Below are 72,089 nucleotides of genomic sequence, written 5' to 3' on the forward strand. Positions count from 1 at the left end.
TGTCTGACGACCGCAAATTCCTCCATGAGGTCTTTCGCTCTAGAGCCATCTGTCTGTGAACGTGGCATGTTCTGCCATCCTCCTCGTTAACACTGATGAAGATCGGGCCAGGAATCGACTTGGGGGTCATCCGTACCTTCAGAGTCTGTCTACGCTCCATAAAGTATAGGATGATGCCCAGAGTAGAAAGGAGTTTCCCTGTTTCAACTACAAATACGCTTTGCTCCAGCCAGATCCTCCCTGCGACTGACCCCTGGCTCCAACCCTTCCTAAACCACTGTCATGCTCAGCTGAGTTTCCTCTTAGAAAAAAAACACACAGGCACCTGCCCCATTCTCAGCACAGTCCCATGACACCCTGGATATGTCTAGGTCTTCTCTACCAACATTGCTAGGTCCTAGCCCCTTAGTTGTGTATCAGGAACACAAAAAATCCAACTAGGTTAATTAATATGCTCACGGGTATTTCTCTGAACAGTTACAGAGACAGGACTCCAGACCTAACACAAAAAGCCCACACTTATTCTTGCCGTTCTCCAGATCAATTTTTAAAATATTACCAAAACTCAGGGTTTATGAAAAAAGAATTAACAAAACCTCAGGGTTTACTACCAGCAGTCCTTATGATCTGCTTGTAAATTATTGGTGAAAAGCTGCACCAATCCCCCAGATTCTGCTAGTTTTCTAGAGAAGTGTTTAAGTATTTAATCCCCAGGAAATGATGAAGATCATTAAAGGTTTAACAGGATGCCCTCTGGGGTCTCATTTATTAATTTAGCAAACATTTATCGAGTGCCTAAAATATGCCTGACACTGAACTACAAATATAATGATAATGATAAACAAAAACACAAACCTGGTTTTTAGCTTCACAGAGCTTACGGTGAAGTGGGGGCCCGGGGGGTGGGGAGGAGGAGCATGGGGAGGAGGGTAAATTAAACAGGCAATTATAACAGAGAATGTTAAGTGTTAAAATAGATGTCAAAACAGGTCGCTCTGGAAGGAAACGGTCGGGTCTTCTGGTTTTGCCAATGAGTGGGGGAGGTATATTGAGGGGAGGCTTTCCAGAGAACGTGACTCCTGAGATCAGACGAATGAGCAGAATTTAGCCAAGCAGGTCCAGGAGGGGCTTGAGTTGGAGGGGAAGGGGAGCCGCTCAGAGAAAGGGGAGAAGCCTCGAAGGTGATGGCAGCTGGAGGGAAGGGTCTGGATGAAAATCTGGAGGAGAGCAAACGGGGCCGGAGGGCTTTATGAAGAGGGAAATTTAAAAAAGAAGAAGAAGAAAAAGAAGAAGAAGTTTGATGCAGTGGCAAGCACTTTAGCTTGCGTGTACCAGGGACCCGTTTTGGGTGTCTCAAAGCAGAAATGTGATGTGATGGGATGTGCATTTTAGAAAGTTCCCTCAGGTTCTCTTGAAACCAGAGGTGACTGTCCAGTTTTCCAAGCAGGCAACAAACCAGGGAAGACTGCAGGAGATGCCCCCTGGGTTCTCTTTCAGGTCTCGGTTTTTTGGGGAGTTGTTTGGTTTCCATCGGCTAGGCAGCTCTTGGCCAGCCCCTCCTGGGTGACCAGGCCCACCCAGAAACCCAGCTGCACCGCCCTGGCTCTCTGCAGCGTGGAAGAGACGTTGTCAGCAGCCAACAATTTATCTCTGCGCTGTTCTCCAGGGCAGAAGTCAAAAGCCTTAAATCACTGGACACACCCCAGGAGGGAAGGTTGGGACCACATTATTTCATGAATAGGAGGAACATGAACTTTTCACTCGGGGAGTGGCACCAGCAGTCTTTCCGGGCCCCGGAGGGATTCCATGGAGCAGGGAAGGTGGACACCTGTCTGGACTGAGTGACTGATCCATGCAGGGGCCCCGTGGCTGAAAAATAAATGCCCTGGATATTAGCTGGCTCTGATCCAAGAACTCCAAAGCCCTTTCCTATCTGAGGGAGGCCACATCCCTCCCTGGGTGCAGCGATTTCTAATGACTTTAGAAGGAAGAAGAAAGAGGGGAAATTTCACAAGCGACAGCCAAGCCCCTCTGGGAGGCTTGTCCTGAATGCTCCTCACCTCTGAACGCTGTCACGCTGCCCACCCACAGGCTCCTCTATGAAGCTCAGCCAAGAGAGCCCCCAGCCCCAGAGGAAAACGACCTAATTAAAATCACACTTTGCGCTGCCAAATTGGATATGCTAGTCTCAGCTCTAAGAACGTCTTGGAAAAGTATCTGGAGTTGAGTGAGGCTTTCCCAGAAGAGACTTTTCCTTGCAAAAAAAAAAAAAAAAAAAAAAGGTAAATTCAGCAGATGGAGGCAGGGGGAGTCTCAATTTTAAATATTCTGCTGGTCCATGGCTCACGCCTCTTGCTTTCCCCCTGGGCCCATTTCTTGTTCCATGTTCTGGGACATCCATCTCCTCCCCTCACACGAATCTTGTAAGAAGGACAAGAGGGGACATTCCTCATCAAGCACTACGTATTGGGTAATGCAGTGACAAAGGAAGAACATCGGGAACAGCAAGATTCGGGTTTGGTTTCTACCATTTAATAACTGCTCAAGGGACGTCATCACTTGAAGAAAGAGGGACGGTAAATACCTCGGGCAGGTGAAAAGTGCCTGATACATTCATTCTGAGTACTAGAAAAATGGTAGTTCTTCTTATTCTCATCATCAGATTCCTTTGCATGACAGGACTCTGATCAGTAGCAAGTCCTCGGAGTAGGGAGGAAGCAATCATATGGAATTCTTGAACGCCTGCGCTGTGAGACCTGAGGAAAGCAGTTTGCCTCCAGTAGCCTCCACATTGTTTTGTATAAAAGAGGCATTTGCAATAAGCAATCTCTAAGATCCTTTCTAGCTCTCATACTCTAGAACTGAAGATTTACCAAAGATTTATTTTCATTGTTCATCTACCCCTTCATTCAACCAATATTTCAAAGAAAATCGAGTGCTTACTCAGCCCTGAGGACATAGCAGATACCGTATGCGTACATACAGGGTGTAGACACAGACCACAGTATGGAGTCCTAACAATACGATGTTTAATCAAAAAATATTTATTTTCTATTTTTAAGATCTGCTAAGAGTCTCATTGCCCCCTATTTTTTTTTTTAAAGATTTTTTATTTATTTATTTGACAGAGATAGAAAACAGCCAGCGAGAGAGGGAACACAAGCAGGGGGAGTGGGAGAGGAAGAAGCAGGCTCCCAGCGGAGGAGCTTGATGTGGGGCTCGATCCCAGAATGCCAGGATCACGCCCTGAGCCGAAGGCAGACGCCTAATGACTGAGCCACCCAGGCGCCCCTCACTGCCCCCTACTCAATCTATCTTCTCTGACACAGAGACGGTAATCTTAAATAAGGCTCTAACTATATAACAGAAGGGAAAATTAATAACATATTTAGTGAGTGTTTATTATGTGCCAGACACTGTGATCAACTCTTTGCAGGCTGTCTCGGACGCATCTTCTGCCCCATATTGGACTCTCCTAGCACTGCTCTCTTCCGGCCCTCAACTGCCGGTACCACCTCGACTACCACAGCTCCTTCCCCAGGGGTGGCTCATCAGCTGGCCTCTTTGGCCAACCGCTTCTGCGTGGGTCTGCATAGTTCCTGCCTCTTGGAGTAGGCCAGCAGCTTTCCCTGGAGGGTCGGCCTTTGGTGGCCCATGTAGGGACAGCAGCATTTCCTGAATTTCAAGTTTTCCTTGCCACTTCCAGACTTGGATGGAATGCACAGCACAGGGGTGGGGATGAGATTTTCTGAACAGCTGTTGAAAGGGCCAGATGCAGCAGTCCAGAAATGTGGGGTATTAGCTTTGAAAATCAGAATCAGGAGTATGAATCCCTTGTCCTTCCTCTGTCACATGACCCTTTCTGAGGTATGGACTCTCCGAATGACTGCCTGGAGATGGCCCATATGGCCAAGTGGATCCACCCTCTATGGTACTGCTGTGTCTCTTCATGACTGGTCATAAAATAGTGGATAGCATAGCAATGCATCACCTTGCATTTATGTCCATCCTTCCACATGTCACTTTCCTTTTCCTACACTCTTGCTATCCTGGGACTTCATCTTCCACAATTAAGTATTAGCACTTGGTCCTTGCATCCAGCTCTGTTTGCTGGGGAACCTGGGCTAAGACCATACAATTTCACATTTACTTCTCACAACAATCTATAGCATACGAACTATTTTTATTCCCAATTTACAAAAGAGAAGAAGAATTTGAAGATGTAAAATGAGTTGTCCAATATCACAAAGCAAAAGTAGAAGGGCGAGTTAGCACTGAAACCTTGGACCATCTTATATTCAAGCCAACATTCTTAATATCCCGTATGTATAATAAAATAATTTGCAAGGAAACATGCAATCAGTAATTACTCACTGAGTACTTCCCATAGATCAGATGCTTTTTTAGACACTAGAAAATTGAGGGTGAATACAGACAAACATAATCCTGATCCCTAAGATACACAATGTTTTGTGGACACGTGTACCAGCTAGGGTAAGAAGCATTAGCTGCTATAACAAACATTATAATCTCAGTGGTTTAATACAACAAAACGTATTTTTTGCTCACATCACAGTGTAATGAGAGTAGTCCTAGTCATTGACCTTATAAGACTAATAATGGAATCAAGGATAAGTTCAGGGTGTTTTGAAACCCTATAGAAAGGGTGTAGACCATCAGAGGAACAAAGAGAAATGGTATGCTTAAAATCAGCCTGAAGAGTGAGTAGGAATTGGCTGGGAAGAAAGGCTAGGCAGAGTGGTGGGTTTTGTTGTTGTTGTTTTGCTTGTTTGTTTTTAAGATTTCCTTAAAATTAGTTTTTCAAAGCAGTTTTAAGTTTACATAAAATTGAGCAGAAAGTACAGAAAGTACATCTTCCTGCCCCCCTGCTCCCATAGTTCCCCCAATTATTAACATCTTGCATTCCTGTGGTCCTTTTGTTTTAATTGATGAACTAATATTTATAAAGTATTATTAATTAAAGTCCATGGCTTACAAGAGAGTTCATTCTTTGTGTTAAAGTGTTCTATTTTAACCATGTCATGACGGGAAACCAACACATGATGTAGAATTAGGAAGCAGTTTACTTTAGTACGGTCTGGCTTTTCCTGCCTGTGTGCCCTATGCATTGACAATTACGCTCCCACTGAACTGCTCTACTTGTGAATGTCTGCTCTTCAGCATCCATTTGCAGCTACCTACTCTGTCAAAGATCAAATTCCAGATCCTTATTTTCCCAGATTTAAAGGTCCTCTACACGTTGCCCACTTCTCCAGGCTCCTCTCCTATGACTTCCCTACTTTTACTTGGTACTGTGGCAAAATTTCACGTTGAATTTATGTAGAAGTATTTTTTTTCTCCTTACCTTTACTTAAGCCATCCCTCGCCTGGAATACCTTTCTCCCATTGGCATAAGCTCATATTCTGCCATCCTGTAAGGGTCAGCTGCAAAGTCAGCTCTCAGATTTCCATGATTCCTTTCTCTCCCCTGGATTCTCCTATATTTAATCTTCCTGCTTCTTATGAGACACTAAGTATATCAATCCTTGCATTTTATTAAGTCCTTTTCACTTGTTATCTTTCCAAAGGTAGAAGCCACACTTACACACCTTTGTTGCCTCCATAATACTAAGCACAGGACTGACTGCTCATTTAGCAGGTTCCCAATAAGTATGTTCTGTCTTGTGATTAGAACCTTCTGTGTCCTTATCTGGTTCCCACATTATTGGATCCTAAAGCAGAATTCTCACCCAGATTATACTAGGATGCACCATACAGAATGGCTCTCTGGTCTTTGTATCCCTGGTGTCTAACAGTATGACTAGCAGGTGGAAGTTCAATAAATAGAGAATGAAAGAATCAGTTCCTGTGTCTCTGGACTTACAGCACTTTATGATTCTAACCTGTCCCTCTACAGTAGTGGCTGTTAGTGCCCACACAGATCCCCTTCCATTCCTCAGCAGTTGTGGGTCTAGGCTGCTAACAGCTCATGGCACTCACAGCTAGACAATTGCCCTTGGCCAAGGATGAGTTGCCTTACTCAACCAGACTAGGAAGTAGCCCTTGCCTTCAAACCCCTTGGAAATAGAGCAGCCAACAACTGATACAGGGTCATAAAATGATCCCCTTGCCTCAAGATGGAGTAATCATGGCACTAATGATGCTTTAGAGTATCCCCTTAGATCAGGCTGAAGCTTTGCCCAGCTTCTTCCTTTGCTATTAGCAGAGATCTCTGTGCTTTTCCCCCAAAGAAGGGCCTCTACTACTGAAGGGTTTTAGAAAGCAAGGGAAATTGCTAGAATACATACATATATATACACAGCATTTTTATGCACCTCAAGCATAGACAAAAATGTCCATAACCCAAGCTTTGTGTAATATCAACCTGTCAACCCACCAGTATTCCCCCACTGATGTACCCCTTTGTTCTCTACATCTCCAAAGTGCTACCTTTGATTTGTTCCAGCTACAATTTCTCATTCTTCCAAAACTGAGTCTAAGTCCTTGTCCACCCATTTGTAACCCAAGGCCATAATACTACACATTTTGCATTTTTCCAAGAGTTGCTTCTTCTTCTTATACCTTCTATATTTCTTTCCTTATACTTTTCTTTCCCCTGTGATCACAGCTGAATCTCTACTGGCTCTCGGGGACCACGCAGCAATAATTCGAAGTGGCTTGGTAGAGAGTTCCATGGCAGAGGGCCAGTTCTCCCTTCCAACAGCTCAACCCAAAAAGAATGGAAGAAGAAAAATAGAGCACCCTGGAGGCAAGAATCCTTGAAAAGCCTCTTCTCACTTAGAGAGAGTGAAAAAGTTCTATTCATGACTTTTACCACCAGGTTTAGGCCTCTGCTGAAAAACAACAAGGAATTTGGAATATCTGTTTAAAATGAGTGTAAATATTTACCCACATATGCTGAAATATTCTTGTGACATTTAGTCTGATGCACACTGCCAGGAGAGAAGCAAGCTCCTGAGCCAAACACAGGAATTTTTTTTTTTAATCTTCCCTGGGAGTGAGCAAACATTTGCAATGATATAAAATGTATTAAATCCACTGACCCTGGAATTCATAACTGGTTATGCATCAAGTACGATCATCTTGTTCAGAACCCCAATGTTTGCAAACTCCACATTCCTTACTCTTCCCATTATCCTTCCAGAATATGATCAGGGTTATTCATATTATTCTTATTATAATTAAGCAAACAGATATGGATACGCACATTTGTCTTAATGTTGTAACAATCACATTATGATTTTTGAATGTATGCCTCTATTTGCAGAGTATTTTTCTACTCGTGATCCAGAACACAGTAGGCACTCAAATGTTCACTGACTTCATCACTCACATTTACTGTATGGCAGGCTCTTTGCTAAGCACTGTACATGCATTTTTTCATTTGATAGGAAGATGGATGAACTAAGTAGGGCAAGTATTATTTTTTCTTTCCGTAAATAAGAACACTGAGGCTCAGAGAGGACAAATGAATAGAAAAGGCATCTGATTAACAAACATGCATTCAATGCCCATTATGTATCAGATACCACACTAGGTGCTGGGAACACACACACACACACACACACACACACACACACACACGATCTGTCCATGCCATGGACTTTACACAGATGAGTGAGAAGAAAGCACATACGTAGAAAATATCACAGCAACTGCTTACCAGTAGCTTAAGCATGGTGACGGGATCTCAGAGAATGAAGCAAAAACAAGAGCAAGAAAAGCTGAATGAAAGAGATGGAGATCCATGCTCAGACTGAGTAGAAGTTGAACAGAAGTGTGTGCGTGGCAGAGGGTGGAGACAGAGGCCACTAACGGAGAGCATCTCAGGTAGTGGGCGCTCACAGCACACACAGAATAATGGATGCATGAGAGACGTGCCAGGGACCCTAAATGTGTGGTCTGGCTCTAACAGAGGGCACATGCAGGGAAGAATTTTGGAAGACTTTTGGTATGCTCCAAACCAGGAGGGGCTTCTAATGCCAGGCTAAGGAGTCTGGATCACACAGCCAGCCAATGGCACAGCCAGGGCCTGAAATCCTTAGGTCTCCCGAATAGTTCCTTTAATCACCCCAGTGAGACTCCCCTGCTGTGCGTGTGCGTGTGTGTGCACACCCACGCTGGTGTTTGTATGTGTGCTTAGGAGCTCGCTTGTGCACACTCTCTCAATATTTATTTCACTTTTAAAAATTACTATTTTTGACATACAACAGGCTGCGCATAAATTAACGTTTACAACTTGGTAAGTCTGGAAATAAAGGTACACGCAGGAAACGATTACTACAATCTATGCCATAAACCTATCACTTCTAGAAGTTGCCTCCCAGCTTCTATTATTATTATTATTATTATTATTATTATTATTATTATTTTATAACAAGAACAGTTAACATAAGATTGTATTTCTCCATGTAAGGGTATGGGGGAACTTGGTGAGGCTTGGACTGAATATTTAGCCAAAAGCAGTACAAATCACAGAAATACTTCTATTTCAAACACATTCAGTGACTTGAGTCAAGCTGAAAAAAGTTATGTACTGAAAGATACAATTGAAGATCCCAAAGAAAAAGAATGTTTGTAGTTGGATGAAAACATTTTTAAGTTCCTTAGAGCTGCTAAACTGTTTGGATGTTGTGTGTTCTTTGTAAGTTGCTAGTGTTTCTTGGGGACATATTTACCAGGATGCTTTTGTTTATTTGTGTTTTTAGGCTGACGATGCTTTGGAACATCCCACGAGGTCTGCTGTCCAAGCTGAATGATCCCCAGGATTGAGTCAGTGCCATCTGGAGGAGGAAGCTCACGTCTGTTCCCTCTGCCTGAAATCTGTCCCCCACTTCTTCATTTGGCCAATTTCTATTCATTCTTGAGGTCTCAGAAAATCTTTTCTCGAGTTCTACAGCCTAGGTTGGTCCTCTAGGTATGCGCTTTTTAGTACTTTGTACTTCTCTGTCATGTAATTTATTGTAGTTATAGTTTAAATAATCCTTTCTGTAATTACTGGCCTAGTGCTTATGGCCTGTCTCCACCACTCCATGTAATGCGTGGCCACAGGAAGGGTCTGGTTCACTGATGGCATCCAGTCTTGGTAGGACACGCAATAGGTGTGAGTTGAATGAATTAATTAAACTCAGACTAAAATCAGAATAGATCATGATAGCCCATTCCATGTTTAAATAAGTCATTAGCATCTGAGGGTTCCACTAGTGTTTACAAAGCATGAAATTAACCTTGTGGTTTTAAGAATGATGGCCTCAGTTAACATTTATTGATTATATACTATGTACCAGTCTCTGTGCTAAGCATTTGATGTGTCCTTTCTCATTTAATCTTCACAGCAGCTTTACGAGTTGGTAACAGTGGTTGAGATAGAGATTTGTGCTCTCCTTCCATAATGGAAAGTTGATGCTGGGAAGTGGCTGCTTGCCAGGAACTATTCCCAGCCTCCCCTTACAAGCATCTCCGTGGAGCAGAGTTGAGTTCGCTCTCATCAATGAAACATAAGCAGAGGTGATGTGTGCCACTTCTGGGTTGAGGCACTTGGGTCTCTGGTGTTCTGTCTCCATGGTCTCCCTTCTCTTTCTACAGCGACCTTGGAAGCCACAGGGTGGAAGGACACTGGGTCTCTGAAAGCCTGCATGATTAAAAATCTCCCAAACCTGGCTAATTTGTACTTGACTAGCATGTGAGTAAACAATCTATTACTTTGATAAGGATGTCATTAGGATTTCAAAGTCTATCTATTACAGCATTTAGCATGACTTATCCTAACTAACAGGGGTACAGTGAGTATGGCCAGCGTGCAGAGGAGGAAAGTAAGGCTTGAAGAGGTCAAGTGACCTCCCCAAAGTTACACAGATGATAAATGATAAGTGGTTATCAGTAGGGATGACTCCACAGTTTCTTGGGGGTAGGGGCACTTATGCAACCAACTGTTTGGAAAAGGGTAGCTCCCGAACCGAACTTCTGCTTGCATGAAACATTATCCATGACAGAGAAGACTTCAGCTGTCCAATATCAAACAATAGGGGCGTGACTGATGGGAGGTATGAGAGGCTGTAGCAGGTTCACCTCAAGCCAGACTGTGGCATGATCTTTGGTTTCATGTATTAGTATCCGTACCTGCCAGGAACACTATGTACATATCTCCATCACTCACGGTAACTATTAGAGGCACATGACGTATGCTCATTTTGCAGATGACAAATTAAAGCTTGAGGGAAGCCAAGGGACTTGCCTACACCTCTGTGGCTAATGGGCAGTGGGACCGAGACTCCAGCCCAGGTCTCTACAATCCCCTTCGTATCTTACTTGCCTGCCTCTGGGCTCAAAGCAGTTTGATTTTGTTAGTCTCAAACTGAGGCATATGTAATATTAAACACCTCTTTTATACTCTGCAAATGTATGCATGTTTCCCAGCCATGACCAATAATACTGGTTCTTTACCATGGCCAGATGTGTTCATATGCTGTCTAACTTTTGGGGACCTTGTAAGAATCTAGCCTGGTAGACTTCGTTTCTTTCCTTTTATAAATGAGGGGAAATGGAATTCTGAGAAAGCAAGCAGAGCTTGCCTGAAGCCACTCAGTGCATGGGTTGCTAAACCCAAGGTCAGAAGTGTTTTTTTTTTCTTTTTTAAAGTATTTGTTTGTTTGGTTGGTTAGAGAGAGCACACATGCGTGAGCAGGGACAGAAGGAGAGAAAGAATCTCAAGTGGACTCCCCTTGAGCACGGAACCCGATGCAGGGCTCAATCCCATAACCCCGAGTTCATGACCTGAGCCAGCATGAAGAGTCAGACACTTAACCGACTGAGCCACCCAAGCACCCCAGAAGTATTTTCATTATAACGCAGAAGCAGGGGACTGGGGAAGATCTCATGGAGTAGATGGGGACTGACATTTGCAGCAGTGGTCCTCAAAAATCACTTTGCATGAGAATCAACTAGGAACTTGTTAAAAATACTAACGAATGAGCCCAAATTCAGAGATTCGGATTCAGTGTGAACGGAATCCCCTGTTTTTACCAGCTTCCCAGATCAACGTGTTGCAGGCGGGCTTCCGTTGCACGCGCTACTGCCACCCAGCAGGGCATCCAGGCTGGCACTCGGTGAGGCTCAACTTCTGAAATCCTTGATTGCTCTTCCCAGCACTGAGGGAGAAAATGACACGTCTCCTTCTGGAAGCAGGCGGAGGCCTGGAGCTTCCAGTCCGGAGCATTCTGAACTTGGCTTCCGTTCTCCGCCTCGATTAGGCCTTTCAAACCAATTACCATTATATATTGCTAAGATTTATAGTCCTTGGTATTTGAGGTTACAGGACTTCCGTTCTCAGGAAGAAGCTCCACGCCATCACTTCTAATCAACTCAGCACAATGTCTGATTTCCCCTCTGTAAGAGGGCACGCTGTTCCATTAGAGTATTAATAGCCAGGCAGAGCGGCCTCAATTGCAGTGCTTGGGGAAACATAAAAATTGGCTTTGCGGGGGGGGGGGGGGATCCATATTTTTAAAGAACTGTCCTCCTTCTTATCAAAATCAATGATTCAACAAAGATGACTAAGGGAAAAAAACATCCCTGACTTCTAACAGACAGAGTGTACTACACAGAAAGTTTATCTCGCCACAAGGTGGGCAAGACAGTCTTCCCTGGGCTTACCTATGGTAGAGAGGATAATTCCGGTCAAGTTCAAGGTGCACATATCACACAGTACAGTTTCCGGTATCAGTTTATTTAACACTTACTACATACTCACGGACCGAATGAGTAAATGAAGAAGCAGGTGAGTACAAGACAGCTGGGGGCCTATCTCCCGTAACTGTTTGTTCATCCACCCACCCACCCAGCGAGCCGCCATTGACTTGAACGATTTCTGAATGCTACTGGCCAGTCATTATATCAAGACCATGAGAAATTCAGATATAAAACTAAATATTCTGTTCATAGGGAATGTACAGTCCACTCAAAAAAGATGTGTGATGCTTCTCCATCGCCCATACAAGTAAGAATCAGCTGAGTCCTTCCGCCATGTGCTCCTAGCCTCCATGTCCAACCTCATTTCAGTCCTTGGTCACACATAAAGTAGGCTTTGTATCTCCGCTCTTCCTTCTTCCTCACACTAAAATGTCTGCCCTTCTTCGTTCATATCTGTGTTTGTCCAAACACCATGCTTTCTTGTGGGGCTGTCGAAAACCTCCCTGTTTCAAGTCTGTCCTGACCCTCCCACCAGGTAAAATAATGCCCTCCTTTGAAAGGCCAAAACCGTTCTTAACATTAATGGGCGTAATTACTCTCTGGTTTATTTCAGAGGTATTTTTGTTAATTGTCTTCTCATCTCATGAATTTTGAGCTTCTGCGATTAAAAAAAAAAGCCATAATAATCTCTATAACCCTTATAATAGCCTTGCCAATATTAAGAGCTCAGAAATTTCAGTGAATTGAATGGAGGCATTCAATGAAGGATTCCAGTTGGGTAGGATTATCCCTTAAGCCTGCTGTCAAAGTTCTATCTTAACTCTGTTGGCTATAGTCATGCTGAAAACAATACTATTGATATTAACAATGTGTTGGCTACTTACTCTCACTAAGAAGTGGTCTAATTATTTTGCATTTGTTTTCATTTCACATATCCTTCACGTCTCCTTGTTGAGACAGTATGGCCACCCTCACTTTAGAGACAAGTTATCTGCTGCCTAGGGTGATCCAGTGAGGTCCAGGTATAGGTGATCCAGGACTTATGCTCTCACCTTTGATTGAATTTTACAGAAGCAGCACCTAGAAAAGCATTCTGTCTTATGAAAGGTAGTTCCTTAGGTCATCCTGGTTCTGGAAGAGTGGGTGAAAAAGAGGAAACTCACCCTTCCTCGCCTGCTGGGGAAACGTATTCTGCAGTACTATGGGGACAACCTAGGCAACTAAACTGACGGTCTATGTATTTCTTGATCTGGGCAAATGCCAGATGAGTAGAAAAAAATGCTCCAGGATCCATGTTCCAACAAGAGTATAATGCCCTCCTAGAAAAGGAATCCTCCTTCAGCCCAGCATAGTTTTTATTCCATTCTAAGATTTGGTTTCTCTATATCCACACTCCTTTCCTCCAATAAGAAAACAGCTGGTCTGGCTGCGATGTACAATGTTATGCACGGCTCCTATACGCAGAGAAGTATATAAACCCAGAGTCACTGAATTTAGAATATCTAGCACAGCAATCCTGTTTATGTATCATGCTACTTTACATAACCTAAATGTCCCCATTTTTTGGAATCTTCAGAGTAGAAAAGACATAGTTACATTAAACCTGGCTTCCAATACCTTGCAGCTTATCAGAAAACCCCACCAGCTCTTCGATTGCTTTACCCTGTATTCCCTTTCCCACTACAGCAATGTTTGGCTTCCTCCAATGTTGTCTTACGTGTCTAGTAATCAATGTGGGCTACCTACCAGGAACCACTGAAGTCTACCATAAAGACTGTGATAAATCATTGTCTCCAGCCTCTGTACTGTGGACTCTGTACTAGCTGTCCACACGGGCATCTTCTTTGACCCAGATCTCCATGCTCCCCATCCTATACGGCGACTCATCACTTTCCTGCAAAGGGAGGAGATCACTTCTTCCCTCATCTGGGGAAGTCTCACAGAAGGGCAAGTTGGATCCCTAAGTGATATAGAGCTTATCCAGATACCTCTTTCCCCTCTACCCACCCTTTTACTCCCCAGGTCCTCATCAGCCCAAGCTTCTTTTTCTTTTATGATGCATTCTTTCTCAGCAAACTCATGGTCCAATCCTTCTTTTTAGTCCACATTTCAGCTCTCTTCTCATCCCTTGCACACACCAAGTATTAATAAAACTTCTCTGTATATGTCTGTACCTAACCCGGGGGTGATACTTTTCTAAGTAGGCTCCTCAGTCCCCACTTTGTCAGCTTAGGCAAATGGAGACTTGAGACCAGCAGTGTGGCTTAACATCATGTACCAGACCTTAGGTCGGTCGTCAGTACTCCTGCTCAATGTACAAAGTACTTTCACACTCAACACTCTGGCAGCCGCTCACAGAAACCCTTTATAGAGTGCAGCATGTATTATTATCTCCATGTTAAAGATTAATACAATCTGGCCAGCTAACATTAACTGAGTAGTTACTATATGATAATGTTAATATCAGGAATTGAGGACATAGACATGACTATACCACAGACGGCCCCTTAGGAGCTCACAAGCTAATGAGGAGGGCACGCTTAACACCATTTCCCTTCTGCCTTTGTCTATCTGTTCTTCCTCCCTTTCTTTCCAATTCCAATTTCCCTTCCCTCCCCTCCCCTTTCCCCTCCCTCCTCCCTTCCCCTCCCCTCCCTTCCCTTCCTTCCTATTTTTCTTTTCTCTCTCCCTTTCTCTTTTCTTCCCTTTCTCCCTCTACTCCTCCTGTCCTTCCTTCCCTCTCTCTTTTTTTTCCAACGACAACTTTTGGAGCACCCACCACGCATCAGGATTATGCAAGATGTTAAGGAAGTGTGAGCGAAACAAAGATTCACTAAATCTTAAGATTATATGTAGGGAGACATTTTCATATGTGCTCTAATTTTCAACCTTCAAAAGAACCTTGGTAAATGGACATGTTCATCACCACGTTTTCCACGCTTCATACAAATAAATGGCTAAATAACTTGCTCAAGGCCACTCACTTGACAGGGTGGGGCCAGGATTTCAATCCAAATCTGCCTCTAAAACCCAGATTCCTTCACCTCACCCTAGCAGAGCAAGCACACAGTCACGATCCAGGGCAGGAAGAACAATTGGGCAATTGATGTGGGTACAAGAGTCTGTCGGAGCAACTGTGACCGGGGGTCAAGGAGGCTGGCGGGCAGAGGGAATTCACAGAGCAGGAGTTCAGGCCCAGAAGAGGCAACAGTTTGCCCAAGAACATGCAGAGTGTGCGTGTGAGTGTGTGCGTGTGTGTGTGTGAGAGAGAGCGCGCGCGCAGTCAGCGCTAGTGTTCAGATCTTCAGAAGTCCAGTCCAATCCATGTGGCACACCCCTGGACTACTCACCTCTACTGTTTGGATGTTATAGTCTAAACTCATAGGACTTATTTTCATACAGGACCAGGTGACACCAATATCCCCTCCTTGGGAAAACACAGTGGATCCTAGAAACTGGAGTAAAATCCCAGCTTCTTATATATTCTGCATTAGATGTTTATTTCTGTACATGCATGTTTATGGGAGGTGTGCTTCCCCAGAAGTCTAAAATATGCTCTGAATTAGTAGGGGAAGAGCTCAAAGCCATTTGGCTCAGAGCCTATTAAAGAAAACAAAGAGACGGTGAGAGACTAAGGTAAAAGGTGTGGGCAGCTTTCTGTCCAGTTGCGGCTCGGAAATCCTAGGAAGAATTTGTTTGGGTGGGATCAGCTGGGGGGATTAAAACACGGAGGGGAGGATTGTGTTCCTCCACCGTCCCTCCTCAGCACATCTGTCCAACACTGCTCACGCCTGCCCCAGCCTCTTTCCATGTGTTACAAGTATGTTTGGCCTGGCTGGTTCCTCCCTGCATTAAGGCAAGACTTCTCTTTCTAAAATTCTCCTTTATATAACATAGAACCTGGCAGGCTCAAGGAAAAAATAGCTACCCACATCCCTACAGATGAAGAAAAATCTGGGCCTTATTTACTCTTTTTGCAAACAAGTATCAATTAAGGAAAGGCAGGAAGGGCTAGGCTTTGCCTTCTAACTTGAGAACATCTATGAGGAATCCACGAGTTCTTCCCGTCCAGTGCGGCTAGAGCTGAGATGCTGTGCCAAGGTCACATCAGGATTTAGAGACCCATCTGGGACATTCTTCTGGCACTGAAGGAGACCTTAATTCACTGATAGTTTGGGTTTGTTTGTTTGTTTGTTTGTTTGCCTTAAAGAGTAAAACACCTGGGGATACTACTAGGCAGGTAGAGTCACTTCTCTATCAAACTGGAAGCTAGCAAGGATAAAGTCATCCTAGAATGACAAAAGCCATGTAAGAGAAGTCAGGAAATCTGGCCTCTGCACCTGGATGCCATCTGTCTAGTCATTATCACTCTCTGACATTAGGAAAGGATTGCATTAGGGTCAGATCAGAAATGGCACATGTCCGGCCTGGTGCTGCCACCAATACATTCCATGCTCGGGGCAGACATCACCAACCTATCGTGATCCTCTCTCATGATCTATGAAAGCATAGGCTCAGGATTCTCCACATACTCCACTAGAGAGCAGCTGTCTATTAAACTATTATTCCTCTCCAGCATAGATCAGCTCTTCTATCCTTTCTAGATTTTTAAAAAATGTTACTGCCAGGGCAGAGGGCTTCCCTTCATTATACTCCACGTTCTGCTTCGGAAGGCATGTCCCAGCCCCACCCAATGAGTGAAAACCTACTTCGGCTGCATCTTTTTCAGGCACGTACGAATGTATCCACAATAAACTTTCAGCAACTTTATAAAATTTGGAATTAGTGTAGATAAGAAACCAAATGTTTGGATACTGAGCCGAAACTCATCTGAAAGTGTTGCGTGTGATCCATCTAAATCCAAACGCTCAGTTGGCAACCTCACAACAGACTCTCAAAACGCACTTTCTTCTGGTTTTTCAGATGCAGCCCTACAAAGAAGCAAGGAACGTGCTCCAAACATGACGCGGACCTTTTCAGTCTCATCGATCACCATAAACTGTGGCACTGAAGTGGGTCAAGATCCAGGAAGTAGAAGAGAAAAAGATTTTGCTTTTAGGCAAACTTGTCCTTCCCATGCCCAGATGGAGTAGATGCAAGGCAGTGACCCGGACACGGAGAGGACCTGGTGAACGGACAAAGCGGGAGTCCCAAGGCGGACAGGGCGTCAGGGAATAGGACCCTGGGTCCACATTCCACCCCTGTCTTGTTACAAGACTTCGACTTTTCGCTTCTCTTCTTCAGACGTACAGTGCAATTTCACGCTGAGCACCTGATCTCGCTCCTCTGCTCCACGGTTCCAGAAATCTGCTTCTTGGCTTCTGGAGGTGAATGGATAATCTTGGGGCTCTCTAGAGCTACTCCTTTTACATTTTCCGTATTTTCAATTCTTTAAAATTTGAGGTGGGAGAGGAATGCTCCAAACATCACCTTTGTTTTTCCCTTTAATATTCTAAGAAATTACCTTTTTCATTGTAGATTCAGTGACTCTCAATGGTAGAAGGAGGAGCTTTGGGCACCTGGGAGGATCAGTTGGTTAAGCAACTGCCTTCAGCTCAGGTTCTGATCCTGGAGTCCTGGGATCGAGTCCTGCATTGGGCTCGCTGCTCAGCGGGGAGTCTACTCCTCCCTCTGACCCTCCCCCCTCTCATGCTCGCGCGCTCTCTCTCTCAAATAAATAAAATCTTTAAAAAAAAAAAAAAGGAGGAGGAGCTTTCTGAATTTAGAAAAATAATTTTATCACTGTAATACATACTTTGGTGCTTTTGTTAATAAACTTGCTGTGAGGTCCTCCTCCTTTGGGATTTCTCATTTTACTCTTTCCCCTCCAAGCCCCACCATCCAGACTACCTTCTTTCTGTTCTTCGTGTGTGTACATCCTGCCCGTCCTTTAAAGCCCAGTGACTGATCTTTCCTATGAAATCACCCAGACTCTTATGTTACACACCTGATTGTGGACAATCCTGCTGCCTTCGTTATTGTCCCCTGTACCATTTATCTGTCCATGCACTTATCCTCCACATTCCAATAGCTTTTAAGAATCCCCTCTTAAATTACAAGCACTGCAGCAGGAATGCTTATGTATATCTATATTTAACCTATAATATTCCTTTAAAAAAATCACACCTAGATGCTATTATTTTTTGGTTTTTAAGTTGGGACAACTGACGGTAGAGGCAATTAAAGTTATATGTCTAACAACGGCCATAGCTGACCTTGAAACTCTGTCCTGTGACTCGAACAGGCATGCCGCTTCTACTAGCACACACTTCCTTGTCACAAATCCTATCACCAATAGGTGGAAAAAAGGCACAGACGAAAAGCTAGAAAAGAAGCAGGGGAGTTAGTAATGGAAAGAGAAAACAGAAGTATATTATTAAAAAATAAAAAAAACCTTGGTGGCGTAAAGTTAAAGCAATTGGGGGCCAAAATCAGTATTGAGTTTCCTGGAAGCCTAAGCAAAAAGAGCCACATGACGGGTATCTACTCTAGGCCTCTAGCAGAAGAAAATGTAGATAGATACACATGTTGTCCTGGATCTGACTTCTGAGATAAACCTGTCACAAAAGACACTGAGCAATACACTGGAAGACGTTTGCACCAGGACTTTGATCAAGAGTCCAAAAGATGTTCTGCAAACATCTGGTTTTTATAATAGCAGCAGACAGTATGAACACCGAGAGAACAGCACTAAATCACAGTTCCAAAAAGACAGTTCATTAGGGGCCCAAAGAATATGGTCCGGGGATGTGACTTCTTCCTGATCTGGCTTCATGTAGGGATAAAAAAGAGAATTTTAAGGTTTGAATAGTTAGCATGCTCTTACCCCAGTATTTTCTTGCAATGATGAAGAACTTGTTTTGTTTCTGCATGAGAAGTAAAACACATGATTTTTGTCCATATTTTAGTGTGAGAAACATTGTTGATTATTTTATAATTATATAATTGTGTGGCTGCTCTACAATTGCTTGTTTATAAGACTCTGAACTATATTTGTAAATAGCAGGAAATCCTAGGAGAAATGATCTGGTGTAGAAAGTCATGGTTTGGGGGTAGGGAGTGGGCAACAAAGCCCAACACGAGGCGGTGACATTTGAGTTGATAACTAATGACTCATTAAGAGAAACCAAGAGTGAAAGGTTCAAGGTACACAGCTCCCAAGCTGAAGTGACTGACTCTCTGAGATCGGGTCCCAGGAGAGGTGACATTTGAAAGAAATACTTAAGAGTGAGTTTTCCCAGTAGGCAAGGGGGAAGGGCCTTCTAAAAAGGGGACACTGCATTTGCAAAGGCACAGAAGCACAAAACCTGAACAGCAAACACACAATCAGGTGGTTTTAGCTGCGTTGTGTGGTCGGAGCCTGCCCTTGTAGGAAAGGGGCCAAAAATCAGCCTGGAGGTCAAACGGAGTCAGAAGATCAAAGACCTCCTAAGAAATGCCAAGGAGGTGTTTTTGTTTTTGTTTTCGTTTTGTTTGAGTTTTGTTCTGGGCAGCATGGGGTTGGAGCAAGACACTTGGGACTGACTGTGGAGCCTGGCTGTCAGGAGGGGGAGGCGAGCCCCAAGGAAAATGGTGAGGATGCTGCTGCGGTGACAGAGGCAGGAGGCGAACCAAGCAGAACAGAGGTTGGTGACAGTGAGAGGAGCTGGGCGGGGGGTGGGGTGGGGGGTGGGGGGGGTGGGGGGGTGGAGAAATGTTTAGGCAATAGAATCAACTGAATTCAGTAACTTACTGGCCGGGGGAGGGGTGTCAGGGAGGGAAGAATCCAAGATGATCTGAGAATGGAGAGAATCATGGAAGGAAGGAACATCTGTCTGGGGATCACTGTCCTCCAACAGCTTGGACAGGGCCTGACTCACGATTGCATGCCGATGACCCACTGTTAAATGAAGAAACGTTTCTGGAGGGGTGGGGGCGCTGAAAGAATAGCAATGGTGCATCCAGGATTCGACTAGTGAAGCAGAATTGAGGACACTAGCTCTTATGCATAAGGCGTCTCTAAGACGAGCTCATATTTATCTAATTATAATAATAATGGAACATTTACTGAGCTCTCATAATGTGCTAGGCCCCGGGTTTGGCACTGGACATCACAGTATTGCGACTGCTGGTCGTGACACCTCTATGAGGAATCAACGAGTATAGTACTAGTCACTTTGGGGATGAACAAACTCAGGCTCTGAAAGGTTAAGAAAATCATCCAAGTAGTGAGGGGCCGAGCCAGGATTTGGACCTAGGTCAGTGTGATTCAAGCCCTGAACTCTTAATTGTGATGCCTGCAGGTCTAGGGAGAGCAACATGGTCAAGGGCACTCAGTCAGCAAGGGTTTCCTAGGAACCGGAGCTACCTTTCTCTTCCGCCGTATGTTTCGGCTGAGAAGGCGGGGTGACGCCTGTGACGCTCTATCGCTGGACCTGTGTGCAAGCCATTCAGATAAAATGTAAAACCGTACAGTTTATTGGGCAAATACCAGGAAGCACTCCACTTCTCTTGAGTCTACAACCAATGAGCTTCTTAGTTCAGACTTCACTACTTAAGACGGGAAGGAGTTAAAAGAGGAAGACCGAGGGGGCCTGTGGGTTGGGTTTCCTGAGTGAGTACCAAAATAAAAGAAGTGATTTTATTCTTACTGTAATGTGCTGACAGCCAACGAGCTTGGGAGCTGCAATTATATGAGTAAAGAAGAATTTTCACAGAACACTGGCATTTGCACGCTTGCAGCCAACTGCTGAGGTATTTAGGAGGAATGTTGAAACTCGTTTTCTTTCATAAACATGATTTCTTTCAAGGCCAAGTTTCTAGATCAATGGAGAAGATCATTTAAGAGGCATGCTTTGAGAGGCCATAGGAGAATTCTTCCTTTAAATATCTCTGTCACAGGGGCACCTGGGTGGCTTAATCGGGTAAGCATGTGCCTTTGGCTTAGATCATGATCGCAGGGTCTTGGGATCGAGCCCCACATCAGGCTCCCTGCTCAGTGGGGAGTCTCCTTCTCCCTCTCCCTCTGCCTGCCACTCCCCCTGCTTGTCCTCTCTATCTCTGTCTGTCAAATGATTAAATAAAATCTTTTAAAAAAATGTCTCTGTCATGGACAAGCAAAACAGATGGACATTGATAAAGACACTTCAAGTATCACAAACAGTTCAGGGGTGTATTCTCCAGAGTCCATTATTACTGTGACTGTCCTTCCCGTCTCTTCTTGAGGATTTCAGGTATATACTGCTTCAAAAGGAGTTTCGTTATTTGCTAGACCGTTCTAGCTGTTGAGGCCAACTTCCTTTATTGACCAGGGTCTGTCAAGCTGTAACCTTAATTCTTTCCTAAGTGCATCCCCTTCCTCCCCAAAAATGGTTCCTAACATATTGGAGGACAGTCCTTGTATCCCACAATATCCTTTCTCTGCAAGGTTTCAGAAATGAACAGCTGAAGTTATCAATATGACAAGAATGTAGATAAAAATAGCTTTCATTTATTGAGCACTTTGGACCCTGTTCTAGATCTGCTCAATAAAATACCCTGTCTGGTTTTTACTTAGTCCTAACTGTATCTTAGGAAGGGAAGTAATGATTATCTCCATGTTACAGATGAGGGTGTTGAGTCTCAGTGAGACATTAAAAATGTCCCCTTTGGCTCAGGAAGTGATGGTTCTAGAACATGAATTCATATAGGTCTGATTCCAGAGATCAAGATTTTTTTTCTCATATACCAAACTGCCTTTTGAATTTTACCTACTTTGACTTTTATCATCTTTTATTTGCCCCCTTTATACACATAGGTAAATACATTCAGAAGGGAGCTCAGTTATGGGAAAAAGGAAATCTGATTATTCTTCGGAGAGTTTTATATCACACTTATTTTGAGTCATTTTCTAGGGAAGGTTGTAACCAGATGAGAGACCTAACGAACTTCCTCCCTAATCAACATCATTTTTAAGAACATTTTTTTTTCCCGGGGGATAGTAAGAAAATAAACAAGAAGATAATCTGGGCAAGTTAAAAACTATTCTCTTTAATTCTCTGCTGGTGGGAAGTAAGTTATGCTTTTTCAAAGGCCAGTTTGTCAATATGCATCAAAAGGTTTATCATTATGTGTATGCTTTAGTAGAATAAATAATACATTCATTCTTTCATGCATGCATTCAACTGATATTTATCAAACATCTACTAATGCAGGTATTTTTCCAGCTTTTTGGGGTGCAGTGATAAAGGATTCATAAAGCATAAATTCCAGTACGCAGAGATAGAAAAGTACGTGTATAATACCATAAAGGGATTTATATGATGGTAAAACTAAAGCAGGGTATTGGTAGGGTTAAGTGCATGGGGCAGGGAGAGTGATGGGAGATGAACTATTTTAAAACAAATTCTGAAGCAGCTCATTAGGAGATCTGGATAAAGAGTTTTATGGAGGAGAAGCCACTGAAAAGGTCCTGAGGCAGAAATGAGTTTGTTTCATTGAGGGAACAGTGGGAGGGCTCAGCACAGCCAGCATGGAATGTGTCTGGTGTGTGTGTGGGGGGGGGGGGGGGTGCAATGGGGAGAGGAGGCCACAGACACAGCTAGGGACAAGATCACACAGCATTATGAAGTCTTGTAGGGCCATGATGGGGACTCAATTCTAAGTATTCTAGGAGGAGACTGATAGGATCTGACTTGATTTTTAAAAGATGTCTCATTCTGTTAAGTGCAAGGGGAAAAAAAAATAAAACAAAACCTCAAGGGGTCATTGTACAAACAAGGAAACCAACTGCCAGGCAACAGCAGTGATGAGGGGAGAGCTGACTAGGGTGGTGGCTTCAGGAAGGTGGTCTAGGGTGCTGATGGAAGGCAAGATGGAGTAGAACAGCGCTGGGATTTGTGATAACTTTAAAGCTGAAGCCGGCATGACTTGCCAAACCATCTACTGTGGGGATCTCGGTTACTGATTTCACTTCCAGAAATTTCTTCTAAGGTAATGACCATGGATCTCCTCAAAGATATGATTCTTTTTTTTTTTTTTTTTTTTTTTTTTTTTTTTTTTTTTAAAGATTTTATTTATTTATGTGACAGAGAGACAGCCAGCGAGAGAGGGAACACAGCAGGCGAGTGAGAGAGGAAGAAGCAGGCTCCTAGCGAAGGAGCCCGATGTGGGACTCGATCCCAGAACGCCGGGATCACGCCCTGAGCCGAAGGCAGACGCTTTAACGACTGCGCTACCCAGGCGCCCCCAAAGATATGATTCTAAGAGTATTCACAGTTTAGAATGGCAAAATGTTAGAAGGGACTTGTACGTCTACACCTTCGGACCTAGTTAAATAAGTTATGAAAATTCCTGCAATGATACAAATCAAAATTCAGCAGATAATTTGTCTGGAGTGTGTGATTTTTCAGCCATTATTTTTCTTTCTTTCTTTCTTTCTTTCTTTCTTTCTTTCTTTCTTTCTTTTTCTTTCTTTCTTGTTGGTCTGAGTTTTTAAATCTGTTTAAAATGAGGCTGTTTTATTTCATAAAACAAACAAACAAAGTGTCAAAGTTGTGTTTTAAAAGTAAACCTGTCCTTATTTGACTGCACTTTCTGCACAGCAGGGCCCACTGATTTTTCCATCTAAAATGAATCCCAAGACCTCAGTTCAGGTGGACGCCCTGTGAGGACCTCGCAGGTACTCATGACAGATTTACTACGTAGCAATGTGAGCCCAAATTGAGGCTGACACTGGGATTCACACATGTCTGGAGAGCTGGCCGGGCGTGTGTTTATTTATATGTGTAGTTTGCACTGGCTGGAGGCGGTGGAGTTGGGGAAGGCTGCAGAGAAAGAGGAAAAGGGGAATGGGGAGAACAGCTGGGTGCCTATGATGCGGCTGGCATGGTCCAGGGACTGAAGTTGAAGGAGCTTTTATTCAAAGGTTTTGTGGGGCACAGAGGTACAAAGAGGGCATCCTTGGTGCCCAGGAGATGAAACATGGCACAGAATGGGTGTAAATAACAACCTCCTCACTCTGGGGGGGGACACAGGCAAACCTGAGCATTTTGAAGGTGTCTGAGAATGCAGAGTGTCTGGCGGTACCAGTTCTGAGAGCATCCGGATACAACAGTGCCCTTGGAAATCCCGAGAATCCCTCTCCGAGTGGATAAAAGAGGGGGCCCCGAGGAAGTAAGGGAAGGGCGTGTGGACACCATGAAGCACGGGGAGGGAGTGGGCGTGTTGTGAACCCACCGTCGGACATCTCCTGCTGTCTCCAGAGGGTTCACAAGCACATACTTGGAAATGGAACTGCCAATGCAGAAGAAGACATGGATTACCGGCCTTAATGTGACCATATTTACACACAAATGGCAGTGTGATGTGGGGGAATTCAGGTTACCACAGAACAGAGTCAGGGGCCCCCGATCTTAGAGGGGCGAGGGCACTGGAGTTCTTCTAATGCCTTTCTTCGACTCCACAGCCACCCAGCGAGAGAGTTTCTCTGTCCCTGAATGGCTTCTTTGATGGCACCTATTGACTCTCTGCCGGTGTATCAGGGTTGTCTGACTTCTCCCCTCTGGGAGTCATGTTATTTGGAAACATGGGCAGGGCTGTCATGGCTGAGAAGATGCGTAGAGCATGGGCCAAGGTGGAATCTGTGCTCTACTCCCCAGGCTGTATGCCTGGGCTTGCTGAAATGATGCTTTGCTTTTCCCTTTCCTTTCCTTTCCTTTCTCTCCCTCTCCTTCTTTAGCTAAGGGAAAGCAATTTTAAAAATTATTTTTCCCTAAAACAAAAAAGTCTTAAATAATTTTCACCCAAAGCTACCACGTGTGCACAACAGCAGTGCCGTAGTTGTACTTCTAAAACTTCTGAGAAGGGCCGGGTGCCGTGACAGCCTCGCAATTCTATACCCTTCAGGTACACGAAAGGACCCAAGTGAGAAAAAGAAACTAAAATTATAAGTAAGCTCTCTGAACCAGGTGCCGTGCCGAACCCACACGCTACCCCTTGAGAGCAAATTTGATTCTACTCTTATGACGAAGAAAACTGGGGTTCATCAGACTGTAGTTCTTACACCTAGAAAGCAGTATCAGGACATCAGCTCGTGTTTATTCCGTACGACTTCCCGGATTTGCTGCAGATATGTCTTTGGGTGTTTATGATTGTTGGGTTCTCCTTGTTCAATTTCCCTCTGGTCCCTTTACTGGCACCCCCTCCTCTTTAACTCCCCGTTTCCTGTCTTTTCATCAACTAAACAGAATGTTACCACCCACCTTTGCCTTTTGGGGCACCTAGCATGCTGCCCAGCAATCTCAGCTCCGACAGTCCTCTAGAAAAGGTCTCAACTTTGCGGGACCACCATCTTCACAATTTTAGAGGCTCTATCCAGGTGGCAGTCTCTTCCGGCTGTACAGCATGACTCTGTCATTCAATCTCTCCATACATCCTCAGACATTCTGACAACTGCCCAATATGACTTTCAAAAAAGCCCTCTTGTATCCCTCCCCTCGTGCATGGTCCTGGGTCTATCTGGTATTTATTTACAGCTTCATTTCTCTCCAGAAATCCCAGTCGAATCCTATGAACAGCCTTATTCTACATCATTCTGGCAGACACACACACAAACAGACCTACCACACGACTACATAGAACTTTCCCCCGCTCCTCCCTGTAGCTGGCTTCCAGTGGACTCCTGTGCATTTCTTTTCTTCCTTCAACTTGACTGTCAACTCCTTGATGGCAAAGCTGCATACACAGAAGTCATGCAATAAGTATGTTCTGATGGGTTTGATTCTTTTGTTACTCTGCGCTCCCAGCCCACTCTTTGCCTCCCCCTCTCCCCGTCACCTGGTTAAATAGGCTCTTGATAAATACTTACTGAATGAAATAATGAACCAGCACCAACTAAATATAAGGTGTTATTGTAATAACTGGCTGGGCCAGACAGATACTTAAATACCGCGTGGAGCTCTGTGGCAGCACTGGAATGCCACTGGATATATGGAGGTCTGGCAGACAGCAAGCTGTGGTTGCATTTGGGCACAAGAGGGTGAGGGTGGGAGTGGGAAAAACTGAGCAGGAGTCATTATGTCTGGGATGAAATGGAAGGTCTGAGCAGGGAAGAAAGCAGCTGAACAGCAGACGGGCTCTGAGTATTGAAAAATCAGGTGTGAAAATCAACAGCAGCAGTGACAATAAAGTGAAAATATTAAAAGAAGACTCTCCAACGGTTTGGTGTGAGTTTAATTATTATCTGAAGTTGCCCAATCTTCATGCTGGATATGGGAACTAAGATTGCATTCTGGGGGGAAAAAAATCATAAAGTATATTAAATTCTAATTCATGATATGCATACTGGAGTATTTGGGTGTCATATGTTGATGACCACAACTTACGTTGAAATGAGTCACAAATAGGATGGATGATGGATAGAGGGAGGGAAGCCTAGAGATGGCTAGACGTGTGGTAAGGCAAGTACATTAAAATGGTAATTGTCAAATCCAGATGGTAGGTATATCTATGTTGACTTGTTTCAACTTTTCTGTATGTTTGAAAAGTTTCACAATAAAATGCTTGGGGAAAATGCATGGTGGAGCAATTGCTTCAGTTCCCTTAGTTGGATCCTACAATCATCAGAACAAACTGTAGTTCATTGGGTAGAATTTTCCAGAGTGCTAATAATAATAAATCTCCATATTTATACAGGGTGTTATAGTCCACCAAACACAGAGTGTGATGTGGAGAGAACAGACCCTGGAGTGAGACTCTCTGGTTTCTGATGGTTAGCTGTGGGCAGGACATTTAATTTCTCTATCCTTTGGTGGCTTCACTGGTAAAATTTGTATACAAATTCTTCCCAGAGATGTTGTAAAGATTAAATAAAGCAGTAAATTTAAAATGTTTGGTAAGTGCTAGGAAACTAATAAGCTCTATATGAATGCTAGCTATTATAATTACCATAATAATAAGTAGACCTTTCCATTTGCTCTTTGGAATAGGAATAGTTACTCTGCTTGACAGCTGAAGAAACAAATTTAGAGAGATGTCTCTTGTCTAAGACCATGGAGGTTAGTTTAGAGTTGATAACAGGGGCAAAACTCAATTCTTCTTTGCCTCTTTCAAAATATGCTTCTCCCTGTCTCCCGACTCCCATTCAAATGTTCAACCAACTCCAAGATGAAAGAAATGCTAACTGCCCAGCAGAGTGCTTGGCGCACGGAAGGGGCTGAAAAAGTACGTGAATGATAAAAGGTCATTTATAGCACTCACTGTCTGTTACCCTGCTAAGCACTATGCATTATCTCAAAGTATCCTCATAAAGGCTCTAAGAGTTTCATTTTACTCTACTTCCCTTACTTGCCAGATGAGAGCAGAGGCTTTAGAAAGGGTATATTGCCCAAGATCCCACAGCTAGCAAGTCTGAGCCATGCATCCGTCTGGTTCCAAAGCCCATGCATTTTAAACAACACTGTAACACTTTCATGAATGAAGGGAGAGCTGCTTCAAAGCTTAGCCGAATGGTAGAAATTAGGAAACATGAGCCATTTTACCCTTAATCCACAGAGCTCCCCCTGGGTCTTTCTCATCATAGATGCATTGTATTACTAGCAAATGTGAATGTTTTGATGAATTAGGCAAACACTCCAATTGCCTGTACATTGCAACATCTTCCCTTCAAAGGCCAGGGAATGTAGACTGTACGTTCTTTGTCCAGCTTGTCTGAATGCGTCAACGCTGTCTGGGAGGCACAGAGGTGGACGCTTTCCTAGCAGGGGTGAGGCCCCTCCTGCATGTCCAGCTCCTGTATTTGTAACATTGCCATGTGCTGTACCACTGGGCCAAGGAATGAAGGGGCCCGTGGTCCCAGCCACCTCGGATTATGCAAGCCAAGAAAAATGTGCAAATCGCATGAGAAAAGCAGGCAGTCCCCAAACATCTTTATTTGTTCATTTCTGTACCCTGACGCTTTGATTGCAGTCTTGCACTTCGAAATTTCAAGATAAGTATCAGCAGCTGGACACTGGGTAAAGCAGAGGCACAGACTCTGTGTAAATACTGACGTTTCGAAAGCACGAACTTATGTCCAACAGCTTGGAGCACAGGACCCAGTGGGAAGGGAGGGGGAGTGGTGTTATGGCTTTGGCAAAGTCAACCTTCTGAGAAACTCATGGACATGTCTGTACATGCCTGAACTTGTCTGACAAAGCCAAGCAGAGATTTCAGGATCTGCCAGACCCAGATACAAGCAGCCTGCTTGCTCAGAACCTAAAAGGAACAGTCAGAGGAAGTAAAGGATCAGGATGAAGAAACAAAAGATGACGGGGCTGAAATCGCTGACCGGAGCAGAGGTTACAGGTGGGTAATCACAACAATGACAAGAAACGAAGCTGCCGTCTACTGAGCAGTGACAAGATCCCCAGTTAGTGATTTTTATATCCATTCACACAGTTAACTCTACCAATAATCCTGGATTTGGACAGAACTTGCTCCGATCTATAAATAAAATTAAAAAAAAAAAAAAAGGAAACTTCAGCTGAGCGGTAAAATAGCTATCTCAAAGTTGGGACCTAGTGAGCAAGAGGAAACAGGGTTGCAACACAAGCCCGTCAGATCCAAAAGCCAAGGTAGGTTACCTTGCGATGGCCCCCACGTCCAGTGAACGTGAATTTGAACAAAGAAGAAACCTAGAACCTAAATCCCTCCAAAGCTAGAATAAATAATAACCATTATACATACACCATTTTACAATTACCAAAGAGGGCATATAATCTGCATGGACTCAATGCAAAAGAGATAAAAGTGCCAAAGGGGTTTGCCTCTAGGACAACAGCATTTCATACTAGCTATAAATTGTAGCTAGTAAACCCATCCATTTGATCCCCTTGCTGATACAAGTGACTGGAAGAGATAATTCCATTTAAGAAAAGAAAAAGTAAATAAAAATCAAGAGAGCAACTCTCCCTCTTTAGGGGTTAAGATGATGGCTGGGACCAACCTCTTAGCATAGTCTGAGGGGAAATGAGAGAGCCTGGTGATAAGATCTGTCAAGAACATACCAAGAAGATGGACTGGAAAACCATGGGCAACGCTGAGTGTGACAGCCCTGGTCAGTTCAGCTGAGTGCAGATACACTGGTGAGTACAATTAGAATAATGGGTCAATTAAGGTTGCTGATGCAGCTGTGCTGTGAAGCCTAGTGTGCTAAGATCATTTAACAGCAAGCAGCTGGATCCAATTTTGCATAAGCAAAAAAGAAAAAAAATGTGAGAATAATAAAAGCACACAGGAATGTCTCTTGGAGTAGCACAAGCAAAAGACAATGTTAATTATGGGAAAGAAAACTCAAGGTGGCGGGGAGCATGAGGAGAGATGATGCTGGGGAGGAGGACAGAATCCAAACCCTGAAGTTCTTTGTGGATACCACTAATGTACTCAGAAGCAATTCTACATGCAACAGGGAGTCAAAAGAGGAGTGACATCGTTAAGAAGCAGGAAAACGGGATGATCGGATAAAATGATCATTTGATCTTCTGGGTTAGAGAAAGGAAATTGTCAAGTGTGACTGTAGACTTTCCTGTCTATATACACAGTAGCACCACTAACCATTAAAGTAACACGGGGATGACAGATATGAGGTAGGAGGGAAAGGTTAATGACATAATTTTGGTCAAATTGGGTTTGAGACACCTGTCAGTCCTCCAAGAGATACTGATAGAAGCTCATCCGTGTGTGTGTGTGGAGCTCATAAGGAATATCTGGGCTCGAGTTACAAATACAGAGCTGCTGGCACTGAGACACTGACGGAAGCCATATAGCAATGGATCAAGACATCCAAGGAGATGATAAAACAGAGTCTAATAGATAACCCTAAAAAGAAACAAAAACAATCGTTATAGGTCAGACATATTAAGAATATTTCCTCAAATTTCATAAGAGTAGCACAGAGATAAGAGAAATTAGTAGGACGATTATTCCCAGAACAGCAGTGTAGGGACTTCTGAAAATCTACTTCTCCATCAAAGCAAAGACAACACTGGAAAAATTGTCAAGATCAACTTTTTTCAGAATTCTAGAAATTAATCAAAAGCTGGTAATAACCTGAGAGTGTTTATTGAAGAAAATCAGCTGAATCTCAGTAAGTACAGTGAGGAGCTTAGCGGCATTTTCACATGACCTACTCCTATCTCCTCCTTCCCAAACGGCAGCCGTGAAAACCACCAGCCTCACAATTACGGTAACTGTGAAACCGGCAGCCTAGCAGGGACAGAGGTTAGAGGTCTCCTAAAAGCCTCTTTCCCAGAGAATTATTACTATTTGATCTGCCTGGCAGTTCCCTGGAGTACCCCATTCACAGGACTTGTCTCTATTTGACCTGACTCAAATATTCCAAAGATATGAAGTTATGTTAGCATCTGAAAATCAATCGATGTAATATACTACATTAATAAAGGACAAAACCCACAGGGTCATCTCAATACCCATATAAAAAGGACTTGACAAAATCCAATACTCTTTCATATTAGCACAACTCAACAAACTATGAATAGAAGAGAACTTCCTCAACCTGATAGAAGGCATGTATGAAAAACCCACAGTTACCATCATATTTAGTGATGAAAGCCTGGAATCTTAGGATCAGGGATAAGCCAGCAATGCCCATTCTCACCATATCCATTGGACATTTTCCTGTAGCTTCTAACTGGGACATTTAGTCAAGAAAAATAAAAGTCATTTAGGTTAGAAGGAATAATACAAAACTATATTTGTAGACGATATGATTACTAACATAGACAATCCTATAAAGGGGCATCTAGGTGGCTCAGTCAGTTAAGTGTCTGCATTCGGCTCAGGTCGTGATCTCAGGTCCTGGGACTGAGCCCGTGTCAGGCTCTCCACTCACGGGGAAGTCTGCTTCTCCCTCTCCCTCTGCCCCTCTCCACCCTCCCCACTTGGGCTCTCTGCACTCTCTTGTGCTCTCTCAAGTAAATAAAATATTAAAGAAAAGGAAATCCTATGGAATCCAAAATAAAAAAATAAATAAATGAGGTGAGCGAGTTTACAGGATACAAGATTAATATGCAAAATTCAGTTGTATTCTACACATTAGCAATGAATAATTCAAAAAGAAAATTAAGAAAACAACTTTACTATACCATCAAAGAGAATAAAATATCAAGGAATAAATTTTAAAAAGAAGTGTAAGACTTGTATACTGAAACTACAAAACATTATTGAAAAGAATTAAAGAAGGGGCACCTGGGTGGCTCAGTCAGATAAGCATCTGCCTTCAGCTCAGGTCATGATCCTGGAGTCCAGGGATCAAGCCCTGGCTCCCTGCTCAGCAGAGGTCTGCTTCTCCCTCTTGCTCTGCCCCTCCCCCCTCCCACTCATGTGCTCCTGCTCACTCTTTCTCTCTCTCAAATAAAATCTTTAAAAAAAAAAAAAAAATTAAAGAAGACCTATAAATAAATAGAACTATAACCCGTGTTCACCAATTGGCAGATTTAATATTGTGAACATGGCAATACTCCCCAAATTGAAATGCAAATTCAATGTAATCTCTATCAAAATTTCAGGTACCTTTTTTTTTCCCCCCAGAAAAAAAGCTGATCCTAAAATTCACAGGAAAATACAAGGAACCTAGAAAGTAAAAACAAAACAAAACTCAAAAAAGGACAAAGTTAGAGGACTCCCATTTCTTCCATAACTTACAACAAAGAGCATTCAGACAACGTGGTACTGACATAAGCATAGGCCCACAGATCACTGAAATAGAACTGATAGTCCAGAAATAAATCCTTAAATTTATGGTTAACTGATGTTTGATAAGATAGCCCAGACCAGGGGCGCCTGGGTGGCGCAGTCGTTAAGCATCTGCCTTCGGCTCAGGACGTGATCCCAGCGTTATAGGATCGAGCCCCACATCAGGCTCCTCCGCTAGGAGCCTGCTTCTTCCTCTCCCACTCCCCCTGCTTGTGTTCCCTCTCTCGCTGGCTGTCTCTATCTCTGTCAAATAAATAAATAAAATCTTTAAAAAAAAAAAAAAAGAGCCCAGACCAACCAACAGACACAGAACAGTCTTCAACACATGGCTCTGGGACAACTGGATGATCTCCATGTGGAAAAGAATGAAGGTGAACCTGTCACCACGCTACACAGAAAAACTGACCTAAACTGGCTCATGGACTTGAATCTTATATATAAAACTAAAAAATTCTTAGAAGCAAACTTAGTATTAAAATTTCACGACTCTGAATTAGGCAAACCTTTCATAGATATAATGCCAAAGCATAAATGAAAAGAGAATAAACAGATACACTAAGCTTTATAACATTTAAAATATTTTGCTTTGAGGACAATATCCAGAAAATGAAAAGGCAGCTCACAGCATAGAGGATATTTGTAAATCATCTCTCTGATAAAGGACTTATATCCAGAATATAAAAAGAACTATAACAACAGTAAAAAGATAACATATTTAAAAATGAGCCAAAGATCTAAATAGACGTTTATTTCCAAAGAAGATCAGTAAGGCCAATAATCTCATGGAAAGATGCTTACCGGAAGCCATGGGAAAAACCTGAATCAAAACCACAATGATAGATCACTGCACACTCATTAGGATGGCTAAAATTTAAAAAGACTTAAGAAGAAGTCTGACAAAGATATAGAGAAGATGGAACCTTCATATATCGCTGGTGGGAACGTTAAATGGTACAGCTGCTTTGGAAATCAGTTTGGCAGTTTTTCAAAATGTTAAGCATTTTGAAGAGTTACCAGATGACCCAGCAATTCTATCCCTATGAATATACACAAGAAAAATGAAATACATCCCACACAAACACTTGTATGCAAACATGCATAGCAGCATTATCTATAGTAGCCCCAAAGTAAAAACCACCCAAACATTCTTCAAGAGATGAACTGATAAATATGGTACATCCATACAATGGACTATCATTCAGCCATAAAAACGAATGATGTACTGATGTATCTTACAATGTGGATGAAACTTGAAAATATTACCCTAACAGTCACCAAAGACCTCACTGACTAATTTCATTTACATTAAAAGGTCCAGAATAGCTTTAAGAAAAAGTAGGAAGTAGGGACTGGGTGAAGGAAGGGAATTGGGAATGACGGGGGTTTCTCCCAGAACAGGGGTTGTTGTTTTTTTTTCTTAAGTGATGTAAATGTTCTGGAATTAGATAGTGGTTAGTGTTGCACAACTCTGTAAATATACTAAAAACCACTGAACTGTACATTTCCATAAAGGTGAATTTTATGGCATGTGAATTTATATCTGAATAAAACTGTTACAGATAAAGAGAGAACATGAGGAGACCTACTGAGAACAGTGCCATACGCTGTGGATAAACATATGGAATAAGGAACATTTATAGAACAGATGTATGGAATGTATGGAATAAATGTATGGAACGTTTATGGTATAAATGTCTGGAATGAGGAACATTTATGGGATTTAGCACAGTGAGGTCTTTGATGAACTTGGCTAAAGATGGTGGAAAGGCGGGGCGGAGCTAGTCTGACTCATCAGCCAGTATTTATGAATTGCACATTACATGTTGGCATATGCCATTGGGATGAGGAATGAGCAAAGAGAAGAAAGCCAGATGGGCATGTGGGAAACTGAAAATGGAGGATGGGGAGGGGGAAGACCATGGGTGTAGATAACTCTTCTAGAAGTCTGACTGCAAAGGGCAGAAAGTAAATATGTTAATCAGTGGACAGAGACACAGATTCGGGTTTATGTGCAGTTTGTACATCTGGGGAAAACTTCGATTTCTTAACATGGGTGAACCCTGTTCAATGCCGATGGAAACGATCCGTGGGAGAAAGAGGAATGAGGCTGATGACACGTCATGGGGAAGGGATAGTTGAAAGGACAAAGTTCTGGAGAAGTTCACCAGAGCACTGACAAAGGAATTATCTTCAGATACAAAGGAAGGGACATAAGCACATTCTTTGTGTGATAGGAGGCACAGAGGAAAGATAGATGGAGACACAGCTAATCTTCAAGACCTGGGGGAGAACTTTGTAGGAATTTCCCCATGCTGGCTTCTCTGAGAAGGGAGGTTCTTCTGTGGAAAGCCGGGGCAGAGGTGGTGGAACTTCCATGGCCAAGCAGAGGGGGTGAAAGGGCTGTGAAGGGGGAAACCTCAGAGCAGCTGTGTGTCTGGGAAACAGGAAAGATGGCTCTCGGTTGTTCAGGACTCCAGTGCGGTTTGGGGCCATCAGTCTATTGTGGCTTCCATCCATAGTACTGGACAATTTTTTTTTTTTTTTTATTCTCCCAGTGTTCAGCGGCAGTGTTCAGATGGGGCAACACAGACAAGGCATATCTTTGCATTTTACCCAGGACAGTTTTTCCAGAGAGGTCAGGAATGTTCCACGTGGGAATGGAAAGAAATGAAAATACCTAATTGATAAAGAAATTCTTTGAAGCTGGACACCTAGAATCTAAGCAGAGGAAGGAAGTGGAGTCTGCACATGACTGATAGGGAAAAACGAGAGAGGTGTTTATCCCCTTTCCCAATCTGTTTTTATCTGCCCCACCGCACCTTCCCACCAGCCCTCTCCTTCTCCTTCCTAGAGAGATGCGTGTTTAAAATCGTTGCAAAGGATGAGTGTCATCAGTCCACGCAGAACCATTAACTAACTGGCCCCTAAGTTAGAGTGATGCCTGTATAGGAAACTACACGGTCAGCTCACGGTTCAGCTTTACCACGGGTGCTCTGATCTTCAAAGCTATCGTGTCCTACAAGGGAGGCAAGAAGAATCAACTCCCACAGGCTAAGGGACATAAGTACCAAGGGGGTTAGGGATAAGCCTGAACTATGAAGTGTGTAGGTGGAATCCAAGCCTGCTTTGTTATACCCATCTCCAGTCTACACTGACAGAGTAGTTACATATGAGAACGCCTACATTCGGCTCACCGAAGATAGTCCTACTGTTTTGGGGGGCGGGGGGGGGGCTGATTAATCACAGGAAACACTTCAAAACCCATACCCCATTTAAACACATTTTAAATGGGATTATCCACCAATGTAGTCCTTCCTTGGGCTTCTAGACCATCTTTTCAATAGATTCATTAACTACCCCCTACCCTTGCATGCATTTTCTTTAAATGAGGACCCAAACATGAGCCGGGAAGCATCCTACACATGATGTGAGAAAGGTCACTACTTTCAAGGGGCTTGAAATTCAACTGGGAATATAAAACGTATCTGTGCATATGCCTGTGTGAGTATACAGCATATGTTATGTGGAAAAGAGTTAATTTTTTATGTTAACTTTTTAATTAACTTTCATGTGATGACACAGCTTCCCAGCAAATTCACTTGAACATCTGTTTCCTCTAGTAACTTAAAAAAAATCAACGAAATTTTTCTTAACATTATTATATCCACCCAGTATTTAGATAAAAATTTTTACAAGTCTCCAAAAATTTGACGGCAGGAATTGTGTCACTCGGGTCATCCTCAAACCGAAGGTCGATGCCTGATAAACATCTGATTTTCACTGAGATGTGGAGTCAAAACTAACACGAAATCTTAGTGCAAATGCGTGTCTGTTTGGGCTGATGTCCATCTGCTAATTTTCTAGTTTCGAGACTCAAAAGTCCTTCAGTAATTAATAAATTTGTGGCTCGAGGAAAGTCTTCATGGGACTCCTGGGTATCAGGTTTTTCACTCATTAAATGGGGATAATACTTTCTTCCTTACCTTACAGGGGTGTTCTAAGAATCAACTAAGAAAAGTGAAAATTCTATGGCGCCCAGGTGGCTCAGCCGGTGAAGCGTCTGCCTTTGGCTCAGGTCATGATCTCAGGGTCCGGAGATCGAGCCCCATGTCAGGCTACCTGCTCAGTGGGGATGCTACGTTTCCCTCTGCCCCTCCCCACTACTCATGCTCTCTCTCGCTCTCAAATAAATAAATAAAATCTTTAAAAAGAAGAAAAAAAGAGAAGTGAAAGTTCTATCAATGTTAGTAACTGTACAACGATTGTAAGAGGTGATGGAGAATGTCTTTTACCCAGACAGAAACACAGCATAAAATATTATTGCACAGACTCACAGGTCTTCTATGACCTTTCAAAAACTTATTTTATAGGTAAAACCAGAATATATTCAAAGGGAATCTTGAACACACACACACACACACACACACACACACACACACACACACACACATTCTTTTGAAAAGCCATTATATCAAAGAATTATGGTAGCTTCACTCCTGATACGGGTGCATCGAAAGAGACTATGAATCTAATTGCCGATGGCTATTATTGATTGGTTATGCAAGAAAAAAACAAATGCCCCTGAACGTTTTTTATTCAGATACTACCTTTAAAATTTGCAGCAAAGATAATTAGTATCTATCAACCTTTGAATAGAGATTTCGCAGCCTCTGCAATTAGGGTCTGGGTAATTCGTCGTTGGCAGGTGGAGAGAGCCTTCCCTGTGCGTCCTAGGCTGGGATATTGAATAGCGTCCCCTGTCTCTTTCTCCTAGCTGCCAGTGCCATCCTCCACCAAATATGACAATCCAAAATGGCTCTAGATACTGTCAAATGTCCCCAGCAGGGGCTGGGGCAGGGCAGGGGCAGAATTCCCTCAAGAACTACTGCTTGAAATAATATGAACCCACACACTCATACAGTATTTCGCAAGGCTCTTTTGAAAAGGTTGTATATTAAATTCCCCACAACAACTAAGGCTTTGAGAAAGTCAATGGCTTGCCCGAGATCACACGGCTGGGCACCAGGACTATGACTCAGTCTCTTGGTGTCCCAATTTCATGCCGACCCCACTTCTCACCCCGCCTCACGTATTATGTACTATCAGGTAGGGACTTGTAAGAGCCACAGTGTCCAAACCAAGAAATCCACTTCCTGGTTCCTCACAGATCCATGAAGGGACTTCTGGAAAAAAAAACATGCCAGACCCTCTTCCTCTCTCTTACTCATTCTTCTCTGATCAATGATGGGGAAGAGTCTGACTTCCAATGAGCCCAGCTACTCTACGGGATAATTAGAGTTCAATATTAGAGTGTTAAAAGTCACTGTTTCCAGCTGGCCTGGCAGTCCCCCTGCTTTTGGACTGACTTACCCTTAGGATGTACTTTCTTTTCTTGGCTTTTATTACCATATGATAAGCTCTAAAAAGGAGGTTTGGGGGCACCTGGATGGCTCAGTCAGTTAAGCATCTGACTCTTGATTTCAGCTCAGATCATGACCTCAGGGTCATGAGATCGAGCCCTACATTGGGCTTCACACTGGGCATGGAGCCTGCTTGGGATTCTCTCTTTCCCTCTCCTTTGCCCCCACCCCTTGCATGTATACTGTCCTGGAAGGAAGGAAGGAAGGAAGGAAGGAAGGAAGGAAGGAAGGAAGGAAGGAAGGAAGGAAAGAAGGGAGGAGAAAGAAAAGAAAGAAGAAAAAGGGTTTTATTACCCATAGAACCCTTGAATCTATTTTTCAATTAAGCCAAAAGCTAGGAGATAGAGCAGCCAGCCTGTTCCCAGTTTGCCTGGGACTTTCCTAATTTTAGCACTGAAAGTCCCTGATCCCAAGAAACCCCTTAGTCTAGAGATGGAATCATACCCCCCACCCCCACATAACTGACTGGTGCTGTCAGAAACCTGGAGAAGTTCAGAGGTGAAAACAGAGTTCTCAAGTTAGCATAGGACAAGAGATTCCCTGACATTAGCTCAAAAAGAGAAATCTAGGAAGGGACAATCACTTATTTTTAATAAGGCATACTTAAATGAAGAGAGCAAGAGAGAGAGAAAGCAAGAGAGAGCAAGAGCAGTGAGCTTTCTGCAGTAAACGTAAAACCATTCAGGAGACAGAGAAGTCAGAGAATGTTCACACGTGGGCACACAGTACGTGGATATGACTTGTACAGATATGTGAGAGATTTCTTTAGCATAGATTCTAATTTAAGAGTCAAAAATACCCATTCATTGCATCCTCACAAAACCCATAATATCCAAAAGTACCAATAGCTCCAGTTTACAGACAAATCAACACTTGGGTGATTAAATCCCATGAGAATACACAGCCATTTAATGACACAATTGGGATTTGAACCCAGATCTCTCTTCTCTTCCCTTGCCCCTCTTGCCCTCTCTCTCCATAGCTAACACCTAGAAATTTCCATTGTCTGAAGGTAATAGGCAGCTGTGAGTGCTCCCTAAATTCCTCTGAGGAGAAAAACAGGAGTCATTATTAGGTTTTCTATTTAATTCAACTCACGTTCAATTAATAATTACTGAGCGTCTCCAGTGGACTTGAAACCGCGCATTATATGCCGAATAAGGTGGAGTTTGTGTATTTCAATCTTCCCTGGTACAACAAATTTTGAAGTTTTTTTTTTTCTTCATTGCTTTTTGAGAGACTCTCGTTGCCTCAGTTCACATCAAAGTACACTCAAGGGCAAAAGGGCTTCTTCCCTGTTCTCTAAAATACTTACAGTATTTTACGGTGGGGCTATTAAAGCACTATTAATCCATCCAGCTCTAACACTTCCAGACAGATGTGTGACGGGCTTCAAGCACATCTGCTAAATGTCCTACTGCATTCAGGCACCACGACTTCTGCCTTCAGAAAGCCGGAGTCTAATAAGGGGGGGGTGGGTGGGAATGTTAATGACTTTAATGTGGGCTGCAATTTCCTCTTCGTTAGCCATTTCCGTGTAGCGGACCCTCAACCACTGTGGGGTTAGGGGTGTCAACGCCCTCCCTGCAGTCAAAAATCCACTTGTAAACTTTTGACTTCCCCGGAGCTGAACTACTCATAGCCTACTGTGAACTGGAAGCCTTACCGATAACATCAACAGGCCATTAACACAAATTTTGTGTGTTCTATGTATTATATAACTGTATTCTTTTTTTTCTCATTCAAGAGAGACAGTGAGAGCACAAGCAGGGGAAGGGTCCAAAGAACACGGAGAAGCAGATTCCCTGCAGATCAGGGAGCCCAACATAGGGCTCGATCCCAAGACCCTGAGATCATGACCCGAGCCAAAGGCAGATGCTTAACCAACTCAGCCACCCGGGTGCCGTTATGAACTGTATTCTCTTACTAAAACTAGAGAAGAGGAAATGTTACTAACAAAATCATAAGGAAGAGAAAATACATTTACAGTCCTGTAAAATCTGCATATAAGTGGACCCACACAGTTCAAATCCGTCTTGTTCAAGGGTCAACTGTATTTCAAATTTCCAAGAATCTCTGAAGCACAAAGCGAACAATGGCAGCGGATTCTAATTTCCATGATCTCCAATCCTGAATTGCTTTCATCTGTTTCTTTATGTATTACTTCATTCATTCAACACATGTAATGGAGCCAGGAACAAGGTATCACGATGAGTAAGGCATTCTCCTTTTTCTGAAGAAGCAGATAATCTAATGAGGCAAATGAACAGAAATATGGACACAGGATGGGGGGACATCACAAGGGTCTGCGTAGCTTGTAGTGGAAGCTCACAGGAAGAATGCAGCTAGGTAAGGAGAACCAGAGGAGGCACTCTCGAGACCTGACACCCACGACAACTTATATCCAGGTAGAGGGTAAAGGGGAATCACCAGGGTGAGGATCCCCTGGGGACGGGGCATTAATCAGGTTGAAGGAGCAGCACATGCTATGTTCCAGGGTCAGGGAAAACTATGCCACTCATTAGAAGCAGCAGAAACATACTCTAAATAAAGTATATTTTATGTTTTTAAGATTTATTTATTTATTTTTTATGGGGGGAGGGGCAAAGGGAGAGGGAGACAGAAACCCAAGCTAACTCCATGCTGAGCAAGGAACCTTGAAGGGGCTTGATCTCATGACCCTGAAATCACGACCTGAGCCGAAACCAAGAGTTGGACACGTAACCAACTGCACCACCCAGGCACCCCAAGAATAAAGTATATTTTTAAAAAGTGACCAGGGCTGAGGCTGAAGGTCCATGCAGGACTGGAATGAGAAAGATTTGTTTGCATGTTAAAGGGGCTATGCCCTTGAACAGTTTAGGGAAGCGTTGGCTTCATTGTGGAAGATGGATGAGTAAAAAGCAGCCTCAGAGTGTCCAGGTGAGATGAGAGGCAAAAAGTACCTTGGAACAGGGCAATGTTAGCAGAACGGAGGGAAGAAGGCAGACAGAATAGGATTCCTTTTGAAAGAGCCATTTTTTAGACGAAGAAACTGAAACCAATGGAGAACACCTGACTTGCGACACACGGACCTTGCAGAAGATGTTCTAGAACCGTAGCACGGGGCAGGGGCTCGGGAGACAGACGGGGATTCAGTCTCAGCTTGGCCACTTACTAGGCGTACGACCTTGGGTAAGTGACTGCAACTCTGTGTGCCTCAGCTTCCCCGTATGTAAAATTAGGATAATAATGTAACTGCCTCATAGTGTTGTTTCCCCGATTCAGGGCAAAGGGGATATAAAGTACTTACACCACTCCCCGGCACCAAGTAACAACTCAACAACTAATCACCATTACCATCATCGTAGCTCGTCCTACTCTTACCTATAGTGACCACTCAAGAAAGATCAGTTACCATCATCCTCTCTTTTCCTTCTCTTACCCTAACCTGGCCGCCCACGTGAGGAAGGGGAGTGTGGGTGGTGGTTGTTCATTTCCATTCTGTAGTTAGGGTAACTAGGGACAGAGATTGGCTGGATCCCCTAATTTCTCAGATTGGGCAATGGCAGTCCTGAACTAAACAGTTGGGCTATTCTGATTCTAGTCTGTGTGTCTTCCAACCCACTGTTCCCCATCTCCTGGTGAGAAGGGTAGAAGTGCCAACTTCTCCACCCCTGGGTGGGGCTTCCCCTGGGATGTCTGGGAAGTCTCTGCTTATGTACAAACAGAGCCAAAATTTGGTGTTGCCCCATTATGGTTTGCCTGGGCACGACCAAGGGACACATCTTGTTCTGTTTGAAGTTGGTCTTAGGTTTGACTAACGACAAAGTGACAATAGGATCCAGGAGAATGTAAGCAGTGTTATGTCATCAAGAAGATGCATGAGTCACTTTGCTGGGGGACACCCTAGGATACAATGAAATCGTGCAGCGGTAAGGTGGGCACAGGGAGGTAGGGCTGCTCCTCACCATGTCTCCAGGCCCCCGCAGCATGACAGGGATTCTTTAAGAGTCCTCCCTGCAGGACAGCACTCTGAGATACTAGAAGAGTGGATGACAGCATGCCAGCCCCAGGAAGACACTACCAGACCACGTCATTCAAGGACCCTCTTCAACTTTCAGATGTGCAAGAAAAGAAGGAGCTTACTTAAGACCTTATTGCAATTTCATGGTAATAAAAGGCTTCCTTGTTGAATAAAAACCGTTCATTTCACCTGCTACGTTCCAGCTTCCTGGAGACATCATTCCCTGGGTGATAAGATGCACATTTTCATCACCACATCATACACAGCCCCAAACACAGAACGGTGCACCTGGCCAGCTCTTCAATAATTGATTTTTGATTATTACTAATGAGTAAGAGGTATGTCAATCAATTAGCATGCTGGCTCTCAGGCCTCATAAAGTCCACATGAGAAGGGACGACCCCTGAAACCACGCCTCCCAAACAGAACCAAGAGCACATTCCTGATCACTTGATTCACATGATTTCATCTACACCTTGCTGGGATTTGAGGAAGGCTCTCAAGTGCTGAAGTTGTTTAACCAAGTGACACACAGGAATGGGGTAGACAGAGGGGAAAAGGCCGACTTTCTTACTGCAAGAGCTATTTGAGATGGTGCAGTGGTGTCTTCCAGAATTAGCCAGAGCTCTCCACCTGGTCACAGCAGCCCTGGGCATCCTGAGGTCTCTGCGGCATATCCAATGCACAGCAGAGGGTAAAACAGAGCATGTGTTCGCAGAGGACAGGAAGATTCCAGAGAAAGCGGGCATGTTGTTGAGCTAACTCCTAGTTCTCTGTCCCAGTCAGATAACCAATGGGGGGGCAGGAACCTCGAAGGGTTTGCTTATGGGTGCCCCTCCGCGTGCAAACACCCAATCTTCCCGGGACAGCATTCCCAACCATCGTAGGAAATAGGTGAGATTAATCTGCCCTTTTTAAAAATGAGAAAGCGGACTCTCAGAAGCTAAGGGACTTGGCTCTAAGTCACATAGGAAGTCAACAGCCCTGCCCACACTTGAAACCGGGACTGTGGGTCGGTCCCGAGGGTCTAAACAATATGCTGTATTACATCACCGCCTCTCTCGCTGAGGTAGCCCTTTTGATTCTCTGTGTCAGTTAAAAGAAAATTCTTTAAAAGGATGCAGATTTATTAACTCCCTGCCTTTATCCGTGGGGTCACTTGGCTGGCATTTGAATGGAGATTGATGAGGGCAGAGTACTGGGCAGGGCTCTGCAGTAGGAAGTGCAGGAGGGGCTTTCTCTGTAGCTGAGGACGGACGGAGAATGTAAATTGTAAAAGTAGATTGGTTGACAAAGCTTCCCGGGGGAGGGCGTACCCTTGTTATGTGTCACGATCTAGATCCTCTGGGCCAATCTCCTCTACTCATGGTCTTCCTCCCAACTTGCCACTGACACCCCTTTAAAAAATTGCCAATTTGTGCAGAAAGCATGCAGAGATAGCAAGATATTTTTTTGATCACGTAGGGATCAGGAATTATAACTCAACTGAGCTGACATTTTCTAGACTCTTCTGAAAATATCCTCTGCCCATAGAGGCAAGGAACCTAAGAACCTCTGTTCTCTGTTCACGTCAGCCAGCATTACATCGGACAGGACAGAACATAATACAACCTGGGAGAGGCCAAGCATCTCCCTCCAATGGCATCTCCATCCAAAAGCTCATGGGACCCTCGGAAATTCATTTCACATTTCAGAACCTCTTCTCCCTCCTTGATAAAATCAGGCACATATTGCATGGGGCACTGGGAGTGATACGCAAATAATGAATCACGGAACACTACATCAAAAACTAAGGATGTACTGTATGGTGACTAACATGACATAATACAAAATTTCAAAAAAAATCAGTTGATTTCTGCCTCAGCCCATCATATTGGAAACCATGCACACAAAACAGCAGGTTAAACTCTGGAATGGAGTAGCTTTAAAAGCACAGACTTTGGAGGCAGTTGGTTTTGGTTTTAAATCCTAGCCATATTGTTGGTTTGACCTTGAGTGGTCACCCAGCTTCTTGGAACCTCAAATCTGCCACGTGGGAAACACGTTAATAATGTCTGCCCTCTCACTTCTTCTGGGACCGCGTTAAAAACATTGTAAATAAAGTGCGTTGCACGGCGCTTGACACATAATAAACGCTCGCTAAATGGTGGGCTGATTTCATTATTATGGTAATATTAGACAGTATTATTATCATCTGGTCCCTAGTAAATATGCATTTATGGAGCAATGTAAAACACGGACACTTTATGGGAAGGAACCTCATAAAACTGATTCGAAATTGCATTTTAGAGATATTGAAGAGGACACCTCCCATCAAAGCCCACGTTAACCCTCCAATGAGGACCCAAGAAAGAAATTGATCTCGGCCTTTCAGCCAGCAAATAACTGTTTCCTCTTGAGAAGTAGCATTTGAACCTTGTAACTGATTGCGTTCCCCTCTTTGTTTTCAATGCTAGGAAGCTCACATTCAAAGGAGGACAATAAATTAACACTTATGTAAATACCCTTTTATCCAAGGGCTCATTATACTGATGAGAAACCAAAATGATTTATGTATTTGACACAACTGCTCCTTCCCTCCAACTTGGAGGGAACGCTTTTGTTCGTTGACAAGCAGCTCTTCTGAAAATTCTCTCCCTTTTTTTTTTTTTTAATCTTCTGGCTTTTTGTGTTCTGATGCCTCGAATAGTCCACACATTTAATGTGCTTTACCCGCATCGTATTGAATTCTCCTCGAAATGCCCTAAAATGTGCTATTACTTTACCGAAAAGGAAACTGAGGCTTACTTACGTGACTTGCACACACCAGTCTGCCACCCACCTCCCTCACGACATTCTCCCCCTGAGTGACAGGATCTTTGTGTGGCTTGAGCAACAGCCCATCCCACACTGTACCAAACTTGCCCCTACGGCTCTCAACTACGTCCTGGACACTAACGCATTATTTCCAAACGACGACTAGGGAGCCCACAGACACTCTAAATACAATACGTTGAGAACCAAATACATATCCCTCAGCTGGAAACCGTTCCTTTGCCTGTAGACTCATCCTTGTGTAACAGAATCAAATAATTAACACAATAAAAATTGTGAGCTCCCGCCATTTTCCTGGCACCACGCCGTGCATTTTAAATGCATTACCTCATTTAAACCTTACGATAATTTCACAAGGTAAGTTTCCCATTTTTTACAGTTGGAAAGTTTGTCATTTTCCCAAGAGTACTCATCAAGCACCAGTTGTAGCCGGTCTGATTCTTTAGAAAAGATATTGAAACAGTAGCCTTTCCCCAAGTCATGTGGGCTGGAAAATCTTATCTTCTTTAGTCTCCCTTCTTCCTGCCTGGTGACGTCCAATGAGTCATCCAGACCTAGAATTCATAAACCAATGGTTCTCAAACTTGGCTACATAATGGAATCATCTGTTTACAACTAGTTACAAGCTATTTACAACCTGCCCCACCCCCAGAAATTCTGATTCAATTGGTGTGAGCTAAAGAGTAGCAAAATTCTGGGGCGCCTGGGTGGCACAGCGGTTAAAGCGTCTGCCTTCGGCTCAGGGCGTGATCCTGGTGTTCCGGGATCGAGCCCCACATCAGGCTCCTCCGCTATGAGCCTGCTTCTTCCTCTCCCACTCCCCCTGCTTGTGTTCCCTCTCTCGCTGGCTGTCTCTATCTCTGTCAAATAAATAAATAAAATCTTTAAAAAAAAAAAAAAAGAGTAGCAAAATTCTAAGTCACAGAATTGTTTAAAGCTCTCAGGTGATTTCAAGGAGAGCCAAGAGTGAGAGCAACTGACCGGAACCCTCTAAGTATGTGTACCTACATCATGACCCATCAACCCCACTTCGCCTGCCACCACACTGAACACATCATCTCTTCCTGGATGTTGCAAGGCCCCCTAACTCAGCATCCTGCCCACCTTTTCTATCCCCTGCCATCCAGGCTCCCTGACGAGAGTCAGTCATCTAAACAAAGCACAGATCTGACCAGGCCAGTTCACAGATGAAATCTGGCCATGGCTTCCTATTCCCTTTAGGGCAAAGTCCCAGATCCACCTTTCTCTTCTCTGTTAAACCCTTCCCTCTGAATAGGTCCACACTGGCAATGGCTCCATCCTTTGCTCCTACTGCGGTCCTGGCTGGAACGCAAAGCCTTCCCCAACCTGTAGGGTCAAGTTTAGATGTCATCTCTCTAAGGCCTTTCTTGTCTGATTCCATCCTGACAAAAACCATCGCTCCCTCCTCTGTGCTCCTAAAGCACAAAGCTTTTAAGACATATAATTTCATATTAATGTCAGCTTTGCTAGATTGTGGGCTCACTGAGGGCTGGCAATGTGCTGGTCATTTTTCTCCCCCACGGATACAGCCCATACTATAATAGAATTGTTATAAGAGTTAAATCATAATGGTTCCTGAAAAAATAAACAAATGTGTGAATGAACACTTAGTTCTTTTTTAATGTGACTTCCTTTGATTTCTTTCTTTAATTCAAGTAGAGTAGTTCCATTCCTATGAGAGATTTCTAAAATTGTATCCCATGGTTAGCAACCAGAAAGAAAAAGAGCTGGTTCATGGGTTACTATACAAATTGTTCTAGTGATCTTGAGAAGACGTGAGTTAGCCTTTGACACTGCAGTTTTCCAATCTGTACAATGGAGATAACAGTAATATTTACTTCAGAGGGCTCTCAGGAGGATTTAATGAGATAATGGATGTAATACGTTTAACTTAGTGCCTGCCTGGCACACAGTAAATACTCAACAAAATTTTTCTCTCCTCCTCCATGAAGCCTTCCTTGCCTATACCAAACCTCACTAATATCTCCCTTCCCGTTATGTGTTTATTTACTTAACAAATAGTAATTGAGGCTCCAATATGTAATATACACTTCTCTAATATGTAGCAGTGGGAAAACTAGAAGAAAGCCTTACCCTCAAGGAGCTTACTTTCTGGTGGTGGGGGGGAGCGGAGAGAGAATAAACAGATAAGACATACAGAATATAAAACAAGTGAGGCAGAAAGAAAATGCTGGGGTTGGGATGCAACTTTAAGTAGACAGCTAGTTCCTCCCTGAGAAAGTCACATTCAGATGAAGAGCTGAAGGACGCGGGGGAAACCAGCTGTGTAGATGGTTATGGAGCAGATTTCCAGGCAGGGAGGATGGCAAAAATGCTCGTGGGGTCGGAGCAGAGTGTGCAGGGAGTGGGTGGGATGGATGGATGAGGGTTTCAGAAAAGGAACACGAGGCCAGATAGAGTCAGACCCTGTCAGTTATTTTAAAGACTTTGGCTTTTACTCTAAGTGAGATGAAAAAAGCCTTTGGAGAGAACTGACAGGCTTACCAGGACCACACTGGCCACAGAGCTGAGACCAGGCTTACAGGGCAAACGCAAAGGAAGGAAGACCACCAGTGACCTGAGCGTGAGAAGATGGAGGCTTGTGCCAGGCTAGTAATCATGGGGATAGCAAACACTAGCTGGGTCCAGGATGTATTCGGAAGGCAACTCAAACCATGTATCTTGTCCAACTGGCTGTAGAGTGTGAGGGATGGAGAAGGTTTTATTTGTTGTCATTGTTTCGAGCAATGGGAAAGATGGAACTGCTGGGAACTGAGACTGGGAAGTCCGCCGTAGGAGTGTGTTTGATGGGAAAAGATGGAGTTTAATTTTGCAAATGATATAAATTTGAGAGTTCCAAGGAGAGATATCAAGTACCCTGTTGAATATACCAATCTGAAGTTCAGAGAAGAGGTCCAGAGCAGGGGGCAAGAAGAGGCATTGGTGTGCCAATGATATCCGGAGCAATGACAGGGAATGGCCTCACTCAGGGAGTCAATGTCGACAGAGAAAAGGAGGGGCCCAAGGACTGAGTTCCAACATAGTCCAATATCAAAACACCAGGCTGATGCACAAAAGTCAGCTGAGAACCTGAGAAAGAAAGACCTGGCAGTGAGGAACCAGCAAAAGCAGGAGAGTGTGTATGATGCCTCAAAAGCCAAGGGAAGAAAGTGTTTCATGAGGACGTGGTGAAGAAGTGACCTGTATGTTGCTCACAGGTCACTCCAAATGAGGACTAAGAATTGACTCTTGGGTTTAGTCCTGTGGGTGCCAGTGATAACCTTGCTGAGAACACTTTTGGGTGGAGAGGTGCAGGTGATGGAGGGAAAATGGCTAGAGAGCCCATTCCCCAGCTATGGGGCATCATACAAGTTACAGAACCTCAAATCCTGCCTCCCTCCCTCTGTTCCTCCTTCGCTCCTTCCCTGATCTGTAAAGTGGGCTACGAGCATCTATTTCATGAGGATTTTACGAAGTCATGTGTGTCGAGGTTGGTGATATGTGGCATGTCCTTAGTAAAATGCATTCCCTTCCTGCCCTTGCAGGATCCTGTGTCTTGTGCCCTCAGTGACTGGGAAAGCAGAGGCACAAGGAGGCAGCCATTAAGGACCCACTGATGGGGATAAATCAGGTCCCCGATTCTCCTCCTGGCCCAGATAGGAACCTCATGATTTGTTTGGATCAAACAGAAACACATTCTCGTCTAAGGTGAGGACGGAATGTTGGAGGCCACCACGGGCTTTTCAGGAAAGAAGGCTTTTTGGCTTAGAACTCCATAAAGCTTCTGACTGTAAATAAAAATTGCAATGGCTTCTGCTTGGAAGGAGGGATAGGTCTGAGGATAAGTGCATTCTGTCCAGGGCAGCGTCCTGCGGAAATGATTTCTGGAGCACGGCGCCAAAGTGCTTTCGTAAGTGACTCTGGCTCACCCTTTTCCCTATCTCCTGCCTTGTATATGCAACATTTATAAAAATAAACATTTGCAGGAGACATTTGGGAGGAGGCCGAGGTGGAGCACCCAGCAAAGGAAACAGCTCAGAACTCCCAAGAAGGATATTCGTTCTCAGAGAAGGGGACGGAAGGACCAGTGGGTGTTAGGGAAGATGGTGGGAGGAGAGGGATGTGTGAGTTCCAGAACTTCAGCTCTGTCTTCTGTCAGCCTCTCCTCTCATTCACATCTCGTACCTCATCCTCGCCCCTGCTAGAATGCACGGTCCTTAAGGGAAGGACGGCTTCCTACTCATTTTTGATTGGGATGCTTTATCCAGAATGACACAGTCATCAAGCAGCTACTTGACGCCAAGAACTCTGCGCCTCCAATCACATCTATCAGGCATTAATATTCCATAATTAAATGAGCATTCTTTCATCCTTGGGGGTTAGTACTGTTTTACTCCACTCAGACTGGCAAAAGTGTCACCTCCTCATAGGAGCCTTCTCTGAACTCCCATCCCAGGTAGAATGAGGCCCTTCTTCCCACAGGCTTTGTATATCCTCAGATTCCTCCTACTAACAGCTCTGTAACAGCAGCTTCCTGAGGACAGTGCTTTGTTTTGCTCACCTGTAGGTCCCACTGCATAAAACAGTGCCTGGAATAGAGCAGGTATTCAACTAACATGAACAAATGATTAGCTCCCACGTCATGGTCATTTTAGTCAATTACTTTATGTCTGTCTCCACTGTTAGACTGATTTCTCTGATGAAAGAGACGGTGCCATTTTTTTCTTAATTTCTCCATTTTCTGTCACATAGAAAGTGCTCAGTAAATGTAAATGGGACAAACATAATCAAACCTCTCATTCTTTGAGTCTCTGTTAAATTATTCTCTACTTCATTAGCAAATTAGTCACTAAGCACTTTCATTAAATAAATATAGATTACATAAAATGCAGAATAAGGGGGCACCTGGGCGGCACAGCGGTTAAGCGTCTGCCTTCGGCTCAGGGCGTGATCCCGGCGTTATGGGATCGAGCCCCACATCAGGCTCCCCACACATCCCACTCCCCCTGCTTGTGTTCCCTCTCTCGCTGGCTGTCTCTATCTCTGTTGAATAAATAAATAAATAAACTTAAAAAAAAAATCCCTTCTATTAAAAAAATGCAGAATAAGGCAGGAAACAGTTAAAAAGAGACTAGTATAAAATAAGGGAGATATAATCATCATGCTTATCAGGAACAGTAACAATGCTTGCTGCTATATCATCAAAAGTATTTTTTGCACACCTACTATGTGCTGATAATATGCAAAGCACTACAGAAAGAATGGAGATCAAGAGGTATAGTCTTTGGACACAAAGAAGTTGAAGGTGAGCGCCAAGTTAAGGGTATAAACAGGGGCTGTGGAGGAACAGAGTTCAACCCAAGACTCATGTATTAAAGAAAAACTCCCAGAGGAAGGACCAATACAGCTCGAGTGAGCTGGAATAAATCATGTATTCAAGTGATGGTGAAAAATCCTGCATTCGAGTAGTCTGGGGTTGGGTCAGGGGTAGAGAGTGAGGTAAGGAGGGGAGGGGATAGTCTGCCCAGGCAGAGGGAACAGTATTTATCATAAGATATAAGTAGTGGAGTTAAAGGGCAGTCAGGAAAATGACAGAAGGTCAAAATGGCCCCAAAACTAGATTGCTGGAGGGCAGGGGCATCAGGAGGAGAGAGCACAGGGTTGAGTAAGGCATGTCAAGTAGAGTCCTGGTATTTATGAGCAGTTTGGACTTCCTTTTCTCAATGCTGATTCCTGTATTTTCTCACCTCTGATTTTTCCTAAACACACAGATGCATCAATAAGGTAAGTTATCCACTAGAAAGGCTAGCAAACTGATGTCCAGAACACCTGCGGGAAGAACTGGACCCAAATCCCAAATCTCCATACTCTCAAATCCAAGCCACTGCACCAGGAATGGAAACCAGATAATATCTCCTGTGCCAATTCTAACGAGATGGGAGTGGATGTCCAGAGCCTGTGATTTTAGAAGGATTCTGTGGCTCCCTCTGCCTCTTTGGGAAAGAGAGCTCGGACGGATTCCTGCTGCCTGCCTTGGGCGGGTGAGGGGAGAGAGCAACCTCACCTGTCATGGAACTGGTATTTCCTGAAACTGTATTGTGCAAGTTCATAGTTCTACCGCACAGACTTCTGCTTCTTGGTGAATTCTTTCTAAATGATCATGAGTCTTCATTTACCCCTTTTCCTTGTGTGAGCATTTCCTCACCATGACACATGCCAGAGATTTTCCTAGAAATCCAGAAAACTGCTAGCACGGGCCAATCAGACGGACGATTATGAAATTCTCCAAATTCAAAAATGGCCCATTTGAGTCAGGCAAACCAAGTTTAGTTTTGTGAACCAAAGGGAATTAGGATAGTCCTAATACGGTTACAAATATCATTATATAGGGGCGCCTGGGTGGCACAGTGGTTAAGCGTCTGCCTTCGGCTCAGGGCGTGATCCCGGCGTGATGGGATCGAGCCCCACATCAGGCTCTTCTTCTATGAGCCTGCTTCTTCCTCTCCCACTCCCCCTGCTTGTGTTCCCTCTCTCGCTGGCTATCTCTGTCGAATAAATAAATAAAAAATCTTAAAAAAAGAAATATTATTATATCAAGGTGATTACCCCCTCAAGACGACTGCTTGTTTGTTGCCATAGGAACCACTGTCATGAACCGGACCTTACATACTGAAAAGTATATGGAAGCTAAACCGTCAGCCTTCCCACGGAAGGATATTGGTACTTCTGGGTAGGTCCTTATCACGTAGTTCCTTATTTATCATTCTGATAGCTCATTTCGCTTAGTAGGTATTCAGTAAATATTTACTGAATGGAGAGATGAATTAAATGAGGAAATAAATAGGTAAGTAAATAAAGGCAGATCCTGATGACTCTTATCTGGCTCTAATGAAGATGTGTGAGAAAAGGAACCATGAACTGTTCATCTTTGTGCTGTCACAGAGCCTATCACAGTATCTGACACGTAACGGTTTCTCTGTAAATGTATATCGATTAATTGGAACACCATCTCTCCCTAGTAGAGTCTATGTCTCTACCACAGAAGCTACCATGGCACTTGTACTCAGAGTAGATCAAGCAATGCATGTCATACCACCTACAGCACCTGATTTTCTCCACAAGTGGTTCATGGACCACTTGTGGCAGAATATAAAAATTAGGTAGGAATAATTCCTAGGTGACATTCCAAGACCAATCATGGACATTTTCATCAAGTTGTATGGGTGGTTCCAATGCATACCATTTAGAAAACCACCTTCTAAACCCAGAGCTACTTGAGGGCAACAACTAAATTCATGCATCTTTGACTCTCTTTGAGTGCCATGCACTAACGCCAGCACATAATAGGTCTTCCTCACCGACTAGAAGAGTTTTCAGGGGTAATCTTATGCATCTTTGGTTTGTTCAAGTGTAGTAAGCATAACACTCTGCACATAGTGGGCCTCACTTAGTGTATGGAGGAGCCTTCCGGGGCTTCTTACTGGCTGTGAGGGCTGTCAAACTGCTCTCCTTCCTCAGACTGAGCGAATGGAAGAAACAGATGACCCTTCAAGGGTGACATTATACATCACAGTCATTTTTTCCAGCCTGCTTCTGGAAGTTATGAGTGAGCACCTTGACTTTTGTGGAACTGTGGGTTCTGAAGAGTCCCTACTGCGTGAGATCGGATGTAAGGAGTACACTACTGGTGTTATTAGTGCAATTATTTTAAACCCAACGGTACCATCTAATAAGCTGACTCTGAGCAGGTTCCCCGGAAACAGACTCTGGGGCAGAGATTTGCATGAAAGAAGTTTATCAGGAGGCACTTCTGGGAGATACACTTGTGGGGGCAAGAAGGTGCTAGAAGGGAGCAGAGGGAGGACTTGGGAGATGATGTAGTTGTAACAGAGGCCTCAGCTGACCCCACAGGGATCCCTGGAGCTGGGTGGCCCTGCCAAGTTGTTCCACATGAGGCAAGGGGCCAGGCCTTTGAACTCCACGATGAAGAGTCATTGGATATGGCTTGACCTTGTAACCTTGGCTGAGGAGCTCCCGCCTGTGGCAGACGACTACCGCTATCTAGAGAGTGGGCAGCGATTAGCAGTCTCAACATTGGGGCACTGAAGTCCTTCGGTCCTAATGATGGGTCCTATAGACAAGTCGCCTATAACTATCATCTCTACAGAATTTATAGTTTGAAGATGGTGCATGTTGTAGTGAACCATGGGCTTTGTGGTCAGGAATAACCAATCAGAATCAGGCCTCTTCTTTTTACTATCTGTGTAACCTGCATAAGGCACTTAATTTTTCCAAACCTCACATTTTCCTTTGTAAAATGGTGACTGACAATGCCAGGCTCCCAGGATATAGTGTAAGCACCTCTGCCTCCTCTCCCCCTCCCCTCGAAGGTCACGTGAACATCGGTTTAACACTCATTCATCTGCAAAATGGGTTTTGGTTGGTTTGACAAATTATATCATTCGTAAAATTAAAATGACTTGGGAGGCGCCTGGGTGGCTCAGTCAGTTGAGCGTCCAACTCTTGGTTTCAGTTCATTTCATGATCTCATGGTTCATGGGATCGAGCCCCACATCAGGCTCCACGCTCAGTGTGGAGTCTGCTCGAGATTCCCTCTCCCTCTCCCTCTGCCCTCCACTTGTGCTCTCTCTAGGTAAAATAAAATCTTAAAAAAAAAAAAAATGGGGGCGCCTGGGTGGCACAGCGGTTCAGCGTCTGCCTTCGGCTCAGGGCGTGATCCCGGCGTTATGGGATCGAGCCCCACATCAGGCTCCTCCGCTATGAGCCTGCTTCTTCCTCTCCCACTCCCCCTGCTTGTGTTCCCTCTCTCGCTGGCTGTCTCTATCTCTGTCAAATAAATAAATAAAATCTTTAAAAAAAATGACTTGGACATGCACTCTCTCTCTCTCTATATATATATATATGGCATCATTATCTACAAGAACCAAATTATAGAAAAAGCCCAAGTGTCCGTCGATAAATGAATGGATAAAGATGTGATATAGATAGATAGATATTAATAAATATAATATATATTACTCAGCCATCAAAAAGAATGAAATCTTGCCATTTGCAATGACATGGATGGAGCTGGAGTATAATGCTGAGCGAAATAAGTCAGAAAAAGACAAATACCATATGATTTCACTCATATGTGGAATTTAAGAAACAAACGACAAAGGAAAAAGAGGACAGACAAACCAAGAAACAGACTCTTAACTACAGAGAATAAACTGATGGTCACCAGAGGGGAGGGGTTGGGGGGATGGGGGAAATAGATGATGGGGATGAAGGAGGGCATTTGTGATGAGCACCGGGTGATGTACGGAAGTGCTGAATCACTATATTGTACACCAGAAACTAATAACACTGTGTATTAACTATACTGGAATTAAAATAATAAAAAAATCTAAAATGACTTGGGGGCAGGGATAGTTACATCCCCTGAGCATGTTCTCAAAATTCGTGCCTTTTAAACCAATACAATTTTAAAGCAACATATTGACAGGTTTTGCAAACATAATGAAAGGTAATTGAAGGAGGCAATGTGAAATCAACAACCATTTCTTTAAGAAGTATTTGAGCGCCTACACTCTGTGTCAAACCTGTTGTGTCCTTCAGCTCACTGGCGAACAAAGTAGATGGAGCACATATTTCTTTCAGCATGCATCTTCTAAAAAGTATTTATGTATGTGTTTAAGTTGTTTCTAGTTGTATTTCAATAATTTAAATAAACACATAAATGCATTTTATTTATTTACTTAAACAAGTCACATAAAAAAATATGTCAGAAAGTTGTAAGTGCAATGGGGGAAAACGAGGCAATTTTAAGAAGGATGCAAGCTGCATTTTAAAATAGGACGGTCAGGGGTGCCTGGGTGGCACAGCGGTTAAGCATCTGCCTTCGGCTCAGGGCGTGATCCCGGCGTTATGGGATCGAGCCCCACATCAGGCTCCTCCACTATGAGCCTGCTTCTTCCTCTCCCACTCCCCCTGCTTGTGTTCTCCCTCTGGCTGGCTGTCTCTATGTCTGTCGAATAAATAAAATCTTTAAAAAAATAAAATAAAATAAAATAGGACGGTCAGAGTGAATTTCTTTGAGAAAATGAAAAATCACCTTTGAATGAGAGCAGAAGAAAGTGTGGGAGCCGGCTTAGAAGAACAGAATTTCAAGTGTAGATAACAGCCGATGTAAAGGTCCTGAGGCAGAATCATGCCTGTCATATTTGAGGAGCAGCAAGGACTCAGACTGTGAGACAGAGAAAGTAACCAAGGTGTGGCACCTTGACTGTCCCAGCCTCTGTTCCAACCCACAAGGTAGGGTCTGCTACCCTTACCCTGAGCCCCATGCTATTTTAAGTCCCTCTTCACTTTCCAACTCCCCACATAGAAGAGCAAACTACATACCATGGCATTTTATCCCAGCTATCCTTTTTTTTTTTTTTTTACAAAAACCACAATAGTGGATTCAGTCTGGAAAAAATCACCAGGATAGAATAAAAAACATATACGCACACAAAATCTAAGTTACAAACAAGCCTGGAACTGAAATCTCAAATGAGCTTCCATGAGAAAGCCCAGGGCTCTGTCTTCATCCAGTTTCAGCCTACCAATGGTCGTCACTAAGAAACCGATCTCTATTTCCACAATTTGCATGTTTCACTCTAGAATGAAATTTATAAAATGGAAAGAAAAATTAATCATTTGTGATGTAAAATAACGCTGCATCTCAGCCTTCTTCCCTGTGACCTGGATTCCATTTGGAATGAAAATTTCGGTAGATGTACTCACACAGAGTAGTTCCCATCGTTTGAATTCATACTCACAACGCGGCTTTATTATCCTGAAGGGATTCAGGGATAGATCTCCGAATCTTGTAGAGAAAACTGTGTAAGATTAAATCTTGACTTTCATTGCTTCTAGGATCTTGTTTCCAAGTATTAAGGAGGAAAGAAAATTCTGGATCCTTTCCCTATGTCTAGGAGGAGTTATACACTATCAGTCCTGGAAAGTCAGTTTCGTAATCTCGATCTTCGCTGATAGCCGTTTGGGACACACAATAGACTGTGGTTTGGTGTATATGACAGCATCCAGTTCTTGAAAGGACTCAGTGAAGCTACAATATTTCTGATAACCTACCCAAAGCACACTTTTGCTCTCATTTTTCCTTGGTGTGTCTAGCCATAGAGTTGACTCTGCCACCAAATGACTGATTTTGGCCAAGACACTTAAAAATCCCTCGAACTTGGGGTGCCTGGGTGGCTCAGTCAGTGAAGCGTCCAACTCTTGATTTCGGCTCAGGTCATGATATCAAGGTCACGAGACTGAGCTCTGCATCGGGCTCTGGGCTCCACGCTGGGTATGGAGCCTGCTTAGGATTCATTCATTCTCTCTCTCTCTCTCTCTCTCTCTCTCTCCTTCTGCCCCTCTCCGACCCTCCCCCTCTCCAAGTCCATCAATCAATCCCTCAAACTCTTTCCTTACCTGTAAAAAAGAGCCCTCTATCTAGAACCTAAAGATAAAGATCTGGTTCTGGGCTCTGCTACTTTTAACTCTGTGGCCTGAGGCAAAACATTGTATCTTTTCGGAGCTAAAAGCTCCTCGTCTGAATAAGCTACCTTGCACAATATTAAGGTACTGCAAGAGCTTTGCAGAGTAACTGTCAAGTGACACTGAAGAGAAAGAGGCATTAATATCTGTTGCCGGTGGTCACTGAGGTCTGTTCTCTGATGCAAAACAAAGTCCTATGACATCTAGAAAAGTCACTTAAATTGTAACCCACAAAAAGAAACCAAAGGCACTCCCATACACACTTGCTATTCCGCTAAGATGACGGGTGTCTCTCCTTGTGGGGTAGCCCCCTCTGAGGCCCCAATCTATGGCTTTGGAGAAAGCATCCATTTCTTCACTAAGAGAATCAGTCGATGTTAATAATTAAGAACTGAGCCTCCAGGGCCAGAAAGTTTCCAGACTCTTTCCCTCACTAGCTTATGACCTTGGGCAAATTCCTTAACTTCTCTAAACCCCAGTTCTGTAAAATAGCAGTAGTAATAGTACTTTCTTAATAAAATGTTGATTTGATTGAATGAAATAATGCATATACTTGTTTTAACGTAGTATCTGGCACAGAGCAGATGCCAAAGGCTGATTCTTGCCATTATTGTTGTTAATATTATTATAGAACTATAAATATTATACAACTATATCTTTAAAGTTTTGGCTTTGCAAATCAGCCCGTCAAGGGAAATGGCTCTGTGGGTCATTAAGGCTATAATTTCAACATGACTGTGACACATTCTGCTTGGGGATCATTTTTAATTTTTAAGAAAGCCATTCCAGTATGTTTTTCTGATGTGTAAGTTAAAAAGAGGGTAGGGGTAGAGGATGGCAGAGAACTGAACCATCAGGGTTATAAGAATCCATTGTAATTAAAGCACTGGGCTAAGAATAGAACTGAGGTATTTGGCCTCTAATCAATATGATTTAAAAGAGAGATGACTTTCAAGTAGAAGCTTAATGAATTCCGTGCCAGCAACAATTCTACCACCGTGCACCCCACTCCCTCCAATCTTGCTAACAAAACACAAGCAGAGAAACCACCAGAAACCTCTGGATCCAGGCTGCTTTTACTTGCTAGCCCCAGACTGTCATACCCTCATTACAACCTGATGCTTTTTCCCCCCAAAAAGGTTCAAAAAGGAAAAAAAAAAAAAAGCTTGAGGTTTATACAGGCACTCTGTGGCAATACGGAACCTCATGTAATTTATAGTCAGATGGACTCCTGCTTGATTCTCAGCTCTGCCATTTATATTAACTGTGTGACCTTGAGAAGATTCTTAACATCTCTTAACATCTTTTCCTCCCATCTGAAGTGATTCAGTGAGACCAGAAACCACTGTCTCAGGGCGCCTGGGTGGCTCAGTCATTAAGCATCTGCCTTCGACTCAGGTCATGATCCCAGCATTCTGGGATCGAGCCCCGCATCGGGCTCCCTGCTTAGCGGGAAGCCTGCTTCTCCCTCTCCCACTCCCCCTGCTTGTGTTCCCTCTCTCGCTGCCCCCCTCTCTGTCAAATAAATAAATAAAATCTTAAAAAAAGAAAAAAAGAAAAAGAAAAAAAGAATCCAGTGTCTCTGGACTACCTACCATGCACCAGGCAAGCTGAGAGATACAGGGAGATCTAGCCATGGAATCTAACCTTAGGGGATCCTGAGGGCAAGCTCCACCTCCATGAGTGAAGAGCCGCACAAGGGACACTGACTTCACAGCAGGATAGATAATTCAGACGCACTAGACTGTAAGTTTGTCCTCGGCCGCTGAAAGTTACATGATCACTTTGCCTCCACCTGTCTCAGTCTCTGTATCCGTAACATAGAGGAAATAAAACCTCTCCACAGGGAAGTTGTGAGAAATAAATGAGATGGGAGTGTAAAATCATGCAGCATTATTTTGTCCATGATGACTACTGAATAAGTGAGAGCTTTTTTTTTTTTTATTGCTATTGTAGTGGTAGTAATGGTATGATCGTGGTCACCTGTTAATGAAGGCAGTGCGTCAGAACAGGTGCACAGGTTTTCTAGATAACAGGAGCAACCTGAGCAAATGTGTTTGGGCTGGAACCCAAAATGTCATTGGGGGTGAAAACACTAAATACACACATGAACTGACAGCATTTTATAAAAAGGAGGATCAGAACATAAATGTGGGGTCTGGAAACCACCTCCAGCCCCCGCTCTCTACCCCATACTCCTATACCAGCAAGAGCAAAAAATAAGAACAGGACAAGGTGCGGGTTTTGATTCAACTCAGGATAGCCCTAATCTCTCCATCCCTACAGCTAGGACTGTGAGCTAATTGTATCTCTCTGGAGTAGAAGTTCTAGTAACAAGAAAATGGGGGAAGGGGGGTTCAAAGGAAGCATCTGTGAATGCCTGATGGAAGTTTCCACAGGTTTCTTTCTCCCTTGGTATGGGACCCATGGGGTTTAGGTTACAGCCTTCCTGTGCAACAACAGGGTAGAGAGAAATGGGATGCCAGGACATCCCAAAAGAGCTCAGCAAATTTGCTCAGTCCCTTCCTCCTTTTACATTTGGGGAAACTGAGGCTCAGGAAGGCGGCAGGTTGGGTAAAATCATACAGCTAGATGGCAGTAAAAACCACCACAGATGAGAACAAGGGTGTGTGGCTCCCAACGGAACACTGCTTTCCCCATATCACCCTGTGTTCCCCTGAACAGACGGTAATGATGGAGTGTCACACGAGAGCAGAACCAGAAGGGCTTAGAAATTCAAGGTTTCTCAGATTATAGATAGGAATTCTGAGCCCAACTCAAGAAAATGATTTAGCTCGGGTAGTAGTGGACGGATGGGCAAATTTGAATTAGAATCCAAGTCTCTGTACTCGGTGGGCTTTCTAGTGCCCGCTCCTGTACCAATGCAGAAAGCCTGTGGGTGGGAGAGGTCTCTGCTTCTCCAGTTGTCCTGTGTGTAGACCAGGAGTCAGCCTGTAAAGACCGTCAGCTCACTGCCTGTGGCTGTCCATACCCCACATTGGCTCCACGGGTCTCTCAAGGGCAATTCCCATGAAATCTCTCACCAAAAAAAAAACAGTGGAAAGGAATGAGGTCTTTTATTAAATCCGCTTTGGATGTGTTCCCTGCATCCACATCTTCCTCAGCCTCTTGGCTCTTACACGTAAGGTACAGATGCTGGGCTGGGGGTCCAGAGGGTTCCAGACCACTGACTCCATAGCAAACAATCACCCAGGGACTTTTTTCACCTACAGCATGCAGCAGCTAAGGGTTCCTGGCCAGACAATCCATTCATCTCCTTGGCCAGGTAGTAGTCAAAGAACCACAACAAACAGCAGCTTCTGGAAACGTGTAATCAAACTTGGCACAATGGCAGGGGAAAGGCGATGCAGTCTATTACATTATTTCTGTGACTGTGGCTCTGCCTTTAACAGGGGAAAACATAATCACACACAATGTTTCATATTTCAATTTTAAATGAGGGAGGCTCTGTTTTGAACGTCAAACACATAGTTCAGATCAAGGCACGCAGTTGGGTTTGTAATTTATTTTCATGTGTTTATTTATTTATTTATGGTTAGCTGAGTTCCAAAAAGGATCTGAAGCAAAGGATTTGTAATTTTTTTTTCTTTTCCAAGTTTGGTCAGGCCCAACATTTTCATTAAGTGGCTTATCACTGTGCTAGAAATATGGGGGCAGATAAAGGAAGAAGTGCGATCCTTGGCCTTACCTTCTGGATCACACAGAAGAGGGAGTAATGACGATGACATACACATGCTGTAACCTGATTACATCTTTTCAGGTGACACCGTACACAAACAGAATCTTCTCCAGCTTATTCATGATTGACCTGATACCGAGAGAGGAAAGATGGTCTAATCAGGTTCACCTGGGTAGTAGCTCCTAGAACCCAATCTGGAACCTCAGAATGTTTGACTCTGAAATCAAGTCCTTGACTGCCCAGGGCGGGCAGTAGAAAAGGAGAGAGGAAGAAAGGCCAACGTGATTTTGGAAGGCATTATGAATGAGCTGTTATATGGAACAGGTGTGAAACATGAGGAATGGTTTGGTTTTGGTGGAAGTGAGGAAGTCAGAGTGCCGTGATAGACTTCCTACTCATTCACAACAGGGACAAACCCAGTTTAGAAGTATTCCATATCCACATATGGTGCTGAACACCACTTGCCTTGCCCCCTGGCCGGAAAGACCCTGCTGATGGCTCCGAATAACCTTATGGTTACAAAGCCCAACTCTCATCTCTCCCCAGGCCGGGGGCCTGGCTTTGTCCATAGCCTCCATGGGGCCCACCACGGTCAGAAGCACAGGAGTTTCAGCTATGGCAGGATCCGGGGAGCCCGGGCCCTCCTAGATGGGCTGGGTGGTACAACCCAGAAGTAAGGCCCATGGCGAGGACTTCTGCCGATGGAAAAACAGAAGGCTGTAAGGATGCCAGGACATAAATCCCTTCCTCCGTTTTCCATCCTCCCTCTGACTGGCTATTCTGAGATATTGTGTTTCTACGTGGAACCTTCTTGGCGAGGCCCTAAAAGACCAAGCAACCGGCTGTGTTTTCATGACCACGTAGCCAGCTTGTTAATACACTATCCTCTAATGACCTTCCCTTGAAATACCTGCTTCCTTTGTTTCCAGGATATCACAGTCTCCTTACTTTTCTTGCTCTTCCCACTCACGTCTTCCCAGGGTCCTGTGACAGCTTCTCTGTATCAGACTCTCTTAACACGGACATGTCCAGGTTTCAGCCTTTGGGCCTTATCTCATCTAGGCTCAGTTTTGGAGAGCGTGGCGGTGGGCGGCGGCAGGGGTGGGGGGGGTGGGGGTGGGATATTCGTACTGCTGATAAATCTCATCGATTTCTCCAGCCCAGACCTGTTGCCCAGACTTCATACTTGTGATTCAGCCAACTGCTCGATCAGTAAACCCACATGGATGCCCACTCAGTGCCCCAAACTTACCATGGCTAAAACCGAACTATCCGTCCTCTCCCCGTACATGTCTCCACAACTAAATCTCTCCTGCATGTCCCCCATCTCAGGAGAGGACCGTTCCAAACTGCTGCGATGGGGCTCCCCCAGACACTTTTTCTCCCCCAGCCCTATTTCTACTCCATCAGTGAGTAGGGGGTCAATTTTACTTCCTTCCCTTTTGCAGCTCTCATTCTGGTCCAAGATGCCACTTTCCCCTGCTGGATTGCTGTAGAAGTTTCCTAACCAGTCTCTTTGCTGCCAGTCCATCCCCCTACTTTCAGCTGAGCAGACTGAGTGATCCTTTTAGAACATAAATCAGATGACATCTCTCCTTAGCTTAAAAAACATCTTAAATTTTCCATCTTACGCAGAGCAGAAGCCCGTCCTCCAAATGACCTACAAAGCTCTCTTTGATCAGCGTCCCCAAGACTTCAATAACCCTTTCTTTTCTCTCTCTACAGCAGTGTTTCTGGCCTCCTTGCCTGTCCTCAAACACGCCACGCTTGCTTTCATCTCAGGGCCTTTGCACTTGCTGTTCCTCGGCCCAGAGGGAACATTCTCTAGATATATGCCTGACTCACTTCCTCACCTCCTCAGGTCTTTGCTCAAAATACTCCTTCTCAACAAGGCCTGTCCTGACCACCCTATTTAACCTTATCGCCGAATCCATTGCCCTGCTTTATTTTTCTGTATAACACTTCTTGCATTCGACATGCTGGGGATGTTACTTATTTATTTGGTTTATTATCTATCTCCATGTTCTGGTAGTAAGCATCACGAGACTGGTGCCCTCCCTCACTTTCACATTCCAGCCCTTGTGACAGTGTCTAGCACATGTAAGGTGCTCCAAAGACATGTGCTAAATGAATGAGCGCTCCATTGGCCCTGGATGCTCTATGACTGTCTTCCCTTTGGGATCACTGTTTCTTCTGCCAAGGTGATGAGAAAGGTGTGGCAAATGCCTTTGTGGTCATCACTTGTGGCTTAGAGCCTGAGCAGAAGTTGTAGCTCTCACGTGCTGGACACTATAGCACATGCTTTGCAACATGACCATGACCCTGACCATTACCAAGGAGGGAGCACGCACACTAACACAAGTACAGCTCAGGTTGCAGAAGGCTCTCAGCCCCTTTCCTCAAGGATCCTGCAGACTCACAGGGTAGGTAAGACATTCCCAACTAGCTGCTGTAGTATGCTGGCTAGAGAAATTATAGAGTGCCATTTGTATACTCAAATGGAAAGGGGTTAGTAGTTGGAAAAGAGTTTAAGTTTTCATTTCATCCAAGTCTTAATGTGGTATTCCACAAGCAGAGATGAGACAGAAGGATGGCATTGAAAGGAAGGAAGGGAGAAAGAAAGGGAGAGAGAAGGAAGGGAAGGGAAGGGAAGGGAAGGGAAGGGAAGGGAAGAGAAGAGAAGAGAAGAGAAGAGAAGAGAAGAGAAGAGAAGAGAAGAGAAAAATAAATGGATGGATGGATGGATGGATGGATGGATGGATGGATGTTCACCATGGAAAGATGGGACCTGGCAGGAACGGATTCTGGGAACTGTGGGCGAGCATTGGGCTTTATTCAGGGTCTGAGCGGTGGGCCCAGGATCAGCAGAGATCTCAGAGAGCTGGGCATTGAGCAACAGTTTGTGGGAGGTTTATAATCCAAAATTCAGAATCTGTTGGCCCTGCCAGGAGCCCAGAAGTCTGTTCTCTCTGAGAACAAAATACAGATGTCAAAATGTGTATTTGAGGGAAGTGAACAGTTTTGTATGGCTTACGTACAGGTGCTGGTTAGTGATGAAGGGAGAAAGCAACTATTATTATTATTATTATTATTAAAATGATAATTCATGGGTGTTTGTGTTGAACAAGGGATTCTTGTGTGAATAATTATTGATGCACATCTGGGTATCAGATTATAAAGAATTTCAATTTACTGATCATTGCTCCCCATCCCCTCCCCCTTTAATGGTTGGGAAAGTGAATGCAGTTTCTATAGGACAGGCAATTTACACCACAAAATACACTTTGTGGCCCTGTTAGCAAACTGATCACTAGCAGAAGCAGAGTATACAACAATTCATCAAAACACAGCCTCTGCCCTCAAATAGCAGACAGAAGGATCTAGAACTAGAAGATCAGAATTTTGAACCTGGCCCTGCTAATATTTAGCTGTGTGAACTTAGATACCCTTCCCAAACTCGATTTCCCTTTCTGTGAAATGGAGATTGCGCTAAGGTTATTACTACGAAGCCAAAGAGATAGAATCCAATGATGAAGAGGGCTTTGCCAATTATACATTTCCCTATGCATCGTTTTTTCTGTCTCGTCCTTAGCGTTCCTACTAAGAGACACTGAATTTAATGTAGGCTCTGGTCGGAGCTCCCTTTGTCTTCCTCCCAAGAGCTCAGTGCTGGGGTGGCTACAAGCAACCTGCCGTCCCCAAAGAAAGAAGATGAGGGAGGTGTCTAGAACCACAAATGGGGCACTTCCTTCAGTGAAAAGAGTGGATATATCCAGGCTCATTCATTCATAGAGACTGCAAGGATATGACTCTATGCAATCAAAATGCTATTTACCATCCCTCATCATCTTCTTCAAGGACAAAAAATAGTAACAACCTAAGATGCCTTTTGGAGAAAATAATATTTTCATGGGCTTGCTGCAGCTGTCTTAAAAATACTATAAAATACCCCGTAAACAAAGGATTCATATCCATAATATATAAAAAAATCTAAAATATCAGTAAATCAGTTAAAATGAGCAAAGGTTGTGAATGGCCAATTTCATAATTTCAGAAGAGAAAAACTTAATGGCCTATAATGACCTAAAACTTATAAAAATATGCTCCATCTCAGCAGTAATCAGGGAAAAGTTAAAAACAACAACAACAACACAAAAACCAGAAACAAGTACAACGACGTCGAAGCAGGCCACTTTACATTCATGGGCTTATCAAAAATCAAAATTCTGCCATATCCTGATAATTCAGTAGATTCTAATCATCCTGTGTCCTGTGTGTTTTTGGCACTTTAAAGAACCTCAGGATCTTTTGTGGTGACAGGGGATTAGGGGGCCACTATGGTTTTGTTTACATCAAGTTTTCCATTTATTTGCAAAGTCTTGCCCATTACTTCGTAAATTATTCATTCAACAGCCAGTGCGGAGGTCAGCTCTGTCAAATTAAGAACTGTGCTCTTCCCATCCTAGTCTACTGAAGGTTCTCTCTTTCCCCATCCTCAACCCTGCTGATCACTCCGGATGTCAGTAGGTTGAGAAAACCAGGGTGTTACCAGTTTCGGAGGACTCTGAGGTAGGTGTGCGTCTTCTAGCCACTTAGATGGAAACTAAGCATTTCACTAATAGCCCAGGGACTTTGTTCTTATCACTCAACTCTCCAGATTCTAAGATACTTTTCAAAAAGATCATTTCCCCTGAATTCAGTGGGACACTGGGTTCACTGACTTTTTAGATTCTTCATGATTTTATGACCCTATGACTCCCCAGTATTCCAAATGCTCTTTTATTATTTTAAACACAGTATTTCACGAAAACTCAGAGGACTGCTGGGGAGAACTGGCAGAGGGAGAAGGGTGGGGGATGAGGGGAGGTCAAGTGGTCCCAAGTGTGTGTTTTAATCCTGTAAAAGGAGCTTTGGGTCCCAGATGAAACCTGCAGAGAGTTTAAACGGTAGCACGTGCACAGAGTTGAAGTGGAGAAGCATGTGCTTTGCCAGAGCGCACAGCTGAGTCTCCACATCAGGCCAGGAGCCTTGGGAGGTGGGGTCTTGTAGCGACCCTTAGATGCACATGTAGCCTTTCTTCCTGAGTCCCCTGGGAATCTGCCCCCATAGGAACATCCTGTCCCAACGTGGAACAGCCCCTCAATGTCCTGTCCTCCCACTGTTAGAATGGGTACCACCTGCACGGCTATGCCATGGGATCCCACCATTCCCTCCTCCTCAGGAGAGGCTGCTGGGACACACATTTGGCTCCAGGCACATGTGGGGATTGTGTCAGAGCCTTGGGGGAAAAGATCAAGCTCTTTGAAAATGGGATTATACTTGTGGCCGTTTCCCCAGCCTACCAGAGAGTGGGGTGGATGGGAATGTAGATAGGGAAGATATGTCCAAAGCCATGATCCCTGGAAGTCAGAATTCCTTATCTTAATGAAAAAAAATGGAAATAATGAAAGGGCCAATTAATAAAGTGACCTATTTTACTCAGAAATATTTATTGAGCTCCTACTATGCTCCAGGGGGAGTTCTAGACTCTGGAAACACCTCAACGAAACAAGACAGACAGGTTGCCCACTCTTAGAAATTCAGATTCTAGAGGGAATCAGGGTATGAGAGGCTTAGAGATGGATTAAAGGCTCATCACCATTTCCAGTATACAGTAATAGCTCAATAAATGGTACTTATTTAAAAATACCTAGTGGTAAATTTGAAAAGATATATGCACCCCTATGTTTATTGCAGAATTATTTACAATAGCCAAGATACGGAAGCAACCCAAGTGGCCATTGATAGATGAATGGATAAAGAAGATACGGTACAGTGGATACAATGGAATATTACTCAGCCATAAAAAAGAATGAAATCTTCCCACTTACAACAACATGGATGGACATAGAGGGTATAATGCTAAGTGAAATAAGAGCATTAGAGAAAGACAAATACCATGGAATTTCATTTATATGTGGAATTTAAGAAACAAAGAAAAAAGAAGATAAAGCAAAAAAAAAAAAAAAAGCCACTCTTAAATACAGAGAATGAACTGGTAGTTGCCAGAGAGGAGGTCTGGGGAGGGGGATGAGTAAAATCGATGAGTACACTCATCTTTATGAGCACTGGGAAATATATAGAATTGTGGAATCACTAATATTGTATGCATAATATTATACATTAATTACTCAGTAATTGGAAAAAAAAATACCTAGGAGTAGGTAAACCCATGAGTGCAGGACTCTGTCTTGCATTTTCCTTCTCACTGGTACAGGCATTTTATTACCGAATGGCTGAATGAATAAATGAAAGAACCTGAATTCTAGACTTGGCTCTGCCAATTAAGTAGATGCAGGACTTGGAGAAAGGTACTTTCTCCTTCTGGACTCGGTTTCCTCCTCTGTACAGTAGAGAAAGAGTAAGTCATTGATCACATGGCTCCCAATTACAGTCTTATCACAATGCCTCTACCCCACCCCAGTCCAGAGAATTCAGTCCTGTTCCTTAGTCTCCCTTATAGGACCTCCTACAGGGAAAATACCTACTTATATTTTCAACCTTCTCTCTCACTAGCCTCCTACAAGACCTCTATGCTTGAAATAAATCAATATAATCACAATCCTCTAAATTTCCCATGTGTTCCTTGACCCTGCGCCTTTAGCTCACAATACGTCCTCTAAGGGCTTTCTTCTTTCCATCCAGCTGACTTTTTCTGTTATTCAAGTTTCAGAATCAATCACCATCCACAGGGAATACTCCTTCGTGCTCTCTCCACCCTGTAGATACAGGGCAGGGTTAGGGACCCCTCTATTGTGCTGGCTAGACTCCCTGGGCTTGTTCCTAATTTGGCAAGGGACACAACTAATTGTGATTCTCTGTTTTTGTGTATTTCCTCCTTTTGAGACCAGAGATAATTTTAGTCTCCAATGTGTCTCCAAAGACTTTCTCATAATAGCTGCTCAGTAAATGTTTCTTGGACTGAACTTAAACGCTATCCTCAGTATATCACTGAGAAGAAATTGCCAGTCATTATTTTATAATAGGCTCACATGAACATTCACAAGAATTTGTTATTTTTATAAAGTTTAAGTTCTTGGAAGACACTTATCTAATACAACACGCTCTATATATTGTCTGGCTGAAGAAACACATAAGGGAAATTTCTTAGTCTGGATGTTAAAAATAATACATCATTCTGTGGTAAGCTGAAATAATTTCACAAAGAAAAATCAATGCTGGGGCACCTGGGTGGCTCGGTCAGTTAAGCGTCTGCCTTCGGCTCTGCCAGCCCTGAGCCTGGCTCCCTGCTCTGCTTCTCTCTCTCCCTCTGCCCCCTCCCCTCTGCTCATTCTCTCTCTCTTTCTGTCCGACTCTCTCAAATAAATAAATAAAATATTTTTAAAAAATCAATGCATTAAAGTGGAAAGTTAGTTATATCCAACATAAATGGGTCTTAAACCTAGGTTCTGCCACTTAATTTAGCTACCTGCCTTCTCTCAGAAGCAATACAGAAGAGTAGAAATAGTACTGGTTTTGGCATGACATAAATCTAGATTTAGTTCCTACCTCCATCATTTTGTAAATCTGTGAACGGGTAAAATTTATATTCTCTAAGGCTCAGTTTGCTCATCTGTATCCTACATAAGATGTATCACATGGGATGTTTGTAATATTTTATGAAATGTTGTAAGAATTTGGCATAGCATCTATCCCATATGAGATGCATAAGCAGTTAGTCCTCCCACCCTTTTATAAAGTAAGTATCTTGGGATAGGATTCATCCAAGGCCTTAGCCATGTCTATGAAAATGGTACACCCAATTACCAGCAACAGTTGACAATAAACAGATATGTCAGTTAAAATAATAAACATGATGGCATCATAACTGCCCATGGTTGACCATCAGCACTACTTCTTAAAATGTATTTCACTCAGTTAACACTTAGTTTTCTGATGAAAAAGAAAGAGGAAAAAGGGGAAAGAGGAGGAAGGAGAAAAGAGATAAAAAAGGATGAAGAAATAAAAAGAAAAATGAAGAAGAAAGGAGGAGGAGGAGGAGAATTAAACTGCTATAGATAGATGAGAAAATTTTAAACTTTTCTTCAAGTAGCATAAGCTGTGATACTTCTATTATTGAGACAAAGGAAATTCTATCACTGGGAAATAGTTCTTAGTGTTTTCAGCCAGAACAGTCCTAGTGGATTTTGTCTGTACCAAAGGATACCATAGGAGGAAACGGGATGGACTGCTTTCATCTTGATTTTAAAAAGGCCTATTGCCATCTCTTAGGATGAAGTGCTCTAAACTTGTGAATTTCTTGGAATTCCAAGATGGCCATGGCCTATCTTTCTGTGACCCAAGGCAGCATAATTGCAAGGGTCTGAACTGGATTTCCTGATTTAGGTTCAAAAGTCTGATTTTTTTTAAATAGCTCATGGAAGTTAAAAATATCCAAGACTTGACTTCAGGGAATAGCCCTTTAAAAAAATTATCATTTCTTTAGAAAGTGTCACATGTCTGGTTTTTTCCATCTCATCATTGGCATGACCATTTTTGCAGGCTTAGTAATGATACTCCTTTTAAATTTTAGTCTCGACGATGAGCCCCTTTTAGGAGAGAGTCAAAAGCTCCTTATTTAACTCTTCAACGACACAGCGTGAGGAAGAAGTTGAGCTTCCCAAATGCTCCAGGAACAGCTCAACTAGCCTTGAGATGCAGTCAGGTCTGCCTGTGGGCTAGTTTTAGGATTGGGGGGAGGGGAGGAGGTGCATGTCAACAATTGAGAACTTTGCTTTTCCTTCACTATTTGGTTTAATAATTTCATCAGCCATTTTCTTTGTCTGTTTGATCTCTTTTAATTCATTTTGTGTTTCTTTCATATGTTATGACATTAAAAACCAAAATGCCAGAATGGACTATAGATGCCTTAGGCACAAGTTTTTCTGTCATTTTTTCCCCTTGTTCCTGATTATGAAAGGAATAAAGGCTCAATGGAGGAAATGTGAAAAATAAAGAAAATACTAGAAACCATATAAAACATCCATATGCCACCAACCAGAAGAGTGTGTGTGTGTGTGTGTGTGTACATACACACACACAAGCATACACCACCACTACCACTACTACTACTATAAATACGTTGACCTATTTCTTCCTAGCTTTTAGTCTGCGCCCCTTGCTTGTCTTTACATACTACTTATGATTTTATTTTCAGCTTTTTTTGTTGGATTGCCTTGCATTGTTTTTATTTTCAACCTCAGATGAGACATTTAATTGAGTCAATATTCCTCTTTATTTCATGGTAATTATCACTGATTCTTTCAAGGCCCCACACTTGTTTCATTTTCTTTATATTTTATGTTCCATTCATTGCCTCTCCCTTCCCTCTCTTCTCTTTCTTTTCCAAAGCATCCACCCTAGTGTATTTGATGTTTCCTTAGATGTATCGTCAACCTTGAAAAATATTTTGTATGTGTATACATTTGTCAATTACATAAATAAAATTACGAATTTCCTGTTTACTTTATTTCTTTATTGATTCAATAAATGCTCTGTTTTCAATATCTAACCTTATTTTTCTACGTGCATGAATTTCTTCTGTGACTCTACTCCATCATAAACACCCTCTCCTTTTTAATGTATCCAGTATTTTGGTAGGAGGCACTTCAGTTGGCTCTGTTTCCCCACTACCACACTACGTTATGAATCAGTGTGTCATGCCTGTGCCGTGACTGACCTGTGTATGGCTTTCTCTGGAGTAGGTACCCAAGAGCAGCACTTCTGGGTCCCTGGACACGTACCTACGCGATTTCACTTAGTACCACCAGATTCACTGTGCGGGATGGCTGTGTAGGTACAGGTGCTCCCCTGCAGTGCGGAAGGGTGGGTTCTCATATCACCTCCCCTTCATGCCCGGCAACGCGTAATGCTTTCTGACTTTCAAAAATCCGCCAACCAGCTAGCTATACAAGAGTATATGTTCTCTCTGTCTGCAACATCCTTTCTCCAGACCTTCACAGAGCTCTCTCTCTCCTTCAGTCTCCATTTAAATGTCTGTGTTTTTTATTGAGGCCCTTTTAGGAATTGCACTTTTGGTTCCTTTTTATTATTCAGTAGCCCTTTGTGGCCTCTCCCACATGTTAACCTTTTGAGAATGTTTCAAATGCCTATACATATTCTCTGTTGGGTGTACGACTCTGTATGTATCTATTGGTTTGTACCTGCTAATTATATTTTTGCAGTATTTAAAATATTTTTGCTTATTTTTAGACATGTACTTGATTAGAAGAAAGGGTTAATATCTCAAACTACAAATTATTGGCATATTTATCTTTCCCTGTAATTCCGCGGGAGTTGCTTTGTTAATTTTGAGCTAAGTGCACGTATGTTTATGAACATTGTACATTTTTTATCTACTGTCCTTCTAACTAAGCTGTTCTTTTAGTCTTATGCCCACATTTATCTCAAAGTTGATTTATCTGTCACAAAAATCGCAACTTCAGCTTCCTGCGGTAAACATAGTCATAGGCATGTTTCTATACCTTTGCGTACACTATTTATATCCCTTCGTTTTAATTTTTTTTAAAGAAAACAAATTAGTAGATCTTGTCATAAGAAATACAATCTGAAAACCTCCGGCTTTTGAGCAATGAATTGAAACCATATACTCTAAATGTGTCACTATACTGGTATGATGCCCACTCGTTTCTGCAAAATTATTTTGTACTCTTTGCCATGCTTTCTTTCTCTTTTTATTTCACCTTCTCTACTGCTCAGTGGGTAAATTTTATTCAGCTGTGTTGAAAGTTATATCTTCTTTCAAACGTTCTTGAAAATTCAGAACCAATGTATTAAGAATTACAATTGTTTTGTTTTTAATTTTCTCATCAATTCTTAAGACTTTCACTGTGTCTATCCTGCTCAGAGCAATTTACACTTTCAATGCCATCCCTATTAAAATACCACTGACATTTTTCAAACAGTTGAAACAAACAATCTTAAAATTTGTATGGAAGCAGAAAAGACCCCAAATTGCCAAGGGAATGATGAAAAAGAAAACCAAAGCTGGGGGCATCATGTTGCCTGACTTCAAGCTGTATTACAAAGCTGTGATCACCAAGACAGCATGGTATTGGCACAAAAACAGACACATAGACAAATGGAACATAATAGAGACTCCAGAAATGGACTCTATGGTCAATTAATCTGGACAAATCAGGAAAAAATATCCAATGGAAAAAAGACAGTCTCTTCAATAAATGGTGCTGGGAAAACTGGACAGCTACATATAGCAGAATGAAACTGGACCATTCCCTTACACCATACATAAAGATAAACTCAAAATGGATGAAAGACCTAAATGTGAGAGAGGAATCCATCAAAATCCTAGGGGAGAACATAGGCAGTAACCTCTTCGACATTGGCCACAGGAATTTCTTTCAAGACACGTCTCCAAAGGCAAAGGAAACAAAAGCAAAAAAGAACTTTGAGACTTCATCAAGATAAAAAGCTTCAGCACAGCAAAGGAAACAGTCAACAAAACTAAGAGGCAGTCCAGGGAATGGGAGAAGATATTTGCAAATGATATTACAGATAAAGAGCTGATATCCAAGATATATAAAGAATTTCTCAAACTCAACACTCAAAAACAAATAACCCAGTCAAAAAATGGGCAGAAGACATGAACAGACGCTTCTCCAAAGGAAGACATACAAATGGCTACCAGACACATGAAAAATGCTTAACATCACTAGCCATCAGGGAAATACAAACCAAAACCACAACGAGATACCACTTTACACCAATGAGAATGGCAAAAACAAAACAGGAAACAACAAATGTTGGAGAGGATGTGAAGAAAGGGGAAGCCACTTACACTGCTGGTGGGAATGCAAGCTGGTACAGTCACTCTGGAAAACAATATGGAGGTTCCTCAAGATGCTAAAAATAGAGCTACCCTATGAACCAGCAATTGCACGACTAGGTATTCACCCAAAAGATACAGATGTAGTGAAAAGAAGGGGCACGCGCACCCCAATGTTCATAGCAGCAATGTCCACAAGAGCCAAACTGTGGAAGGAGCCAAGATGCCCCTCAACAGATGACTGGATAAAGATGTGTGTGTGTGTGTGTGTGTGTGTGTGTGTGTGTATGTGAGAGAGAGAGAGAGAGAGAGAGATAGGAATATTATTCAGCCATCAGAAAGGATGAATACACACCATTTGCTTCAACATGGATGGAACTGGAGGGGATTATGCTAAGCAAAGTAAGTCAAGCAGAGAAAGACAACTATCATATGGTTTCACTCATATGTGGAACATAAACAATAGCCCAGAGGACAGTAGGGGAAGGGAGGGAAATCTGAAGGGGGAGAAATCAGAGAGGGAGATGAACCAGGAGACACTATGAACCCCAGGAAACAAATGGAGGGTTTCACAGGGGAAGGAGAGAGGGGTATTAAGGAGGGCACATGTGGTGATGAGCGCTGGGTGTTATACGTAACTAATGAATCACTGAACACTACATCAAAAACTAATGATGCACTCTACAGTGGCTAACTGAACATAATAAAATAAGTTCAAGCAAAAAAAAAAAAAGGCTTTCACTGTGTAATTTTTTTCCTCTGATCAAGAAAACATTGAGCCCATTCTCTTCTTCCTTGATCTTGCCCCCTCCATTCCCTCATTGGGAGAACTCCCAATGGGAGTTTTAGTCTGAATTCCCATGTATTTGCCTTTTCCTCTACTGTTTATGGGGAAGTTATCACTGATTAAGATAAGAACTTCTACTAAGGTACTTAACTTTATTCCTAGGTTTCCTCCAGAGAAGTGATTATCTACTTGCTATATGACTGCCTACACAAGTGTCTTCAAACACAGCATTTTTTTATTGGAACTTCAGAGACTTTGTATGTCTTAGCTTATTTCACGTTTGCACTGGAACTTGACATACAAAGTGCTTTTAAAAACACTCTGGAAGTGTTTCTCCACTCTCCTCTTGAATCCAGTGCTGCACACAGAAATGTTGATTTGGACCTACCATCCTACTTCCTTGTAAATCTTTTTTTTTTTCCTTCAGAACTGGATCAAGTCTTTTCTGGCCTTTAATTTCATGCCCTATGATTGTTTATTTCTTGTTTTGATTTTTTTATCCACATTACTTAGCGCTTTGAGAATTC

This window comes from Ursus americanus, chromosome 18 (assembly GCF_024610735.1).
Source record: "Ursus americanus isolate L20-20 chromosome 18, mUrsAme1.1.p, whole genome shotgun sequence".
NCBI lineage: Eukaryota > Metazoa > Chordata > Mammalia > Carnivora > Ursidae > Ursus > Ursus americanus.